Here is a 72,089-nt window from a genome sequence, read left to right as displayed (position 1 = left end):
TTTTACATAAAGCATTGTTTTGTTCACATCTTTAGAGTTGCTTTAGCTCAAGTCTTAGAGTAAAGCTCCCCCTAGATGTGATATCCCCCCTAAGAGGGATGAACTAACCTTGGGTTTTGTCGATGATGACTTCATGTAGATGTTGAAGATGTGGATGCTTAATGTTGATGTAGATCACTTGGAGCTATCCATTTGAGTGAATTGCACTTTCAATACCTACATGGGTTAGTCCCACAAGGAACAAACAAGGATATCCATAGACATAGAGTGATGCACACAAAAGATGATGTCCATGAAAACTTTTTAGGTTACCTTGTCCCTTGTTTTACCAACAAGAGGGTTTGTGACTCCTTGAACTAGTGCAAGATGTGGAAGTTGATTGCACTAGTTCTTGCCAAAATGATAAGAGTGAAGTATGTTGGCGGAGTCACCCTCAAGAACTCTCTAGTTCTTCTTCTTTTGGATCCACATCATCTTGATGGGAATCCTTGGAGTTGTAGTCGTACTTGATGAAGTGGAACTTGAAGTAGTCTTGGGAATCCACTTGACTAAGGTCTTTGGAGCTTCTTCAAATGCATCAATTTCCTCTTGAATCTTGTCCTTGCCTTTTTGCTCGTAGTCTTGTGGTGGAAGATCATCTTGAGCTTGTGTCCCCTTGAAATAAGCATACTTCTCTTGTTGAGGGACAAACTTTGTCTTGGGGTATTGATCTTCTTCCCACTCAACTCCATTGGCATTGAACTTTCGTTCAAAACCAACACCTTGATTCTTCTGGTGCATTCCTTGCTTGCGCACAATTTCCTCGAATTGCTTACTCCCGGCAAGGCTTTTGTACACTCCTTTCTCTATAATTCCCTTCAATAAGCTATTTTCTTGCTCAAGTGTAACTTGGCTAAGAGAATCATTAGTGGAATCAAGAGAACTACTAGAAGCAACAATATTGGATTTAGCATGATCATTGTTACTGCTAGAGGAAGAATCTTTCTTGTTACTAGACTTGACTTGAGGCATGTAAGTAGATAAGAGTAAACGCTTGGCAATGTAAGAAGAACTTTTCTTGCGGAGATCATCATTGATTGCTTTTAAGAACTCATGCTCTTGCTCAAGATTGAGCTTCTCAAAGCGTAATTTCTCATGAGCTCTTAAAAGTTCTCGATGATCTTCGAAGATGGTTTCATGAGCTAACTTAAGAGTGTTTAGTTCTTTAGTTAGGGCCTCAATCTTCTCCTTATCATTGTCATTCGTTTTATCTTGATTAGCATGTTTAATTGACATTTCATCATAGTATTCATCACTAGAGTTGTCACCAAGCAAATCATCACCTAACAAGTCATCTTCATCACTATTGAAATCAACATACTCGGGGTGTGTTACCTTAGGACCTTTGGCCATGAAGCATCTTCCAATTCCTTCATTTGGTGAGTCAAATATGTCGTAGGAGTTGGTTGACACAAGTGCTAGACCGGCAACACCTTCATCTTGAGTATCTTCGGAGCCGGAGTAATAACTTCTCTCGGAGTGGCTGTCGGAGTCGGAGCCGGATACCCATTCACCAACATGAGCTTGATGTCTTAGTCTTGTGTAGCTCCTTGATGATTTTTCCTTCCTTTCCGAATCCTTACTTCTCCGTGAGTATCTTCGTTCATAACGATCATCTCTACTCCTTCTCTCTCTTGGTGGTGATCCTTTGCTTCTTATTTTTGGAGAATCTTCTCTTCTCCTGTAGGGAGCCGTACACTCATTGGAATAGTGTCCGGGTCTTCCACAATTGTAGCAGTTTCGCTCTCGACTAGAACATCTTTTGTCATTGTAGGACCTTGACTTGAAGCTTCTATCTTTGCTTCTACTCTTGTAGAACTTGTTGAAGTTCTTCACCATTAAGCTCAATTCTTCATTGAAGTCTTGTTTCTCACTTGATGATGTAGGGGCTTCACATGAGGCTTTATAGGCACCACTTGATTTGTTGTGAAGTTCCTCTTTATCCTTAAGTGACATCTCATGAGCAACAATTCTTCCAATCACCTCCGTTGGCTTGAGATCTTTGTAATTGGGCATCATTTGGATCAATGTGCACACGGTATCATATTTTCCATCCAAGGCTCTTAGAATCTTCTTGATGATGAATTTATCGGTCATCTCTTCACTTCCTAAGCCGGCAATCTCATTTGTGATGAGAGCAAGCCTAGAGTACATTTCAGCGACACCTTCACCATCCTTCATCTTGAACTTGTCAAGTTGGCTTTGAAGCACATCCAACTTGGATTCCTTGACGGAGTCGGTGCCTTCGTGCATATCAATCAAAGTGTCCCAAATTTCCTTCGCATTCTCAAGGCGGCTGATTTTGTTGAATTCTTCGGGGCACAATCCGTTGAAGAGAATATCACAAGCTTGAGCATTGTATTGCAACATCTTCAACTCATCCACGGTAGCTTCACGGTTCAGTTCTCTCCCATCAAAGAAGTCACCTTGCAAACCAACACACAGAATAGCCCGAACGGCGGGGTTATGTCCAAGAATATGCATTTTCATTTTATGCTTCCAACTAGCAAAATTAGTACCATCAAAGTAAGGACCTCTACGGTGATAATTTCCCTCGCTAGACGCCATACTCTCCTAGGTTGTGAAACCAAGGCTATGACCACCAAAAGCTATGGAGATCAAAGCAAATGGAGACCAAAGCTCTGATACCACTTGTAGGATCGAAAGTATGTCTAGAGGGGGGGTGATTAGACTACTTGACCAAATAAAAACTTAGCCTTTTCCCAATTTTAGTTCTTGGCAGATTTTAGCTAATTTGAGACAAGTCAAGCAATCATCACATAATTCAAGCAAGCATGCAAAGAGTATATAGGCAGCGGAAAGTAAAGCATGCAACTTGCAAGAATGTAAAGGGAAGGGTTTGGAGAATTCAAACGCTATTGGAGACACGGATGTTTTTCCCGTGGTTCGGATAGGTGGTGCTATCCTACATCCACGTTGATGGAGACTTCAACCCACGAAGGGTAACGGTTGCGCGAGTCCACACAGGGCTCCACCCAAGGGTAACGGTTGCACGAGTCCACACAGGGCTCCACCCACGAAGGGTCCACGAAGAAGCAACCACCCACAAAGGGTCCACGAAGAAGCAACCTTGTCTATCCCACCATGGCCATCGCCCACACAGGACTTGCCTCACTAGCGGTAGATCTTCACGAAGTAGGCGATCTCCTTGCCCTTACAAACTCCTTGGTTCAACTCCACAATCTTGTCGGAGGCTCCCAAGTGACACCTAGCCAATCTAGGAGACACCACTCTCCAAGAAGTAACAAATGGTGTGTAGGTAATGAACTCCTTGCTCTTGTGCTTCAAATGATAGTCTCCCCAACACTCAACTCTCTCTCATAGGATTTGGATTTGGTGGAAAGAAGATTTGAGTGGAAAGCAACTTGGGAAGGCTAGAGATCAAGATTCATATGGTAGGAATGGAATGTCTTGGTCTCAACACATGAGTAGGTGGTTCTCTCTCAGAACATATGAGTTGGAATGATGTGTGTGTTCTGATGGCTCTCTCACTCCGAATGAGAAGAAGGTGGAGGGGTATATATAGCCTCCACACAAAATCCAACCGTTACACAGTTTTCCAATCTCGGTGGGACCGAATCAATAAGCTCGGTCAGACCGAAAAAGTAAACCTAGTGACCGTTAGTGATTTTCGGTGGGACTGACATGCAACTCGGTAGGACCGATATGGTTAGGGTTTGGGCATAACATAATCTCGGTGAGACCGATTACACAAACTCGGTGAGACCGAATTTGGTAATTAGCTAACCAGAGAGTTGGTCAGGCAAACTCGGTGGGACCGATTTGCTCTTTCGGTGAGACCGAGTGGAACTCGGTGAGACCGAAAAGTTACAAAGGGGAAACACTGAGTTTACATTGCAATCTCGGTGGGACCGATTCGCTCTTTCGGTGAGACCGAAAAGTTACGAAAGGGAAACAGAGAGTTTGCAACCCCATCTCGGTGAGACCGAGATCCCTATCGGTAGGACCGAATTTCTAGGGTTTGGCAGTGGCTAATGACAAGTGAAAACTCGGTGGCGCCGGATAGGAAGAATCGGTAGGACCGAGTTTGGCTTAGGGTTTAGGTCATATGTGGATATGGGAAAGTGGTTGAGGGTTTTGGAGCATATCACTAAGCACATGAAGCAAGAGGCTCATTAAGCAACACCTCATCCCTCCTTGATAGTATTGGCTTTTCCTAAAGACTCAATGTGATCTTGGATCACTAAAATATAAAATGAAGAGTCTTGAGCTTTTGAGCTTGAGCCAATCCTTTGTCCTTAGCATTTTGAGGGTTCCACTTTCACATCCATGCCATGCCAATCATTGAGCTTTCCTGAAATAATCATCTTGGAATAGTATTAGCTCAATGAGCTATATGTTGTTATGAATTACCAAAACCACCTAGGGATAGTTGCACTTTCAATAGACCTTACCACATTCTTGGTTCGGGACCAGTACAGAACAAGGCATTCCCAGTCATCGTCCAGTAAATGTGTCTCAAGAGAACGTAAGGGAATTTGATGAGTTTGTTTGCCAGTGAAGTACGTTTTCTTCAGGTAATTCTGATACTGCCACCAAGCATTCTTGAAGATAGCAGAGGTATTATCACAGGTTACCTCATCCTGAGTTTCCAAATCGGTCCTTCTCTATAGAGAAAAATGGGAAAATTTGCTGTATTATAACCATCATGGAGGTAGGATCTATGGGACGAAGCAAAGTCATTGCCATGAATAACATTACTTACACATAACTCCTGGACAAACACCTGCAACTGGCATTTTCCTTCATCTTCAGTATAATATTTCCAAGATGGGAAGATACACACATACGATTTAACAACACCAAATGCGATAGATGCTAAACTACGACTAGCTGGTTGTGCTTCCTCCACAGGAATAGGCGTACTAACTGGTGGAGTTGGGGTTCGCCGTGATAGTACTGGCCCTTTGGGCACTGGAGCTGCCTTACTAACTGCTCTTGTTTGGGAGCTCTATGGTGGAGATGGTATTGTGTCAACAGGAACTGGGTTACTATCGGCTGGGGTTGGGGTTAGATTGGGTGAAGCTGGTTCTCTGTCCATCACAGTAGGGGTACAATCTGCAAGAGTTTGGGTTATGTGTGGTAGGGTTGGTTCTTGTGCATGTACAACCGGGGTGCTATCTCCACCAAGAGGTAGCACTATTTTATTTGAAGACCGTGTTTTTAGTCCGCTAGATACTGGCATCACCCGCTCCAATTCAAATGGCTGATAAACAGGAAACATAGTTGAATGTACATACATTGTACGAGAGACAGATGTAATAGATAGTGTGGAAAAAAGAGGGCATGAAATAGTTGACATGTATATTATTTAACTAAAACGGATAGCATGACATAATTTCACATATATGATGTCTATCTAAACTGGATAGCATAGCATAACATAATTCAAAGATATGATGAATAACTAAACATGATCGCATGACATAATTCACCTACATGTTATCTAAGTAATCATGATCGCATCATTTAATTCACATATGTGATTTATATGTTAAACATAGGGCATTCGATATGATGTCTGAACTAAGAACATGGTGTTGAATATTGTGTATATGATGTCTAAACTATGTAATGCAAGACACCATATGCATGATATGAGCAGTATAACCGTGCCAAGTTAGAGCATACACCTCAGTGGGGGAATAGGACTGGTCATCTGTCTCTGAATCCATCTCTGAGGAGCTATCGGGACCCAACAAGAGATCTGCTTCGACAGGTAGCACTGTCTGCTCTGAAGGCCTTGTTTTCACTCCCGATTTTTCCATCTCCCACCCAAATGGCTGATTCACAGGAAGAGTATTTTAATGTACAAACATTGTCGACAAATGGAAATGTAATGAAGAAAAGGATGGGCAAGATATCATTCAAATATATGATGCCTGGTTAAACAGGATGGCATTGCACATTTCACATATATTATGGATGGCTAAAAGACATGAGACTGCATAATTCCCATATATGATATAGAAACTAAATAGGTGGCATTACAGAACATGTCTAAACTAAGCAGATGACATATATGATGTCAAAAGTAGGCATTGCAAGGCAACATATGCATGATATGACTAACATCATCATGCCAAGGTAGAGCAAACACCTTGGGGGTAAATAGGAGTGGTCAGCGGCGTCTGAATCCGCCTCAGAACAGATATCTTCCTCTGGATTACAATCTGGAGAGGGGTGGGGAGGGTTTGCCATTGAACCCACCATGGAGCGATGTCTGCATGCCATTGTATTGCCGCGCAAAACTCTTTCTCTTTTTCTGTACATGTTCGGCATGACTGTGTACAATATCTGACATGCATACGAAAAAATATGGTGAGATTATGTAAGGAGAGCATGCAGAAATTTAGAGTGATGGTAACAACCAGTGGATCAACATTTTCCCGTTGAACCAAAATAGCCCTAATGGATCGACGTAAATGTATAGTAATAAGTGATGCAACAAGTGTACAACCTCTTTGCCGTAGCTGTGTCGACCTCAGCATCATTGGGTTGGTCGCTGAAGCAGTTGAGGCAGAGGTGGCTGTCGGAGGTGTGGAGGAAGATCTGAGGAATCTGTAGACGGTGTCCAGGGCACTGCTCTGTTGTGATGGATCGTTCTGTCGTTGGAGCAGCTCCGGTGAGCCGTAAGACGTCAAGGCTGAAGCAGCACAAGACAGACATCGTCAATCTCAAGTGGGATTCTAATAGCATCTCCAATAGATGATGTAAAATGGATGTAAAATTAACATCACCAAAAACCACCTGACTACAACAGATGATGTAAAAACTGTTGACTCTGAACTTAACTGTCGAAACTGAAATTTACTGTGGAATCTGAATGCTACTGTCGAAACTGAACGCAATGGTAGCAGAGAGGCACTTGACATGTAGTTTAGGGAGGGCCTGCAGTTCATCTTCAACCTGCACCCCCCTGAGCCGCCAGCCACCGCCGGCCGAACCGCCGGCCCAGCGCCGCCTCGCCACCCCGAAACAACTCGCCACCGCGGCCCCGGCCAGCCCTCTAGGCCCCCGCCCCACCCTGAACCCTAAGATAGATAGTGGGGTACCTCTCTAGCGAGCCCCCGTCCCCGCTGTGGGTGGTTCTTCCTTAACTCCGGCGAGCCCCCCAACCCCTGAAAATCGACTGACCCAAAAGTCGATTCAGTCGACTGAAGTGTGGCTTAATCGGAGCAGAGCAACAACACGAGCGAGGGGAGAGCAGCAGGGCGAGCGAGCGATGGAGCGAGAGCCGGAGCAGCAGCAGCAGCGCAAGCGAGCGAGAGCTGGAGCAGCAGCAGCAGCGCAAGCGAGCGAGAGCCGGAGCAGCAGCAGCAGATCCGGCTGGTATGGACGCCACCGCCGAAGGGGCCTCGCACTGGGGGAGAGCCGCCGTGGAGATGTCGCCCGCGGCGCTGGCTTCAAGGTAGCCACTCCATGGGGGTGCGAGATGGAGCACCATTGGCGCCGGGAGGTCGAGTTAAGGAGAAGGTGTGATGTGATGAGTGTACAACCTCTTTGGTGGCTTCGAGTAGGCCACGGCTTCGTCCGAGGAGTCGGTGAGGATGCTGCGGTTCCGGTGGAGCAGGTTAAGGCGGCGCTATGGGGATGGAGCAGCCGCGATAGACGAGGCGATCGTCGGAGCAACTCCTTGGAGGTGGAGGACGGGGTGGCTGAACCGGCGGGACGGCGAGATGGACGACAGATCCTCATCCGGGGAGGTGGACGAGGGACGTAGAGCTATTGCGGTGGACGACGTCGTCGGGGAAGAGGCTCCGGCTGGGCAGCGGTGACATGGCGGATGGAGGAGGGTGGGGTTTCACGGCTGGAGTGGAGAGGTTATGGCGGCCTGGGATTTCGAATGGCGAAAAGGGGGCGATGGGAGGGGGTGAAGCATGACTTAGGGACGCACTTGTCCAAAATGTAGGGTGTGTTACAAAAGTACCCCCCACCGATTTGAACTAGCGGCCCTTTCGGCTCAGGGTTAGAAGGGGGATTTCGCGTGTCAGGATTTGGCAGCTGGAGGGAGTTTTCGCGCGTGTTGTAATTTCGGAATAGCAAGGCGCGGGTTGTGAAGGCGCGAGTTTTAGGAGCACGATATCTGAATTTTCGGGACATAACAAGATGCGGGTTGAATTTTAGGGACAAGCCTAACGTGTAGTAATATCGTACTTGTACGTACCAAATCAATTCGCACTTCCCTCAACCAAAAATAAAACGAAAAAATAAAACTATTCACACCACACAAAGAGAGAGTCTTGCTCCGTTTTACTATACAAATGCTATTCAAAGCTACTCCCTCCTTCCATCTATATAGGGCCTAATGCATTTTTCGATGCTAACTTTGACCAAATATTAGAGCAATGATATATGACATGCAACTTACACAAAGCACACCGTTAAATTCGTCTGTGAAAGGTTCTTTCAATGATATAATTTTCAGATTATGCATGTCATGTATTATTAATCTTGTCAATAGTCAAAGGCGGTCTTAAAAATCTCATTACGCCCTATATAGATGGAAGGAGGGAGTATGAATGCATGTTATGTCCAATTAAATTTTTCCGCTTGCTGTATAATGCATGTAACCTACTCATACCAACATTTTAGTGCATTCCAAATGTCTATACTACCGCTGCAATTCGAACTAAATTTGAATTCGTTTCTCTATTTCAATAAGAATCTACAATCATGATTGTTGCCAACTTCAACCATCATAGTTTCCTTGCTATCCGCCAGATATAAATCGGACGGCCTATAATGCAGGATGGCAGGCACACCATCATCAACAACTCCGTTTTTTATAAGAGTAGAGATAAAATATATTAAATGTAGTATAACATGTTCATAACCACACCATGTGTATCATCGTTATATATATTCACACATGCGTCGGTTTGAAACACTATGATAAATTCTTCAAATATCCGAATTCGCTTTTTATAATGAAGTATATATGATCTCTATTCGTCTTTTACACCCACACAACCCTCTTATCTTTGTAGCTAGCGCTAACTTTCTCTTGTGCATGCACAAGCCCGCATCCCTCTCACCCTCCCTCAGCATTCTCTAGCTCCATCACGCAAATTCGTCTTTTCACTTTAGGTCGTTCACCCACGGTGTGTGTAGGCCCCCAGCTCCTTTACAGCACACATTGATCGATATGCCTCTCTAGCCAGGTGTGCCTAGCACAAACACAAGCTTCCCCTCTTCTAGTGTCACCGTGCATGCCTCACTCCCACCACTCTTTTCATCGTTCTCGTACTTGCACACTCCTCCCCCCTCGATATAGTATGCCTCTCATACCACCTCCTACATGCATCCCTCTCTCTCCATCCTTCTCCTCGTGCATCATTTGCTTCTAACACACACATGCATGTATACCGATCGATCTCCCAACATATACCTAGATCGACTTTAACTACCCCCCATCGATCGACATACCTCACACGTTATGTCTCTCCTTTCTCTAACAAAGGGCGATTGATCTTCCTATGTAGTTACGTCTGCTTACCACAGCCACATCGTCCCCCCTCATCATTCGTGCATGCCTCCTGACCCGTCTCTCACACGCACGTGCACAGACAACAAGCAGCCATCTCCTCTATTTTTGATATTGCGGGCGTGCCCTTCGTTTGTCTAGCAAGCCTATCCCACCATTTGTTAGAAGCAACTCCACTACCACCCCCTCCAACACTCTAGCTCTGTCTCTCTCCCAACCTTATTCCTCTCCTGCACATATGCATGGATGCCGATCGATCTCCCTTAATACATGAGGCGGATCGATCTCCTTAATACATGAGGTAGGCCTCTCTCCTCCACACATATACCAGCCATTGTACCTCTATAGTTAATTGGGCCTCCCTCTTCCCCCACCACACACCGATAGTCGAGCGCTGCAGGTAGGTATCCATGCCACAGAGACAAACTGCACATGTCCCATCTCACGTTCCAGTAGGCCAGCCACTCTATATCTTTGACGTGGGCACACACAAATTCGATGGCACTCTTTATCGATCACGTGCGCGCGCACACACACACATCATCCCTCTCTTCGATTCTATGGACACCTCAAGATGCATTTGTATGAGTAGTTTATCTAGTGAGAGAAAAGGTTGAACGAGGGAAGGCCTTATTTGCGAACATGGAGAGACGTGTGGGTATATTTTTGCAAAATTACCATAGTTTCTTTCCTATCCGTTAGATATAAATCCGATGCCCTATATTGCAGGATGGCACGCACACCATCATCACCAACTCTGTTTTCTACTTCCTCTGTCCGGAAATACTTGTCATCAAAATGGATAAAAACGTCTAGATATATTTTCTTTTATCCATTTTGATGACAAGTATTTCCGGACGGAGGGAGTATTTGTTTTTTTAGAGATTTCAACAAGTGAGTATGACCGGACCTTACCAACATACTCAAAAAAGTAGTCCATAATTTTGATGTTACCCTCTTTTCTTGGCGGTGCAGTACCATCTGGATACCTCATAAATAAATAAAGTACTACATGATACTAATATATGATACATGGCGCAGGAGTACTAAGTATTATTAATACAATTTTGCTAGAACTCATCTAGATGAGATATAATTTGGCCTCATTCATCTTTTATAGCCATTGGATGTGATGCTATATAAGATGCGTGTGTGCTGACGTGGGTTGTATTTGTTCTTGTGCAACGAACTGACCACTGCATGTCATGTTTGATAGTCTCAAGTCATTAAAAGCATACAAGCCCCACATCTCCGCTTGGTTGATTCCTCTATTTATGTCAAAAAATAAGAAACAACGTGAGAGTTAATGCACCACGCCTATGTGTTTACTATTTGGTTTTCGTAAGATGACTTAATACTCACCTAGATGGAGGGAGTATTCGATTTGACAGCGGGCGGCGCAGTTCCCGATACGGCTTTAATGCAGACGAGGGAGGGACTAGCGGTTCCCGACATGTTGAACGACCAATGCATCCTCCTTCAATTAATGCATGAGGGAAGTAATGGGAGGAGGTCCGGGAAAAGAGGCTGCACGATGTGAATGCAACGCAGTTTGCCCTCATTGCCCTCATATAAAGGCGCCCCTCCATTCCAATGCATCTACCACATCGTACGCACCTAAGCATTTGCCTAAGCACCTACACTAAGCGCAAAAGTGCTCACTCCAGACCCATGGCGGTGATGCTCATGAGCGGCCAGCGGCTGCGCCAGATGGTCCACGACGCCGGCATGCGGCATGGCACCGAGGATCGTCTCCAGACGGTGTTGGAGACCGGCTGGTGGATGGCCGCCTTTGACGCCAACTACGACTCTCAGTTGTACCAGATGATCGTTGCCACCAGCAACAAGTTCACCGTCCTCAAGAAGCTCACAGACGACATCGCCGTACTCCTCCAGCCCGCGCGCCCGGGCTCCTCATTGCCTGCCACCCTAATCGGCCTCCATGGCCGGAACCTCTTTCAAGCACTGGTTGCCCTGCGACTGCCCGCCGACACCACGAAGAATGTCCACCTGGAGGTCACGCTCGCCGCGAGGCGCCTCGCCCTGCAAGAATCCGTCGACCTACACATCCACATGTACGAGGAAATCGTGTACATAGGTATCTACAAGGCCAGTGAGGGCGCTACGACGTTGGCCTTCCTCAACCGGCTAGAAGCCTTGGATGCCTTTGCTGAGAAGCACCTCGACCTCGCCACAAAAGCTGCCGCTCCTTAGCCGCCGGTCGATGGCCCGGCGCACTAAGTTGAAGAGGAGGAGGTCGTACGTTCGTGGATCCATCTTTCTTCTTGCCTTCTGTAACCACCACTGCGATCGCATCATCGTGGCCTTAATTCTTATTGTGCCGTTGCATTCTCGTTCCAGTCAATACTGACATGTGCGATCCCTTTGCTTAATTATAAGCATCACTGTAACTAGTACTCCATCCGTCAATTTATAAGTTGTGCTTACCTTTTCCATCAACTTCGTGCAACGCGCGGGCATCTTGCTAGAAACACTAGAATATGTCTTTATAATCTGTATGTGATAGTCCATTTGAAATCTCAAAAAAGACAAATATTTAGGTACGGATGGAGTAATATATTAGGAGTATATCAAAACAATAGTGATTTCTTTCAAGTTTGTGAACAAATACTACTATTCTACTACTTTGGATTCGTCGCAACGCACGGGCACATTGCTGATAAAAGGAAAAGGCCTGCCGCGTTCGTGTCACACCCCCACACGCCCGGGAATCGGGAGTACAACACGGCCCGTCCGGCACGACACATAGTTTAGGGAAGGCATGTTTCCTACCATTTTCACTTTCATGTGGGACCGCCGTTGAGCAAACTAACACCCCGCCCGCCTCCGGGTTGGAAAACAAAAACGAGGGGAAGATCTAGCTGTAGCACGGAAGCCAAGAAATTTGGTGTCAGACGGGGCTCGTTGATAGAGTAGGAGCATTCCGTACTAGTACTACTCCTACTAGTACCAAGTTTGTACTCCTAATACTATATTACTAGTACTACCACTATACAACTAGTAGGTACGTGCACGGCACAACATCGTAGGAACAAAAAAGGGGAAGATCTTGTTTTGGGTGATTTATCTTTTTTTCAATCAATGTAGTATGAATAATATGACGTGGGGGGCACCCATGAAGCTTATGTGGCTTGGTTGCATGGCTACGGAAGGTTAGAGAAAAATAAATAGATAATGTGTTTAGAGTGCACTCCACTAAATAGATATATATACTTTGGATCCATTGCAACGGACCGGCACATCTATATCTATACCCCCTATATAGTGTGTGAAAAACTTTGAAAGTTGGTCATTGGATGAAGCCAATCCGATGGTACAAAGATGGTAAATCTGAGCACTATTGGCCGTTGGATATCATCCACCAGATTCTGCCACATGTATAATCTAGAAGACTCCATGGTTGAACTTAATTCATGACTAACTTTGCCACAACTAAGCTTAGGCAAAGTTATTAGTTCTTCAAAATGAGAGAAACAAGTTGGCAAGTCTAAGGGAATCTTGCCACATTTTTTGTGTGTATGTCATGTGGGACCTTAGTGTGGCTTGCCTAAGGTGTGGCTTGAACCAAACACTCACCTAAGTTAATCAAACTTGCCTAACCTTACATTCCACCAGATTTTGCCACATGTTAGAATCCAGAAAGCTCCACATGTAGAAGCATAATGCACAAACCACCAGAATCTCATGCGTGCAATGCACGTGTACCTTACTAGTACTAGTTGGTAGTAGTAAGAAACAAATTCCAGTTTTGGCACGAGCTTGTACTGCGGGAGCACCACAAGGCCTGCCGCAGGAGGTACATTTCCCTCTCGGGGCCCATGGGACCGAACTTCAGTGGCTTAGTGCCCGGCCTATGAGTCAATGACATACAGACCTTAAATGCGGCTGGCCCACATGTCATTCTCATGGTGGTGGTGTGGTTCGCGACTCACTCGTTTGAGATGAACCGGCCGGTGGTGGCGTGGCCGTGGTGAGGGCGCCACAGCTGGGCGTCGGGGCGTTATGAGGCGTAGATGGCCACACCGGCAGGTACTACCTGTACATAAGTACTCTAGCTGAGAATTGATGCCCGGGACAAAATGTGTCACAACCGCTGGATGAAAATTCGATGATGTGGGAGTACGTATCGGAGCACAGCAGCGGAGCAGGCAAACCGCGTCCAATCGGGTGTGTCTGTGGTAGAAAGTTGATGGTCGCCGCAGTTCAGCTGGCCCGCATGTCATGCACACAAAGGCAGAGGAGCGGTGGGGCCGAGAGGGATGAGGGGCACGTCGGGGGGATGAGGATCCCCTGACGCAAACAATCCTACCATTCTGTCACTGAGATGTGGGACCCATAAGCGTGGGTCCCACCTGTCAGCGAAGGAAAGGCAGGGCAAGGCAGTGATAGCCACGTCAGAGGATCCATGTCCACGTCGGGGGACGTCGTGCCATAGGTTGGAGCAGCGTCGTGGGAATCACGTGTGGGTGTGGCAATGGTAGAAATAAGAAACGTGATGGTCGCCGTGGTTCAACTTCCATGGACAAGCTGTCATGTCTGCTGACACATGTATATCAAAACTAGAGTGTTTATATTTCAAGCACGTGAACAAGTATTATTCTACTACTTTGGATCCATTGCAACGCACCGGCCAGCACATTGGTAGTAGTAGTGTCCATCTCTATCTCTAGAGGCCTTCCCTCGTTCATCCTTTTCTCTCACAAGATAAACTACTCATACAAATGCATCTTGATGTTCCGTGGAATGCACAAGGATGTTTCCTTGGGGGTCTCTCTAGCGCGGCGTGGACGTAGTTGCAAGTTGATGCCCCTTGAGATGCCGACGTTGAGGGGCACTCGGATTTTCTCCGATGAGCAGGTAAGATGAGTTTGATCACGTAGTAAATGCATTCTGAAGACTACTTCCGTGTCCATTTCCTAATTCTCCCCCTGCCCACTGTTTCACAGGTTAGGCAAATGTTGTGCAAATTGATGTTGGTACCCTCGCTATGCGAGTGGAGATTGGCTTGCATATGTACAGGAGGGTACCAACATCAATTTGCACAACATTTACAACGGTGAAACCGTTCCCGTCGAACCTTTGTCCAACATTGGGATCAGCCATGCAACGGGCCACCGCATGAATTGGTATGATTGAACCATGGTGAGATTGAATAAGATAGCACGAACCTTGCACATGGCGGTCAAAGGTGGACCATGCTGTCTACGGCCGATTTGTTGTCGTACGAGTAGGAAGAAGCCGTGCTCCTTTCTAACCGCATCTTCGCGGTGACAAACCAGGGGACTTATTTTGTATGGGACACATCCTACGATATACTCCCTCTCTCCCAGTTTATTTGTTTTGAATCTTTTCGTTTTATAAGTTTCAAATTCAAATTTAGAGCTCCCCATCACATGTTGAGATTGCAATGTCCATTAAATCGTTGCGTGCATGTATAGTAAAGAAACAAATCTCGAGTTTGGCACGAGTTCGTGCTGCAGGAGCACCACAAGCCCTGACGCAGGAGTTACATTTCCCTCTCAGGGCTGTCGGGACCGAGCTTCAGTGCCTTACTACACCTACCTTTGAGTCAATAACATGTGGACCCGATAGGTGACTGGTCCGCATGTAATGCTCCCGTAGGCAGAGGGGCAGTGGGGCCAAGAGGGGTGAGCCGCAGGTCGGGGGACGTGTGGTTTCATGGGTTCGAGCGGCGTCGTGGGAATCGCGGGTGGCTGTGGTAGAAACTTGATGCTCGCCGCATTTTAGGTGGCCCACATGTCATGCACACAAGCTGTCATGTCTACGGACACATGCACTGCATACCGATCACTGGAAGGAGTAGCAGAGAAAGCTATACATGCGGATAAATAGTTCCTTATAGTCAAGTGGACCCACGCTACTACTTTGTTCCAAAGACATGCACACCATCGAAATAGTCCATCTATATCAATATACACCGAGAGGGAATAATTTTTTTTACAAGAGAGGAAATAGTTCATCCATCCATAATGCCCTCCTGCTGGTGCAACCTCTTCTTCTTCTTCTTCTTCTTCTTCTTCTTGTTCTCATTCTCTGTGGGAGACGGCTTCGCAACAAGCTCTTTGGACCTTGCAGCTATCTCGAAACTCACACGGGCATCGAGGGCAGCATATTTTATCCGCTCGTACGTCAAGGGATAATTCTCCCATCTAGACGACCTTAATGCCACCGTCTCGTCACCCTTCTAAAGATTTGTACCGAGCACAAAATTTATTACGTCGAATAGGGATGGTGTCTATTTATCACAATCTTCTACAGGAATTTTGATGCTGGTTTGTAGGTCAGCGATGCTTTTCAAATCAAGGTTGTATGGCTTCAGCTTCTGTTTGTCCCCTTCGATGGCTGCCCCACAGAATTATACGTCCTCCCGAGACAAGAAATCATGAAGCTCACGTGGTATGGAGGGCGAGTGTATGATGTGATACACCAAAACATCATCTTCGTGGCACAGCTGAAGGACGGCGGCGCACTGGATCTTCCCAGGGGCATGCTCCGTGTACTCTGCGTCGAGACCGATGACCCTCGTCTCTACCTTTTCGAGGGAGTTGGATACATTGTTGATCCACTGCCGAACAACCCTTGGGTGGACGGTGACGGTGGCAACTATGCGCATCGAGCCTTCGACGAGGACATGTTGGACGCTAAAAACCTGCATCTCGATCTCTTCCGCCATTTGGAAACGCTGGAATGGAGGGCTATGGTTTGGAGAATTAGGATTAGATGGCTAGTCTAACTGAAGTAGTAGATGATTATTTAAAGAGGTTAAAACAATGTGAACGCAGTGGGGTTTGGATGCAAATGAAGATGAAGGGGAGGTGAAGAAGCCGAGGAGAATCGGTTCCCGATGGAGAAGTAAATGGGAGAAGTGGCATGCAGGCAGTTGATTAGACGGCTAGGTAGACTAAACGAAAAGGCTATGCGGGTAGACTGATGAGTCGTACCTGTTCGTGTACGTGCCCATCCTTCCTGAAAGGTGGGACCTATGCAAACAGATAAAAAAATGCGTCGTAGTTTTTTTTTTGAGCGCGTGAGTGGGAGACACAGCATTCTCCATTTTTATTTTCACTTTTCAGTTTTACATGTAGATTTTGACCCCAAAAAACACATGGTCTTTTTAACACTTTTCAGTTTGCATTATCCTGGATATAGAACATGGATCTTTGAATAATTTAAATATTCTAAATAATTCAATAATTGACAGAGGCATAACAATTGAAATGTAGCTTCAAATGTCAAAAATTAGTGTCCTGGATACAGAACATGGATCAGTTTTCAGTTTGCGTAACACTTTTCAGTTTGCATTATCCTTCTCTGAATAATTCAAATGTCCTGGATACAGAACATGGATAACACTGTATATTTAGTGTAGAATCTTTTTAGTACTTTGAATTTTGGCCACTACTTCTGCTGTTTAGTAACTTTTCTGAATTTTGGCCACTACTACAGTAAGTTCAAGTGAGTAACTATAGTAACTTCAAGTGAGTAACTCCATTTCTGATTTTTTTTACATAAAACTAACCATCATATTTGTTCCTATGTTCTGGTCATAATTATAATCTAATTGTTGAACCCTTAATCATTCTCATAATGTTTACATGATGCACAATTATACTGCCGTCAAAACTACTCCATACACACACTGTCGAAACTGACAAGATGGTGGTGGAGGTGGGAATAAATGTTCAGTATTGGTGCATTTTATGTGCTTACAAAATTCAATTGAATTTCACTACCAAAAGAAAAGAAGTGGATTTTAAATGTTGCTTTCCACTTACTTCACCTGTGTGTAACTCTTTTGGTGCATTTTCTGCAGAACCTATGTGTAGCTGCAGCATACAGGCCAGTTCATCAACTGCTCGAAGAAGAAAATAAGGTGGAACTTCCTTGCCTTTAGCATACAGGCCAGTTCACTTAATGTCCTCTGGTGCTATATTTCTGAGAACATCCAAGTTTTTACTTATCACTTTGCTAGCATTCACAAGTCTATTGAAGCGTGCATGTCTTTGTGAATCTTGCTGTCTACTACAAGTAGATGGTGTGTAGCCTAGCAAAGGACATTAGTACTTGGTGCATTCTAAGTTTAAAACCACTCTAGATTTACAAGTGTTTATTGAAGATGACAAGTGTTTATTCAGTTCTAAATTTGAAGTAACTAGTAGACGAACAATATTCATCTTTTTTCTGTATATGAAGAAGAATAAACCTAGCTAATTCAAATAATTCCAATTTTAGGGACATGTTTTTATCAACTCTTAGTTAAGGGGTTGTGGCAGTTTTCAGTTTTGTGCTGCTTGAATTGATTCTACAGGAATATTTAGGGAAGATTCATGGCTATGCTTAGCTCTCTGTAAAATGAATGACTGAAATTGGACAATTGGAAACTTTAGGTATGTTTGCAATTGGACAAATGGTGTATAAATCCAAATAAAGCAAATAAATTCAAATGATTCAAATAAATCCAAATAAATCCAAATAAACATGGTTGATCTTCATTTTGCATAAACCTGGTTGAGTATTACATAGTAATTGACAACAAATTGACCTGGTTGGAATTCATACAGCAACAGTAATAGTTAACTGAACTTCTTTTGCGTGCATTTATCACTCCAGAAAACTTTCAGTAACAAGTGAGCAGCCTCTGCATTTTCTCGGTGAACTTTTGAGTGCATTTATCACTTGTTGGAGTATGCTACAGCTTCTGCAAATCACAAACTCCTTTAGTTTACATCTCAGTTTTAGCAAACACTACAGTTTCAGTAAAGGAGTCATAACTGAATTATAGGCATTGTAGTTTCTCTACAGTATTGGAACACTAAACATTTTCAGTTAACTATAGCAAGAAAAACTTCCAAAAACTAGCAGATCTCCAAGAATGCCAAGAGTATTACTCAATGAATTTGATGGCATCAAACTAAATTTTCACTATAATCTGTTCATCATTTAGCAGCAGTGTACAACCTTTGTCCTGGATTATTTCTCTAGCTTTGTATCCCCTGACTGAATTTTCTATGCCTGTACTGAGAACAGCAAATTCAGACTCACAACAACAAATTGAACAGCAGCAGTAGCAGAGGCGGGCGGGGCAGACTCACCAGCACAGGCGGGAGTGGCAGCAGAGGCGAGGCAGGGGAAAAGGCAAAAGCAGCATCAAAGGTCCACGGCGTCGGCGTCGTCCACCAGTAGCAGCATGAGAGGCAGGAGTGGCCAGAATTGTCCACGGCGCCGACGAACGAAGCGGACGAAATCAGAGGTGCAGGTGGGCGACGAAGGTGGGCGAATGTGGGCGGCGACCTTCAACGGGGTCGGCGGCATGATTGTGCCGTCTACATGAAATTTTTGTATGCAAGTTCAGTGTGCTATGATGTTCTATATGATTGTGTCAACTATATAAGTTTTTACTGAGCATCAGCAATGCATATGGTTGAAAGATGTATTTATGAGCATCGACCGATGGGTCTCTCTCTCTCTCACACACACACGCACACACACACTCACAGACGCACAAGTGGGACCCGTTGAATTATTTATTTGCTCGTGACAGCTTTTAATTAGGTTCCACTGTAATCTAACTTTTTTCTTAAGTTATTAATTGAGCTCAGTGACTTCAAAAAGTTGTACAGAAGCCTTGTTTGGGCCTTTCCGGCGTCACAGAATGTGGGCTGAGTAACCATATTAGGTTGTACTGTACTACACAGGCCTTTTTTCAACATCAGCAATGCAACTGGGCCGACAGTTGTACACAATATCCGGGTCAACTTGTTATTCTCCGCCCCGCTGGGCTGCAAACTTTCCTAGGAGGTATGCATTAGGCTTAACAAGAAAATGGACTTTAAGAAATAATAAATGAGATGTAATTATAATAACTGGACAGTTACTATGCACCAAACACGTAATTAGTTTGAAAAATATATTATTTTGGAATTTGAAAATTTTAATTTCATTACTTGTTGCGCACGCAATATTTCATTGGATTTTAACGTAATACAACTCTATTTTGAAATTATATTTGACCTGACTAGAAATTTCGGATAAAAATATTTCGGATCCCACCAAAATGTGGGAATTTTTTTGAATTCTGTTTTGAGCGGTTGTTTGAAATTACTAGTCGTTGTCCTAGCTAGAAGTTGGGCTGTAATTTTAACAAACTGTAAATGGACTGTAGTAAATTCCATTAGAATTAAAAAATGGGTTGTACATTCTTACAAATCGCAAATGGGCTATATGTTCTCTGCCAAATCCGAGCTGTGGGCCTACTAAGTTGACGCGTACCAAGGGCTTTGTCAACTTAGTCAATATAAATGATTCTAGCTGCAATGATCGTACGATGTCATCCAACGGTCGTAGTGCTTCTTCAACCTCTGTTCTTCTTACTCCAGCCGCCCAAAGCAGTACCGGTCGTGTCGCGTGCAACTGCCTCCCGTGGCCGGCTGTGATGCCGCGGAGGCCTCACATCCCCGTACTACTCCCACCGCTGGCCAGGCCATCCCTCTACTCACCCACACCCCCTATTATTCCGCGGCGACGGCAGCCTCACACCGCAGCCGAACCAGTGAACCCTCGTACTCCTCTCCGCGCGGGCTTCCACTGCTGCGTCTTCCCCGGCTCTGCATCATCCCCTTCCTAGGCCTCGCCGTCGTCCAGACCACCGCCCTGGTGCTCTCGGCGCGGCATGGTCAACGACTGACTTCCATCGGAAGAGTATTGTACATGGAGAGGCTGACAGCTGGGTCCAGGCGGGCGCAAGGAAGTGCCTCTTTATTACGCGCAAAATAATTATTCCTCCACCTGACAGCAGGGACCCACCGGACGGGCCACCTTATTTCGCAATAAATGCCCCCCCTGACTGCTGGGACCCACCCGACGGGCCAGCGTATTTCACGAAAAAAATGTTCCTCCCGCTGTCAGCTCGGACCCACCGGAAGTGCCTCCTTATTACGCACAAAAAAATGAATACTCCCCCTGCTAGCTGGGACCCACCATGGTGGGAGGCTGACTTGTGGGCCTACTAAGTTGACTGGGACGGGGGCCTTTGTCAACTTTAGTCAACATGAACGATTCTAGCTCCAGTGACCGTATGATGTCCATCCAACGGCCGTAGTGCTTCTTCAACCTCTGGTCTTCTTGCTCCAGCCGCCCAAACCAGCGTCGGTTGTGCCGCATGCTCCTGCCTCCCGTGGCCGGCTGTGCTGCCACGGAGGCCTCACCGCCCCTACTATTCCCGCCGCTGGCCAGGCCCTGCGGCGACGGCAGCCTCACACCGCAGCCGAACCAGTGAACCCTCGTACTCCTTTCCGCGCGGGATTCCACTGCCGCATCTTCCCCGGCTCCCCGGCATCCCCTTCCTAGGCCTCGCCGCCGTCCACCGCCCTGGTGCTCTCGGCGCGGTGTGGTCAACGTGGTCAAGGAACGACTTCCATCGGACGTGGACTGTACGTGGAGAGGCTGACAGCTGGGTCCACGACCGCAGCAAGGAAGTGCCTCCTTATTACGCAGAAAATAATGATTCCTCCACCTAACAGCTGGGACCCACTGGACGGGCCACTATATTTCGCGAAGAAAACGTTTCCCCCGACTGCTGGGACCCACTAGCTACATCTTCACACGCAAGGAAGTGCGTCCGGGCAAAAAAAATGATTCGCCCCTTGACTGCTGGGACCCACCAGCTACATCTTCGCAGGCAAGGAAGTGCCTGACAGTCGGGACCCACCTGGTTGAAGCGTACGTAGCGTTGTCATTCTGGTCGCGAACATGTACATACATATATACTGGTGGATGTAGAGGTGCGCACGTGTCGTAGTAGAGGCGAGTACGTGTCGTAGTAGAGGCGTGCACGTAGCATGTACACATACGTACAGCGGCCAGGGTACAAGAAAGAAAATATGGCCACATATGTGTACATACAGGCGGGGTCTCGAACGCCTACTCGCGCATACGTACGGCCAGGGCTCGTGTACATGGATGGGTCGGAACGAAGAAATAGCGTCGTCGTCGTGTTCATGGGGAGGCAATGGAATGCGTCGTGTTCATGGGGAGGCAACAGAATGCGTCGTGTTCATTGGGAGGCAACGGAACGCGTGGGAGCCAACCGGCTGGGTCGGAACGGAATGCGTGGTCATGTTCATCGGGAGGGCTTGGATGGAACAGACGATGGAAACGAGGCCTGGCGTACCGCACAACGGAGGAAACGAACCTCCTACGTTCGGAACGGGGTCCTGTTGATCGGGAGGGGTCTGGCGTACCGCAAAACGGAGGAAATGGACCTCCTACGGTCGAAACGGGTGTCCTGTTGATCGGGAGGGGTGTGGCGTACTGCAAAACGGACGAAACGGACCTCCTACGGTCGAAACGGGGGTCCTGTTCATCGGGAGGGGTGTGGCATACCGCAAAACAGACGAAACGGACTTGTGTTGGAGCGCTACGGTCTAAACGGGGGTCTTGTTCATCGGGAGGGGTCTGGCGTACCGCAAAATGGGACTCCACGGGATACTGTTCATCTCCACCGTCGACCTCCTCCAGCCTCCACGGGCTACCGTCGACCTCCTCCAGCCTCCAAGGAATCGCTCGATCGGGTTCAGTTAACAGCCATCGATCGATCGCTCGGGTTCAGTAACGTGTAGCCTGCAGTGCAATCGCTCGGGTTCAGTTAGAGCCCAACGCCTCGCTCGGGTTTAGTTAGAGCCAACGCCTCGCACACACGCGCATACGTGTATGAGAGAAACGCGCATCGCTCGGCCCCCGACCTCCCACCGTAACCGGGAACTCCCCAAAATCCCCCCCCCCCTCGCTTCTACCATGGTTTTTCCGTCATGGACGGCCCAAAGAATGTCATGTAGCTGCGTCTCCGGCCCGCCCAGGTCGAAAAGCCCATTTTCTGTCATGATTTTTTGTCATAGAAGTAGGAACCCACCACATCTATGATGATACCGGGTTTTGTCATAATTATCATCATAAAAGTGTCATATGTATGATAGAAAAAAATTCGTTCGGCCCAAAATGTCACGGATGTGTCTCTTTTTTTGTAGTGAATGATAGAAGTGATCTTAAGAAATTATTAGCTAAGCTGAAAGAAAAATCTCTGAATGCTAGAATGAAATATGATCCTACTTATGCTACTTCACCTAACTTTGTTACTGATAAGGATTATGATTTTTCTGTCGATCCTGAGTTAATTACTTTGGTTGAATCTGATCCTTTCTATGGCTATGAATCTGAACTATTGTGGGACATCTTACTAAATTAAATGATATAGCTACCCTGTTCACTAATGATGAGAAAACTCGCTATTATTACATCCTTAAATTATTTCCGTTCTCATTAAAGGGTAATGCTAAGATATGGTTTAATTCTCTCGATCCTGGTTGTGTGCGTAGTCCCCAGGATATGATTTATTACTTCTCTGCTAAATATTTCCCCGCTCATAAGAAACAAGCTGCCTTAAGCGAAATATTTAATTTTGTGCAAATTGAAGAAGAGAGTCTCCCACAAGCTTGGGGGAGGCTTCTCCAATTACTTAATGCTTTGCCTGACCATCCTCTCAAGAAAAATGAAATGCTTGATATCTTTTATAATGGACTAACCGATACTTCCAGAGATACCTGGATAGTTGTGATGGTTGTGTTTTCAGGGAAAGATCTGTTGATCAAGCTGAAATTCTATTGAATAATATGTTGACTAACAAAAATAATTGGACACTTCCTGAACCAACTCCTAAGCCAACTCCGAAGAAGAGGGGTATTCTATTTCTCAGTCCTGAAGATATGCAAGAGGCAAATAAATCTATGAAAGAAAAGGGTATTAAAGCTGAAGTTGTTAAGAATTTACCTCCTGTTGAAGAAATACATGGTCTTAATTCATCACCTATTGAAGAAACACACGGTCTTGATAACCCGATACAGGTAGTAAAGGTAAATTCTCTCTATGGATATGATAAAGCTGAAATTCCTCCTGCTAAGTTTGCTAGCCGATGTTTGGATGAATTTGATAACTTTATGGTTAAGCAAGAAGATTTTAATGCTTATGTTGGTAGACAATTGAAACATAATTCTTATACGATTGAACACTTGAGTGATATATGGATAGTGTTAAAGGTGAACTTAAACTTATTAGTAAACATGCTTCTATGGTTACCACTCAAGTAGAACAAGTACTTAAAGCTCAGAATGATTTGCTCAATGAATTGAATAGTAAAAATAATGACTTTGCTGTTAGAGTTGCAACTAGAGGAGGTAAAGTGACTCAGGAACCTTTGTATCCTGAGGGCCACCCTAAGAGAATTGAGAAAGATTCTCAAAGAGTTAATATTGATGCACCTAGTCCTTCTAAGAGGAAGAAAAAGAAAAATGATAGGACTTTGCATGCTTCTAATGAACCTATTGTAGACACACTCGAGAATCCCAATAATATTTCTATCTCCGATGCTGAAACACAATCTGGTAATGAACAGTAACCTAGTGATAATTTTAATGATAATGTTCATGTTGATGCTCAACCTAGCAATGACAATGATGTAGAGATTGAACCTGTTGTTGATCTTGATAACCCATAATCAAAGAATCAACATTATGATAAGAGAGCCCAGTCAAAAAAAAACATTATGATAAGAGAGACTTTGTTGCTAGGAAGCACAGTAAAGAAAGAGAACCATGGGTTCAGAAACCCATGCCCTTTCCTCCTAAACCATCCAAGAAAAGGGATGATGAGGATTTTGAGCGCTTTGCTGAAATGATTAGACCTATCTTTTTGCGTATGCGTTTGACCGATATGCTTAAAATGAATCCTTATGCTAAGTATATGAAGGATATTATTACAAATAAGAGAAAGATACCGGAAGCTGAAATTTCCACCATGCTTGCTAATTATACTTTTAAGGGTGGAATACCAAAGAAACTTGAAGATCCAGGAGTACCCACTATACCATGCTCCATTAAAAGAAACTATGTTAAAACTGCTTTATGTGATCTTGGAGCCGGTGTTAGTGTTATGCCTATCTCTTTATATCGTAGACTTGATTTGAATAAGTTGACACCTACTGAAATATCTTTGCAAATGGCTGATAAATCAACTGCTATACCTGTCGGTATTTGTGAGGATGTGCCTGTTGTGGTTGCAAACGTTACTATTTTAACGGACTTTGTTATTCTTGATATTCCCGAGGACGATAGTATGTATATTATTCTTGGAAGACCCTTTTTGAATACTGCAGGGGCTGTTATTGATTACACCAAAGGCAATGTCACTTTTCATGTTAATGGTAATGAGCATACAGTACACTTTCTGAGGAAACAACCTCAAGTCCACAGTATCAATTCTATTGGAAAATTTTCAACAATCACTATTGGAGGTTTTGAATTTCCTCTTCCTACTGTCAAGAAGAAATATGATATTCTTATTGTTGGGGAGGTGCATATCCCCGTTGAGATAACCTAGTGTTATTCGAAAATTCTCCGGTTTCATGTTATTCGAAATGAGTTTGTTAACAAGACCTGATCAACCTTATTAGTGGATTCCTTTTAATGAGCATGAGATGGATGAAGTTAGAAAACACAACTCTCTGTACCCTGTTTTTACCTTCTGTTATTTATATTAAATAATAAAGCAAAAATAGTATTTTCTGTCAGTTTTCTGAATTATCCATGCAATGAAAAATACCCCAAAAATAAAAGTTCTCCAATTTCCCTGAAAATTAAATATTTTTTTTAGAATATTTGAGAATATCTGGCACTGAGAACACAACAGGGGGAGCAAGCACCTGGCCACGAGGGTCCAAGGCGCGCCCACCCCCTGGGCTTGCCCCTGCCTCGTGGGCCCATGGTGGCTCCCCTCCACTTATTCCAGCTACCACACACTCCTTCTTCCTCCCTAAAAAATCACCAACCAGCTCAAGCACGAGTTCTAGCTCATCTTGTTGCCATTTTCGATCTCCTAGCTCAAAGCTCCATTCACAAAACTGCTTTGGGGGATTGTTCTTTGGTATGTGACTCCTCCAATGGTCCAATTAGTTTTTGTTCTAGTGCTTTATTCATTACAATTTTTTGCTGCTTAGGTGACCCTGTTCTTGAGCTTGCATGTCAAATTTATATGGTCAAAAGTAGTTTTAATGCATGATATTGCCTCTAGGCACTTGTAGGAGTAGTTGCTATCAATATTGTTGAGTTTGGTTCACTTTTATTTTGAAGTTACTAAAAATTTCAGAAATTTTTTAGAGGAAGAAATATGTTTAGAAAAATGTACCATGGTGGTTCTTCAAGAAAGCAAGGACCCAGGCCCGCAATACGCGATGCGGACGAGGAACCATCAAGGGATGCTCAAGTGCGGCCTTGTGAATGGTCGTCAGAGGACTTCATGGTTTGAGCAGGAATCAAGGAGAAATTTGAAGCATATGTGCGTAATGCCGATCTTGAGAGCTTCACGGCAGATAAGTGCCGCCAGTACTACTACCTCACTGATTCCTTTGTGAGAAGGTTTGAATTTTCATCATCACGAAATTCTCAAACTGTCCTATTTGATCTTTATGATAAATCTTATAGCATGGACTTAGAATATTTTAACACTGCTTGTAAACTCTCACAGTGGGGTAATGTTAGTGAACCTCGCAAATCTGAATTTAGAGATTTTCTTACTAGTATTATAATGGGGGAATCTAGAGATGTAACACAAGCCACCATAGGGAGCATTCATTTTCCTGCTATACATGATTTTGCTCTCTTCATAGGAAGGTGCATAAACGGTAAAGATGAAGCATGTTACATGTGTGTACCTGATCTTAGCGTTCTCAGGAGCGCTGTTTTAGGAGATAAACATTACAACTTGGGGGCTATTGTTGCACGTAGGTTGCATAATAATCGTATTCATGGAGATTTCTTTGGTGGAATTTATGCAACTCGTATAGCTAACTTTTTTGAGATACCCATACGTGGAGATGATATTGAGTTGCCTCCTTCTTATCTAGATTATGATGCTATGGTTCGTCATCAGTTTGTTGAGAGGAACGATCAGTTCCTCCAGTACCGACTAATCTTTGACAGACGATGCACCTATCACGTCGCTCTCCCTGCTCCTACTTTCTTTGACTTTCAGGCAAACGGGAGATATGTCATAACCAGGGAGGAGGCGACCGAGTACGGGAGGAGGGCGGAGATAGCTCGCCTCCAAGCTGCAGCTCATCAGGCAATTGCCGCTGCATCTCAGTACGACCCCAACTATAACTTTGGATATCCGTCAGGCCAGCCGTGGCCATAGACCAACTTAGGCCTAAAGCCTAAGCTTGGGGGAGTACGTATTTCTCACCGACATTACATTCTTGTTCACACACTCATGCTAGGTGTCGGTGCTCATGCTTTTTCATTGTAATATCCATGCTAGTTTATTTTCCTTTTTATGCTTTCTTCTTGTGTGTTCGATAAACCTTAAGAAAAACAAAAAAATAGTTGTAGCTTTTAGTTAGTTTATTTTCTATGCTTGTAGTAGTAATAACTAAAAAGAAAACTCAAAAAGATTTCTCGTTCTTCTTTTGCTTGTTGGGAGCTTTCCCTTGTAAATAATTTTATTTCTTTTCTTGTTCTTTGGGGTCGAGAGGAGAAGACCATAACGAAAATGTTGAGTGGCTCTCATATGCATTATTGTTGATCTAACAAAGAGCCCATATTACCTTGTCTTCTCTCTTGAATTGAATGCTTGCATATTCCAGCTTAGTCCAATGCACGTGCACTATTATTATTATCCACACTATTCGGCCGTGCAAGTGAAAGGCAATAATGATGATTATATGATGAACTTATTGAGATGAGAAAAGATGGTATGAACTTGACCTCTCTTGTGTTTTGTAAATATGATTAGTTCATCATTCCTGATTCAGCCTATTATGAAAGAAACATGTTTGCAATGACAATTAGAGATTGTAGTTGCTTATGCCATGCTTAATTAGCTAGGAGCTTATAATGGTTTACCTTGTGTGCCAACATGCTATTAAGATGGTTGTGATGTGGTATGATAGGGTGGTATCCTCTTTTGAATGATTCGAGTGGCTTGACTTGGCACATGTTCACGCATGTAGTTGAAACAAAATCAACATAGCCTCTACGATATTTATGTTCATGGTACATTATATCCTACTCATGCTCGCATTCGGTGTTGATTAATTTTAATGCATGTTCATGACTGTTGTCACTCTCTAGCTGGTCGCTTCTCAATCTTCTTCTAGTCTTCACTTGTACTAAGCGGGAATACTGCTTGTGCATCCAATTCCATAAACCCCAAAGTTGTTCCATATGAGTCCACCATACCTACCTATATACGGTATCTACCTGCCATTCCAAGTAAATTTGTATGTGCCAAACTCTAAACCTTCAAATAAACATTCTGTTTTGTATGCTCGAATAGCTCATGTATCAACTAGGGCTGTCTGTATCTTCCATGCTAGGCGGGTTATTCTCAAGTGGAGTGGACTCCGCTCCTCACTCACGGGAAAAGGGCTGGTCACCGGGATGCCCAGTCCCATTCTTTATGCAAATCAAATCAAAATAATTGCAAACAAAACTCCCACGGGACTCTTGTTAGTTGGAGGCACTCGTTGTTTCGAGCAAGCCATGTATTGATGCTTGTTGATGGAGGGGAGTATAAACTTTACCATTCTGTTTGGGAACCGCCTATAATGTGTGTAGCATGGAAGATATCAAGATCTCTCGGTTGTTATGTTGACAATGAAAGTATACCGCTCAAAATATTATTCATATCTATTTCAAAACCGAGCTCTGGCACCTCTACAAATCCCTGCTTCCCTCTGCGAAGGGCCTATCTATTTACTTTTATGTTGAGTCATCACCCTCTTATTAAAAAGCACCAGTTGGAGAGCACCGCTGTCTTTTGCATCCATTACTGTTAGTTTATATTGAGTATGATTTGACTGGATCTCTTTTACCATGAATTACAATGTCTAGTGAGTCCTTGATCTTTAAAGGTGCTCTGCATTTATGTTTTGCGGTCTCAGAAAGGGCTAGCGAGATACCATCTTGTCATATCATATTATGATTGTTTTGAGAAAGAGTTGTCATCCGAGATTTATTATTATTGCTCGCTAATTGATTATGTCATTGATATGAGTAAACATGAGACCTAAGTGTTATTGTGAATATGGTTAGTTCATAATCTTTGCTGAAAACTTGAATGCTGGCTTTACATATTTACAACAACAAGAGCAAACAGAGTTTGTAAAAATTTTTCTTTATCATTTTCAGTTTATCAAGTGAATTTCTTGAGGACAAGCAAAGGTTTAAGCTTGGGGGAGTTGATACGTCTCCGTCGTATCTACTTTTCCAAACACTTTTGCCCTTGTTTTGGACTCTAACGTGCATGATTTGAATGGAACTAATCCGGACTGACGTTGTTTTCAGCAGAATTGTCATGATGTTATTTTTGTGCAGAAATAAAAGTCCTTGGAATGACCTGAAAAATCAACGGAGAATTATTTTCGAATATATAAAAATACTGGAAGAAAGATCCACATCAGGGGGCCCACACCCTATCCACGAGGGTGGGGGCGCGCCCTACCCCCTGGGCGCGCCCCCTGCCTCGTGGGCCCCCTAATGCTCCACCGACGTCAACCCTAACTCCATATATTCACTTTCGGGGAGAAAAAAACCAGAGAGAAGGATTCAGCACGTTTTACGATACGGAGCCGCCGCCAAGCCCTAAACTCTCTCGGGAGGGCTGATCTGGAGTCCGTTCAGGGCTCCGGAGAGGGGAATCCGTTGCCGTCGTCATCATCAACCTTCCTCCATCACCAACTTCATGATGCTCACCGCCGTGCGTGAGTAATTCCATCGTAGGCTTGCTAGACGGTGATGGGTTGGATGAGATTTATCATGTAATCGAGTTAGTTTTGTTAGGGTTTGATTCCTAGTATCCACTATATTCTGAGATTGATGTTGCTATGACTTTGCTATACTTAATGCTTGTCACTAGGGCTCGAGTGCCATGATTTCAGATATGAACCTATTATGTTTTCATCAATATATGAGAGTTCTTGATCCTATCTTGAAGTCTATAGTCACCTATTATGTGTTATGATCCGTTAACCCCGAAGTGACAATAATCAGGATACTTACCGGTAATGACCGTAGTTTGAGGAGTTCATGTATTCACTATGTGTTAATGCTTTGGTCCGGCACTTTATTAAAAGGAGGCCTTAATATCCCTTAGTTTTCAATAGGACCGCGATGCCACGGGAGGGTAGGACAAAAGATGTCATGCAAGTTTTTTTCCATAAGCACGTATGACTTTATTCGGAATACATGCCTACATTACATTGATGAACTGGAGCTAGTTCTGTGTAACCCTAGGTTATGACTGTTACATGATCGATCGCATCCGGCATAATTTTTCATCACCGATCCAATGCCTACGAGCTTTTCCTGTATTGTTCTTCGCTTATTTACTTTTTCGTTGCTACTGTTACAATCACTACAAAACCCAAAAAAATTACTTTTGCTATTGTTACCTTTTGCCACCATTACCACTACTATCATATTACTTTGCTACTAAATACCTTGCTGCAGATATTAAGTTTTCAGGTGTGGTTGAATTGACAACTCAGCTACTAATGCTTGAGAATATTCTTTGTCTCTCCTTGCGTCGAATCAATAAATTTGGATTGAATATTCTACCCTCGAAAACGGTTGCGATCCTCTATCTCTACTCCTAATGGAGTAGTTGGTAGTCTCCGCCGGTCAATTTTCATCCCACCATTTTCGTCCGGTTTTTTTCATAGATTAACCTTGATAGATTTTTTTCGGTCCACCAACTCCCCTCCGTTGGTTTTACGGTCGCGACAGATCCGGTGGACTCCCTCTGTCCATCCCTCACTAGCCCCTACCTCGTCTCCCGTCTCCAGGGGCAGCCGTCTGCATCTCGTTCCCCTCTCCCTCCGACATGGCCGCCCCCATCCACCGCCCACCCCCGCCGCCGCTGCCCTCACCCTCTCCCTGCCCAGGCCCCACATCAAGCAGCGGCCATGGCGTTCCCGGCCGCCGTGGTGCGTGATTCCCACCTCTACCTCTGCCTCGCCGTGGATGGGAAGGAGATCGGAATCCTCCATGGACGGACGCACTGATGGGGGTCTCGTCTGACGACGGAGGCGGACCACCAGGAGGAGTTGCCGTGAGACGACACCGACGGTCGGCTCCTTCTCCACAACAACACAACACCGACCGTGGGGACTCCCGTTCTTCCACCCTGATGGCCTCTCCTCCGGCGCCCCTGTTCTTCTTCCACTCCAGCACGATGGTAAGCCACCGGTTCCCTCCTCTACTCCACTCTACTTGCAATATCTTTCAAGTTTCTATATCACCTAAAAAAGGCCGGTCTGAACCAGAGAAACACGTTTCAGTTCTGTAGGCTTTCAGTTTTTATAGCTTCTCAACAAGTGCTAAATTAGCCCTGCTCTTGTCTATACCAGCTATTCCTACAAGGGTTCTTGACTTCTTGTATGTGCGAAATTTTGTGAAAAAAAACTGTTCTTGACACATCAATGTGTTTGCAGCTATTTACTTGATGAGACAAGGATGCGAAAGTGTTTGCAACTTGTCATGACATCAAAGCCTCTGTTGTACATGTGTCAAGGATGAGATTCACATGATAATTTGTTTTGTTTGGGCCTTATGCTGTACTGTATACAACTGAATTACTTTTTGTGTTTTATGATTTAGTCAGTAGCCAATCAATGTCAGTGATAATATGTATCTTGTGATTCTTTCTTCGTGTGCCGGTCATGGTTCCCAGATGCGGTTTAGATTTGTGATTCCCTGACGAGGTTCCCTCACACACGCAGGTGCACGACAGAGCCGGCTGCGTGTGGTGCGTGCGGGGGGATTCTTCTTCCACTCTGGCAATCTGGTAAGCCACTGGTTCCCTACCTGCTCTACTCTGCTCCACTGTTCTTGTACAAGTTTCAGTTTTTCAATGATTTTTTATAACCTAAAAAAGTCAGCTCTGAACAAATGCGACGTGAGACTCACACTCAAATTTTCTGTGTTTTATTTATGATTTAGAGAGCAGCCAAGCAAGGTTATTGAGATATGTATCTTGCGATTCTTTGTGTGCCGGTTACATCTGCGGGTACGGCTGCACGAGTTCATGTCTGTCATTCACACATGCAAATTGTGATGCCTGCTGCTTGCGACAGTTTCGCCCCTGTTCTTCTTCTACTCCGGCAAGATGGTAAGCCACCGGTTCCCTCCTCTGCCTTGCTCTGCTCTACTATACTTGCAATGCCTTTTCTTATTTCTATCACCTAAAAAAGGCATCAGAGAAACATGTTTCAGTTTTATAGGCCCTCAAGTGCTAAATTAGCTCTGATCTTGTCCATATCAGTGATTCCTACAAGATTCTTGTATGTGCCATATTTTGTAAAAAACTCTTCTTCACGGATCAGATTGTTTGCAGCTATTTACTTGACGATAGAATGATGAGATTCGCATCAAAGTGTTTGCAACTTTTGATGTGTCAAGGGTTCTTGACACATCAAGGCCTCTGCTGTACATATGTCAAGGATGAGATTCACATGATGATTTGTTTTTCCTTATGCTGTATATAACTGTTTTTTTGCGTGTGTTATGATTTAGTCAGTAGCCAATTAATGTTAGTGATATATGTATCTTGTGATTCTTCGTGTGGCGATCATGGTTCGCTGATGCGGTTTCGATTTGTGATTCCCTGGCGAGGTTTCCTCACACATGCAGGTCCACGACAGAGCCGGCTACATGTTGTGTGTGTGTGCGCGCGCGGGGGGGGGGGGGGGGGTTCTCCTTCCACTCCGGTAATCTGGTAAGCCACCGGTTCCCTCCCTGGTCTACTCTGCTCCACTATTCTAATGGGTTGATTTTAGTGCTGACAAATAACTTATATTCCTGTATGCCTTCTATTTTCTCCTTAAAACTTATATTCCTGGTAGATCCACTGATAGTCAAAAAGGAGGATTATGATAATTGAGCAGACTGTTTCTTCTCAATTATTTGCTAATTTTGTTTTTGTTTTGACAAATAACTTTCTTACATTTACTGTGGTAAATATTCACATTGGTATATTGCAAAATGTCATGGTAAAGGAAAAAGTCCCTCCCTGATGAATCATTTCAGAGTTATCTAATTACTTATACAATGGACTTCTTTTCAGGATTCAAACTTGGTTCTGAAAAGCACACCACAGAGGTCACCGTGAAGAAGTCTGGAAGCCTGCTTATAAATTCTGGGATACAAGGATACTCCCTGCTAAAGATAACTCAGGTGTTTCTTTCACTAACTTGTCTTGGTCCTTTTGCCACCATTCCCAAAGAAACGGACCTTGTAGTTCCTGCTAAATTCTGGACTCTGCATATTTCTCCAACTCTGCTTGAGCTCTAATATGATAGGGATTTATAGGAGATTATTAAGTACGAAGGCATCTGTAGCCTTACCAGAAGTTTTTCCATGGTTGATGGGATATGAGACGGTCCTTGTAGAAGACCATTGAAATAAGAATGGGCATGCTACAGCTATGTCAATATGTCATGTATTCATTCTTTTTGGGATCGAATGCAACATGTCAGCAGGCAGGAACTTTGTTAGATGTAGTGTCACATAAGCAAAATTATTTAATTAGTTTTAGCTGAAGCGAAACTGTTTTACTTTAGTATTACGGAAATAGGCTTCAGGTGCAAGTAATAAATACTGAATTCTCATCACTATCTATCTCAGTCTGGATTTGAAGGATTCATGAGGGATCGCTACACTCTTCTTCCTGAAACAAGAGAAAGAATTGTAGCTACAGAAGTAACTGCTTGGTGGAGGTTTGGGCACTCTTCCCCATCTGCCTGAAATGTTCTCTTTTTGCACAATGCTGATGGTCATTCAACCCTTTTATTTATTGTCCATAGTAATTCTTCAATTCAAGGCGACAAATCAAGTGTCAGTATTACTATGATATTTTTAAGTTGGACTGTCGCTTGTTTGTCCAGTGGAGTAGCACTTCTATTGCTGTTGGTCTTGGACAAGCATAGTTCTTTTACACATACTGTTGCCAGTATCTTTTGGGTTTTCAAGCTAATATGAGCCATGTTACAAGTTATGTAGAGGAGCTCATGACAAATTATTAGCTTTTAAATTGCATGTCTACTCCAATACATGTCAAAGTACTACCTTTTATATGCGCACAGTGTATATTCCGCAGGCTGCACACATCTTAGAAACTTTTCGGTGCTTGCTTACTACTCGCTCTGTCCCAAAATAAGTGTCTCAACTTTGTACTAACTTTAATATAAAGTTATATTAGAGTTGAGACACTTATTTTGGGACGGAGGGAATACAACTTTGTCTAAAAGCTTCCTTCCCTGTACTTTTGGCATAGCTTAGATTTTTGTTGTCACCTCTCTTGGGCATTAGGGCATGTCCTACAGCTCAAAGCATTTTTGATCTGATCCTAATCCGCTGTGTTTTGGGCTTATGGATTTCTTAAAATTCGTTTACTTAAGAATACAGTTTCCGGTGTTTACTGAATATAATGTGCTTTCTTTTGCATACTTTTGGTAGTTTTTCCGAACGATTGATCACATAGATGGTTCTGGATGGCCAGATATATCCACTTAATACACTGTGCTAATAGTTTTGCCTTATAGCACACTATCTATGCTAATAGTTTCGCCTTATAGTGCACTACCTGTGCTTAAATAGTTTTGTAGACATTTGAAGCCTCTTGGCTGAAAAAGTTCAATCTACTAGGTGCATGATGAAGGATATGAAAGTTGTAGCAAAAGGACTTGCTGATGCTTCCAATGATTTAAGCTAATACTATAAAGCATTGCATCTAATACATATTCTTTATAAATAAATAAGATTTGGTATTTGGTTTAAGTCCAAAGTTTGCTTGAAAGAAGTTTTGGAAGCTGATTTTTTTCTGTCATGTCTACTAGGAACAAAAAGGAAATGCCTACATGTCAAATCCTCATATGCAACACGGATGTCTTGTATTTATGGGATTGTTCTCATGTGATAGTTTTTCCTATGTAATATGAACTTATATAAAGGCACAAGATTGCTCTTCATTTTTTGCAGACCCAATAGAGGTGCATAGAGAAGAGACTTGATTAGTCTACACTATGTCTTGTTGATTGCAAATACCACTTTGACTCATCTCATCCCCTCGATTCATGCTCGTTTTCTTTATTTTGGTTGTTGATCCATATATTGGATGCCCTCAGACGTAGCACAATGTCAATGCTGACATATGAGTTTTTTCTCTTAGCAGATGAGAGGCTGGAATGTTCCATCCAAATAGTTTAATCAGAAACTGCACTGGCAAAGGTGAGTGAGCACTAATCCATCATTATATGCCTGCTGATATGAGTTGCTCAAATGATTAAAATTGTGTTTGCGCTCCAGGTCTAGAGGATGTAGAGGAGCTCCAGTTTGATCCTAAGGATGGCATTGCTTTTTTTCTTCTTATGCTCCAGTTTGCAGCAGCATCTCCGACACCCTCTCGACGAATTGCAGGTAGATTGTAGCTGAGGATGCGGCGATGACCACCGAGGTATGCCCTTCTCTCCTTGACCTTCATGCTGGCTTCAACAAGGCCGAAAGATCTTCAGTCTTTTACAAGGTCAACCCCGCCTTCCTTGCAATCAATCTGCTGGCGACAGTAGAAATTAACAGTCCTTTGTATGTGTTTCTACATGGTGGATATACGTGCATGACCGGAGTGCATGCTCGGTGGCAGAAGCATCAGGGTGCTCCACGCTCAACATCTTCTCAGCATAGCTGCTCGATCAGTAGTTTTGATTGATCTATTTGATAATTTAAGCCATCCAGTTGATGTTCTTGGTTCGCTCATGCTCTTTTCTTATGTTGTTGTTTAATCACTATTGGCTTGGATATTCTCTATAGCATCTCAACAATTCACTGCAACTGGCCAGGTTATTCTGTATATTTGATACTGTACGAGAGTAGCAGTCGGACTCAAAAAATCACAACATTCTGCAGGTACAGCAACCACTTGACGCCGAGCCTTGATCTCATGTTATATGAGTAGGTTATAAATTTTTAGTAACTAAATTCACATTAGTTTTTGAAGCACAAATTGATGTCTGTAAGTTATTTAGGATAACATTTTGCTCCATTTGGTAGATATATAACAAGACAATATAGAGGGATGTAGAGAGCTATTTTTTTGTTGAAATAAATAGTGGAAACGGTTGGCTTTAATCAGATATGTTTGCTGAAATCCATTTGGATATTTTTTCTCTTTTCTTAGCTTGGTCGCACATGGATCAGCTTAGTGTGTCTACCTTTTTCACTAAAGTGTGGATATTTATGTATAGAGTAAAACGTGTCCATGCTATTTATTTTCCATAGTCATTGTTGCCTATACCATATTTAAATTGTTGTCTTTATTGTCCTTATCTGATGATAGCCCATTGGGAAATGAAAGAAAGTGGGTTAAATACTTTGTTTCTTTATTTTAGGTCCAAATTTACATTGATCGTTTAGTGGTTCATCGAAATTCTTCTGCCTATGACTTTGAAATTGGCCAGTAAAAGCCAACATCCACCCTCTTCACAGCCGCAGTCAGGGATTCGTTCATTTTAGTGTGAGTAAGGATGGGAACATTGATCTATATATGGTAATATTTCATGCTGATTTCATTTCTCATTTCATTGATCATCCGTGTTACTCCTTTGACAAATGATATTTATAGTACTTCTGGATGACAAAGACTTTGAGTTCTGTGTGAAGCTCCAAAAGGAATACCTATAAGACTCCTTCATCAACTTAGTAAGATTGCATATGCCCTTTGCGTTGCACAGGTCCAACGCCTCGCTCCTCTACTCATAGTGAAAAAAACTTAGGTACTCTGAAATTTATCTTTTCTTCCCCTCATGCTTTGTTAGGTTAGATCAATAGTTTTATCTTATTGGACCTGTGCATTTTGAGAGTCCGAAATGGGAACATTAAATTTACTTGGACCCTATCTTATTCTCATATCTGTAACTAGCTTTGCTTGTCATTTAGAAGGGATGACCTAAGGAGTAGAGAGATTCGAGGCAATCAAAATCCTGCATATGTATGTTTACATGCGTTTGATAATCCTATGCCAGGGCCACATATATAGGGACATTCAAAATTCTACACCAGGTTTACGTATATAGGGACATATTCAGCTGAGGTTCACGTATATACAAACCTGAAACTGTATGCTTCAAACCGGATGTGGCAGTAATCCACTCATCATGCAAAACAAAACAAAAATCTGTTACCTAGCATGTATTTGTTTGTACAGATGATGCAATGTACTACATTTTGTTTGCATAATACATCACCTAGCATGTATTTTTTATAATCGAGCACCGCGACGAATCTGTTATTTACCTTAGGAGGGTAAGAAAAAACACAATCAATGACATTATACATAATTCTAGACATTGTTTTAGAGTATGTTCTGAAGTATATTTTTCTTCCAGTAAATGTTGGAAATGTCTATGTACTTTTTTCTCCCAATATGTTATGGTCATCTTCCTGCTATGCATATAAATTTCATGGCCAGCTTACCAGCTGGTGGTTGGCGATCCTTTCTATCTTCTTCCTCGCCGGCTCGATAAATCTCTTGGTTTCCTTCTCCTACCACTATTCCTCCCTTGTGCTCTGTAACTCGGCCATTGATGTGGCTGTTAGTAATAAGACGGTAATATTTGTTTTATAGAAATACTTGTTTTTTTGCGGGTGTTTAGAAATACTTGTTAGTTGCACAGGTGTACCCTGCAAGGAATAATTTTACAATGGAAATGCATATCTGTTGAATTGATGACTAAACAAGTTTGCGGGCACATCTCTGAAAATACAAGCAAATACAGACATAGATTTAAGGGTTCTCATTCATTTAAATCTCAATGTTGAGAGAAGCCGATCTCTGGATATGAGTATTTTCTTCCCTGTTTGCGTGATTGTTTAATTGAATGGATAACTGTGTCTCCTGAATATTGTCCCATATAATTGTTTTAAATCTACCGAATTAGTTCTCTAAATCAGTTGATATTTTGCAAAGCTTCAAGCTTTAGTTTTTGCACTTAATGACATCAATTGTTTGTGCAGATTCAAGATTTATTTCTGTACTGGATGATAGCAGTGATTAGTGATTACTGTCACATGCTGCTGTTGTCATCCATATCTCCTCAGGTGCCTTAGGTTTGTGATGCGAAAGTTGTTCTACATATGTAAATTGCTCTGTTCTTCTTTCGCCAATACATTAATAAGCCCGCGATACACTTTGCTTCTTTTTTTATCTAATGTCTATTTGTAGACTAAGTGTTTTATTTATGATAGTGGATTTCTGGCGTACATGTGAATATCTCATGTATATACAATCAGTACACTCACCTGAACGAGAATGTTAGCAAGCAGAGCGGGGTTGCGTCTTGTCCTTCTAGCGTCGAAGGTCCGGTGCACCCATGGGTGTGCCTTTGCTGGTTTCTGACTGTCACAAAGAAGTCAGAGCTGTGGGCGGCGAGGCCACTGCGGCAACGATGACTATGAGAACAGTTTTCAGCAAGCGGTGCTCCCCGAATGTTGCGTTGAACTACGTCATTGCGTGGCTTGCAATCTTCTCCTATGAAGCCCGTATGCAAAATTGAAACTGTCATGTCCTCGATGTTGTGCTCGACTATTCATTGTTGCTTTGTGGCTCCGTGCTTCCTCTCCACAGTTATATCGTTTTTTGTGATGTAATCTTATTAGTGGTTGGGTCATCCATGGAGCCCCTTCTGAAGTTTGTAGTCTAGGTTAGATACATCCGTATGTAGACAAATTGAAGACAAATAATATGGAAAGGAGGGAGTATATTATTTGACTCAAGCACTCACAACCAACGCACTACACTCATGCACGTGAAATACAATTGTATTTTGATCAATATCCCTGTGTAAGTTTGTTGTTTGGAGGCAATCACGTATGAATTGAAGAGAGGTGAATACTTGATCTTCATGAGATCTTGTTCTCTAAAAAAAATGATATATTTGATTTTTTCTTCCCATTGCATTGGGTGTTTTAGAGTTTTCTACTGACACCAGGTTCATGGCATTGTAAAAGAAATATTGATTTAAGATAAACCAAACTTTTTCTATTTACAATCAACTTATTATTGAAGGTTGCATCAATGATGTTATTATTGCTAAAATTAAGATGTGCATTACAAGTCTAAGCCATTGTAAGCTTTGTGTACCTTGTACTATTTAATCATGGATGGTATATATTTGGTGGCGAGCGATACGGCTGGTTAAAGACACGAAGATTGCCGAGAAGGAAAGTGGAATAGAGTTTCTATTTGTCACTGTATGATGGAGAACAGATGCCACCATGCTTATAATATTTATTGTTATTATTCTATGGCAATGCACAAGCATTCGACATGTGCCCATAGCAACGCACGGGCATTCTACTAGTACTCGCGGGTTATCAGTGGGTTGTGCCCACCTCGGGTGCCCCCGGACCATCTCTTTGCTCTATAAATAAATCCAAAAATCCCAGAACCCTAGGGGAGTCAACGAAATATTCATCCAGCCATCGCAGAGTCCGGAACCACCAGATCCAATCTAGACACCATCTCGGATGGGGTTCACCGCCTTCATTGGTGCCTCTTCGATGATGCGTGAGTAGTTCTTTGTAGACCTTCGGGTCCGTTGTCACATCCCTAGTTCTGGTATGACCCAGGCTAGCCTTCATGTTTGCATCATGTTTAAATTTCATTTAAATTTGAAATGGGGATTTGGGAAACCCTCAGAAATCATTCTGGAAATGACCCAGATAAAAAAAATTGCTCCAAAAAGGTCCAAGAAAATGTTCATGTTACTCTCTGAAAATATTGGTCAGAGGTAAAAATCAAACCAATATTTTTAGGAGCTCATAAGTATTTATTTTGGGCATTTAGAATTAATCCAATAATTATTTGCATTGGATAAATATTTTTATATATATATAATATTGTCCAATAATTCTGATTTTTGGTGAGAGGCTTTGGAATAATCCCTTAGGCCCCTGCAAAAATTGTCAGAAGAAAATAAAATGATTTAGTATTTTATTAAATCAGAAACAAATGTCAGAAATTAGAAAAGAAAACAAAAATGGAGAAAAGCTCACCTGGCCTTACCTGCCTGGCAGCCCAGCTGGCGGCCCAGCTCCTCTAGCCGGCCCAGCCGACTGGCGATGCTAGTCGTCCTCCACCTCCCGCCAGGAGGACGCGCGCGCGTGGCCACCGCGCACGAGCACACGCCGGCCACCTCCTGCTTCCCCGCTCGCCGCTGGAGGCACCCGACGACGCCACGCACCCCCCCTGAACACCGCTCACCCCCCCTGAACCACGCACCCCCACGCTGTGGCCCTCTCCTCTTCTCTCCCTCGCTTTCTCGCTCACGGCCGAGCGCTGCCGTCGCCACCGGCCACCGTTGCCGCAGCCATCGCCTCCCCCTCGTCCTCTCTCCGTGTCTGCGAGCTCTGCCACCTCGCCCTGAAGCTCTCCGTCGAGCCACGCGCCTCGGGAGGCCCTGGAGCGCCTCCATCGCCGCCGTCTTCATCTCCGGCCGCCGTGGATCCCCATCGCCGCCCCGCCGTCTCCAGTGCATCCCCGAGCTCGCCGTCAAGCCCACCGAGACCGCTGTGAGCTGCTGCTCCTCCTCCCCCTCTCTGTTTGCTCGCTTGCATGCCGTAGCCGCTGCCTCGCCGATGACCGTGACCGTCGCCGCCTGAGCTCATCGCCGACGCAGCTCCGGTGACCAAATGGTCGCCCCGGCAAGTCCAAACCTTTCCCCGCACCACGCAGAGGCCGTAGGTGCTACGCCCGCATCGCCACGCCCACTGCAGCTTCGAACCCGAGCTCGACCGAACTCCGGCCGCCGCGGACTTGCTCGCCGTCGTTGGCTCCAGCCACCATAGGCCCGGCCTCCACCACCACTAGATGCGCGCCTGCAAGAGCTCTCCAACGAGCCCAAGAACAGCCTCGCCCGTGCCCTGTGGGCATTTTCTGAGCTGCGCCGCCGTCTCGGGCCTCGCCGGCGGGTTTGACCCGCTGACCGGGGTTGACCCTTGTGACGCCCGGATAATTAAGCTACAGTAACTTTCTACTAATGATGCCACGTCACCTCAATTACTGTTGCTAATCTCGCGTTAGTTCAGAACCGATCCAAATTCAACTTTAAATTAAAGTCAACCGATAAAGTTTTCAAACATTAAAACTAAAATGTTCTAGAGGTGGAAAATAATCCATAATAAATATTGGAGGAGAAACCACATTTTTATAATGTGTTTGCATGTTCCAAAATTAATAAAACATTGATTTAAATGTTTAGTTAAATGCCTTTTTATTATTTTGAAATACTAAACTATTCTATTTAGTAGTCAAACTTGTTATTGCAGAGGCTTATATTACAACACTAATTTAGGTGCCAATTGTGTATTTTACAAACAAAAATGAATTGAACAATAAATAAAATAGAGAAGAAAATAAGTAAAACAGGAAGCAAAAACTAAAATAAAAATAAAGGCCACCCCCTCTCACTCATGGGCCACAGCCCACCAGGCCACCACCTAGGCCGGCCCCACAGCCCAGCTCGCTCCCCCCCTTAATCCCCACTACCTCGAACCCTAACCCAAGTGCGCCCCACTCCCCCCACGTCGCTCGATCCCCACCCTCTCCCTCCAGCGCCGCCAGGGGAGAGCCCCACACACGAACCCCCACTCTCTCTCGTCTCTCTCCCAGCTACGCTCGCCCTCGACGCCATTGCCGAACCGCCCCACCTCACACCGGCGCTCCACCGCCACACCAGCGCCGCCCCGTCCTCACCTCCTCCCGACTGGCGCCCAGCGCTCGGCGCCCCCACCCCATCGCCGTCGCCACCGGATCGCCCACCACCTTGTCGCACCGCCTCCAGGCCGGATCGCCCCGTCCTCGACCTCCTCCTCGACGGATCTGCGTCGTCGACCCGTCGTCCGACCCCGACTCCTCCCCGAGCATGCCTCGCTCAACTACAGGGCTTTGTGAGCCCCCTCCCTTCTTCTCTCTGCCTCCCTCACCCGCTCGCTAATTCGCCGTGGCCGCGCCGTGCTCGCGGACACTGCCGCCCGCGCCTCGCTGCTCGTAGTGGCCGCCAGCTCCCGCGCCATGCGCCCCTCCCCTGTGCTCCACTACTTCCCGCCGACCCCCCTTCACTGCCCTGCACCACCACAATCGCGTCGCGCACACGCCGCGGCTCGCCGTCACACCATCACTTGTGCGCCTCGCGTGCACGCGCTCGCCGCCTGCCCCGCTCTGCCTCTTCTGCAGTCGTCGGCGCCCGCCGCTCCCTCTAGCTGCGGCCGCCCTGCCAACACGCGCCCGGGTCCGGCGACCCGGTGTCCCCAGCCCCGCTCGAGCGTCCCCGCCGTTGCTTCCATGCCCGTAACACCGGGTGCCCGTAAGGCCCCCAAGGCCTATGACAGGGGGCCCCACCCCAGAACGAATTAAAAAAAAGAAAGGAAAAAAAAGAATGTAAAAAGATAAATAATAAATAATTAAATTAATTAATTAAGTTAATTAATCCTACTTAATTAAACTAATTAAACCTGATTAGATTAACCTAACCATTAACTAAACAACCAATGACATGTGGGCCCCAACCGCAGTTGACCCAGTCAACTGCACAATTGACTGCTGACGTCAGCATGATGTCATGCTGATGTCATCATTTACTATTCTGGATAATGTTGATTTAAATAATTAAATAAATCCTAAAAACGATTTCAATCTTTTAAAATTAATATAAAATGAACCGTAGCTCGGATGAGAAAACTTTGTACATGAAAGTTGCTCAGAACGACGAGACGAATCCGGATACGCAGCCCGTTCATCCGCCACGCATCCCTAACATAGCGAACACGCAACTTTCCCCCTCTGTCTCCTTTGTTCGAAAACGCAAAACACCGGGGATATTTTCCTGTATGTTTCCCCCCTTCACCGGTATCACCTCATACCACGTTAGGGCACCCCTACCACCGCTACTTGCCATGTCATGCATCGCCATGCATTTGTTTGCATTATATTTATTGTTTCTTCCCCCTCTTCTCTCGCTAGACACCGAGACCGACGCCGCTGCTACCCAGTATGACTGCGGAGTTGATGACTCCTCTCTCTTGCCAGAGCAACCAGGCAAGCCCCCTCCCTTGATCACCAGATATCGCCTACTCTTCTCTATACTGCTTGCATTAGAGTAGTGTAGCATGTTACTGCTTTTCGTTATTCCTATCCTGATGCATAGCCTGTCCTTGCTACTACTGTTGTTACCATTACCTGCTATCCTATTGCTTAGTATAGGATGCTAGTGTTCCATCAGTGGCCCTACACTCTTGTCCGTCTACCATGCTATACTACTGGGCCGTGATCACTTCGGGAGGTGATCACGGGCATATACTATATACTTTACACAGTTACATTACCTGTGGTACTGTTCGGAGTTGGGGGCTGAAGGGGCAGGTGGCTCCATCCCGGTAGAGGTGGGCCTGGGTTCCCGACGGCCCCCGACTGTTACTTTGTGGTGGAGCGACAGGGCAGGTTGAGACCACCTAGGAGAGAGGTGGGCCTGGCCCTGGTCGGTGTTCGCGGATACTTAACACGTTTAACGAGATCTTGGTATTTGATCTGAGTCTGGCTACTGGCCTATACGCACTAACCATCTATGCGGGGACAGTTATGGGCGCTCGACGTCGTGGTATCAGCCGAAGCCTTCGTGACGTCAGCGACTGAGTGGCGCGCGCCGGATTGGACCGTAAGCCTGCTCTTGTATTAAGGGGGCTAGTTCTGCTTCCGGCCGCGTACGCAACGTGCAGGTGTGCAATGGGCGATGGGCCCAGACCCCTGCGCCATAGGATTTAGACCGGCGTGCTGACCTCTCTGTTGTGCCTAGGTAGGGCTGCGACGTGTTGATCTTCCGAGGCCGGGCATGACCCAGGAAAGTGTGTCCGGCCAAATGGGATCGAGCGTGTTGGGATATGTGGTGCACCCCTGCAGGGAAGTTAATCTATTCGAATAGCCGTGATCTTCGGTAACATGACGACTTGGAGTTGTACCTTGACCTTATGACAACTAGAACCAGATACTTAATAAAACACACCCTTCCAAGTGCCAGATACAACCGGTGATCGCTCTCTCACAGGGCGACGAGGGGAGGATCATCGGTTAGGATTATGCTATGCGATGCTACTTGGAGGACTTCAGTCTACTCTCTTCTACATGCTGCAAGACGGAGGCTGCCAGAAGCGTAGTCTTCGACATGATTAGCTACCCCCTCTTATTCTGGCATTCTGCAGTTCAGTCCACTGATATGGCCCTTTACACATATATCAATGCATATGTAGTGTAGCTCCTTGCTTGCGAGTACTTTGGATGAGTACTCACGGTTGCCTTGTTCCCCCCTTTTCCCTTTTCTCTATCCGATTGCTGCGACCAGATGACGGAGCCCAGGATCCAGACGCCACCTTCGACGATGACTCCTACTACTCTGGAGGTGCCTACTACTTCGTGCAGCCCACTGACGACGACCAGGAGTAGTTTAGGAGGATCCCAGGCAGGAGGCCTACGCCTCTTTCGATCTGTATCCCAGTTTGTGCTAGCCTTCTTAAGGCAAACTTGTTTAACTTATGTCTGTACTCAGATATTGTTGCTTCCGCTGACTCGTCTATGATCGAGCACTTGTATTCGAGCCCTCGAGGCCCCTGGCTTGTATTATGATGCTTGTATGACTTATTTATGTTTTAAAGTTGTGTTGTGATATCTTCCCGTGAGTCCCTGATCTTGATCGTACACATTTGCGTGCATTATTAGTGTACGATTGAATCGGGGGCGTCACAACCCTCCCCCCTTGTGTCACTGACGCATGGCCCACCCCCTGACAACTTTAGTTAGTATTAGATTAACACTAATTAAACTAGGTTAGTTACCTAGTTAGTCACTGACCAGTGGGCCCGGCGCCCACTAATCCTAATTAGACTAAATAAACCCCCTGTTAACTAACTGAGTCACTGACGTGTGGACCCCACACGTCAGGTTTGACTTGGTCAGCGCCTTTGACCTGCTGACGCAATGCTGCTGTCATGCTGACGCAATACATCATTTTCTGGTATTAAAATAAATTAGGAAATTCCAGAAAATGATATAAACTTCAAAAATTCATATAAATTCAACCGTAGCTCAGATTGAAATAATTTATATATGAAAAATGATTAGAAAAATCCAATCTATCCATCTATACCATTTTCATGAATGACAAACCAACTTATACCTACTGCATAAGTGAAACACTAAAATGGCTTATATAAAGAGCTTATTTTAGAGATGCATTTGATTCTTTGGTTCAAATGGATTTCATCCAAATAAAAGCCAGTTGCATTAGCTCAATCAGCATCACATATTCATGCCATGATCATGCATCATATTGTTGCATATGCTTGTCTTTGATTATCGACACCGTTCCTTCTCGATAGGTCCTGCTCCGGAGACCGATCCAGAGTACCTGTCAGAGGAGCAGTGCCCCCCTGTTGATCTACCAGGCAAGCAAACCCCCTTGTTCATTCCGATACAATCCTACTCTCTCGCTCCTGCTCTCTTTTATTGCATTAGGACAACAACGATTCAACTGCTACTTTATGCTGCGGTAGTTGAACCCATTCCTCTGCATGACCTGTCATTACCACAGTAAATAGTTAAAACCCACTAGCATGTGTAGGAGTTGATTGAGCCATGTTGTGTTCTTGCCATGCCATGCCTGCTATTGCTTAGAGTTGTGTCAGGTCTGATTCATCGGGAATGAATTGGAGTGGTACGATATGTTCTGGTGCTGAGAGTTAAGCGTGTGAACACGATTTGGTAAAGGTAGCGGTGAGAGGCCATGTAGGAGTAGATGGTGGGTTGTCTCACTGGAACCGTCCTTAAGCACTGAGTTTCGTGTATGTTGTCCAATGACTAGCTACTACCACACATTGGAATGCTTAAGTGCCCCTCTCGACTTATTAGCCAACTTGATCTCTGTCCAGGAGTCGCAAATAGTTTCTGGTGTTTGTAGGTAGTGTTAGTAGTCTACCAAGTGGCACCCGGCCAGGTGGGCTTGGGACAGACTAGGCACAAGTGGCACGGTGTACCAAGCATAGATCCATCCAGCGAGGTGGGCTTGGGAACCCTACAGATATCGTTTGGGGCCGTGAGCGACACCCCGGCCGGATCTCCTTGCGGATGGAACCCGAATAGGCGATAAACCTGGACTAGAGTCTTGTGTGGTTAGTCAGGTCATGGCCGACACCCTCGCCAGGCTTCCGCTTGAAGGTTGCCGAGGTACATGACGTGTACATGGTGATAAGTGGTGAGAGCGTGTGTGAAGAAGTACACCCCTGCAGGGTTTATCATGATCTATTCGAATAGCCGTGTCCTCGGTTATGGACTTCTTGGATGGTTACGTGGTACATAGACAACTTAAAGTGGATACTCTAAAATGCTCAAGACAAGTGTGAGTGCTATGGATGGCCTTCTCGTAAGAAGACGAGGATGAATCCATAGTGGTGTATTGATGCGGTGATTAGTGGACTCGTGTGCGCTGCCTCACCTCAAAGAAGTTTCTCGTTGTCGTAGAACAGGATAGCCACTGAGTCGAAGCTGGCTTGCTGCAACTAAACCCCGCATTACCTTCTTGATACAAATGCATGTATGATAGGATCTGATGTAAGTCTTGCTGAGTACCTTTGTACTCACGTTTGCTTTATTTATGTTTGTAGGTGAGACATCTGTCTCACTAGTAGTACCGCTTGGACTTCGACGAGTAGCTTGCACCTCAGCTACGATCTTGTACCCTTGGGAGGGTCTTGTAGATAGTCAGGCTTCTGAGCCTTTTTCCTTATGTAGTTGTCTGTACTCAGACATGTAATGCTTCCGTTTCTTGTATGCTCTGAATGATGGGTCATGTGACCCCTGTTTGTATTAATGTTATGTGGCCCTTCTGAGCCTTTATCTATATGAGTGCGTTATGTTGTGATGCCATGTTGTACAGCACATACTTGCATGTTATGCGTACGTGTGATGTGTATTGCTATGTGTGGGATCCGACAATCTAGTTGTTTATCCTTGGCAGCCTCTCTTATGGGGAAATGTAGTCTAGTGCTTCCTCGAGCCATAGTAGTCCACTACAGCCCGGTTCACCGGAGTCCTGCTAGCCCAGCACTACTGCTCAGGACACTTGACTGGCCGGCATGTGCTTCACTTCGTTCCTGTGTCTGTCCCTTCGGGGAAATGTCACGCGGTGACATCCGGAGTCCTGTTAGCCCAGTGCTACAACCCGGATTCACACGCTGCTGACCGACATGCTCGATGTGAATCATGTATGCCTGTCCCCATGGGTTAGTGCCGCTTTGGGTTCACGACTAGCCATGTCGGCCCGGGTTCTCTGTCATATGGATGCTAGCGACACAATCATATACGTGAGCCAAAAGGCGCAAACGGCCCCGTGCCAGGGTAAGGGGACACCCGTGGGAATACCGTGTGTGAGGCCGCAAAGTGATATGAGGTGTTACCGGCTAGATCGATGTGACTTGGAATCAGGGTCCCGACAGTTTTGGTATCAGAGCCTGACTGCCTGTAGGATTTCCAAGCCAACCTGGTCGAAGTTGAGTCTAGAAATTCTTTAGTTATATAAGGGAATTGATTGTGGAAGGGAACGTAAGGCTCTTTTACTCCTTATACCTCATGCCCTTCTGATCTGAGTCATCCTATCTTTCCTACGGGGTTAAGGAACTAGGCTTCCTCTTCTGTCTATCAGGATCACGTGTTACTACTCCGTAGTCTCTTAGGATTGGTTGATCTGAGTCATATCCCAGTTCGAGTATCTCCGGTGTAGCCTGTTTAGTAATATTTTTGAACCTTGAGTGATGATGTTGAGTTTGGTGCTACCCGTCTTTGCAGAATGTTTCATTTTGAGCATTCTACCACCGTTATGCTGCCGGAATTGTCCTAGGAGTTTGAGAGATACTAAATTCTTGTGCTACCTTCTGCATCCTATAGTTGATGCTGAATCCATCCTTGTTTTCCTTGGTTTCGTTCTTTAGGATGTTGCCGGTTAACCGAAGTTCTATTGCTCGTAGCCGGAACCACAGAGATGGTAGGGATGAGGATCCTACCGATCAGTCTTTGTTGGCAGAGTTCATCTTAGAGATGGAGAGGAACAAGCGTGAGTCTAACCGCTTGCTAGCACGTATTGAGGAGAACACCTCCCATCAGCACAAAGAGTTTGTGTCCATTCATGACTTCATTGGCCTGAAACCACCTACCTTCCATCATTCCATTAAACCACTTGATGCAGATGACTGGCTCCGTAGTATCACACACAAGCTGCGTTCTGCGAACATAGCTAAAGGTGACAAGGTCACCTATGCTACATATCACCTGGAAGGTCCTGCTAGTCTTTGGTGGCAGAACTATGAGGCTATGCTTCCAGCTGGCTAGATAACCACCTAGAGAGATTTCACTGAGGCCTTTCGCGAGCATCACATTCCTCAGGCTCTCATTGACCGCAAGAGAGAAGAGTTCTGTAGTTTCACCCAGAGTAAGATGGCTTTTGATGCTTACAGTAGGGAATTTGAGAACCTTGCCCGCTATGCTACAGAAGAGGTGTCCATAGACGCCAAGAAGCAGGCTAGGTTCCGGAAGGGTCTCAACCCCAAGTTGCGTTGTGATCTCCACCTGCATCACAGTGATACATTCCACGCTCTTGTGAACAAGGCCATTAATGCAGAGACATCTCAACTCACTTACGAGGAGTCTCGTAAGCACACCCGTGATTTGGGTTCTTCTTCCGGTTCTACTTCTCAGAAGCGCCGGATTTGGATCCCGAACTCCGCTCTTCCACCCGGTTATACACCAAGGCCTTCTTGTGTGGCACCTCACCCAGTTCAACCGTATGCTACACCCATGCCTATTGGTAGACCACTTGTTAATGCGGGTCCATGTCATACCTCCAAGATTTGTTACAAGTGCGGAGAGCCAGGCCACATTGCCTGTATTTGCACTCAGACCCGTGTTGCTCCACCCCAGCCCGAGAAGTCTGTTGGCCGTGGTAGTAAGCCTTCACACCAGATGATCAGTGCCAAGTCAGCTTCCACTAAACGTGGACATGTGCATCACGTCTCAGCTAGAGACGCTCATGATGATCCGGATGTCGTTCTTGGTACACTCCTTGTCAATTGTCATCCAGCATCGGTTCTGTTCGACACTGGAGCATCTCACTCCTTCATTTCTGAGAGCTATGCTAACTTGCACAACATTTCATTTTGTGATATGCCCTCTCCACTAGTCATTCAAACTCCTGGATCCAAATGGCAAACTTCTAGTGTAAGCCATGGTAATGAAATCCTTGTTGACAGACTTGTATTCCTTGCATCACTTATAGCCCTCAAGTCTACAGATATTAACATCATCTTGGGTATGGACTGGATGAAAGCTCATTATGCCAAGATTGATTGTTACACAAGGTCTGTTCAGCTTACACACCCATCTGGCAAGATAGTCACTGTCTCCACTAGAGTTGCAAAGCGCCAACTCTATTCTCTTAATGCCAACCCTCTTCCTGACCTTGAAGATATCCCGGTAGTCCGTGACTTCCCAGATGTCTTTCCTGAGGAACTGCCAGGTATTCCACCTGACAGAGATGTAGAGTTTGTCATAGATCTTATCCCAGTAACCACCCCAATTTCTAGGAGACCCTACAAGATGGCACCCTTAGAGCTAGCCGAGCTTAAGAAACAACTTGATGAGTCCTTGCAAAAGGGTTTCATCCGTCCTAGTTCTTCTCCCTGGGCTTGCCCCGTCCTCCTTGTCAAGAAGAAGGATGGTACGGACCGGATGGTTGTAGATTATCGCCCCGTTAATTTGGTCACGATAAAGAACAAGTATCCGCTCCCCAGGATCAACGATCTGTATGATCAGCTCGCTGGATCCTCAGTCTTCTCCAAGATGGATTTGAGGTTAGGCTACCACCAAATCAAGATCAGAAACGGGGACATGCCTAAAACGGCTTTTGTGACTTGTTATGGCCAGTATGAGTACACCGTCATGTCCTTTGGTCTAACCAATGCTCCAGCTACATTCTCCCGCTTGATGAACTCGATCTTCATGGAATACTTAGATAAGTTCGTCGTGGTCTACCTTGATGATATTCTTATTTACTCGAAGAACGAGGAAGAGCACGCCGAACATCTTAGACTTGTGTTAGAGAAACTCAGAGAGCACCGTCTTTATGCCAAGTTCTCCAAGTGCGAATTTTGGTTCCCTGAAGTGACCTACCTGGGCCACGTGATATCTAGTAAGGGCATTGCTGTCAATCCCGAGAGAGTTCAGGCCGTTCTTGATTGGACTTCGCCTGAAACGGTTAAGCAAGTTAGGAGTTTACTTGGTCTAGCCAGTTATTGTCGCCGCTTTGTTGAAAACTTCTCCAAAGTGGCCAAACCTCTCACGGAACTTCTCAAAAAAGATAAAAAGTTTGAGTGGTCCCCACAGTGTGAGTACAGTTTTCAGGAACTGAAAAGACGCCTGACTTCTGCTCCCATACTCGTGCCACCGGATTTCACTAAAGACTTTGTTATCTACTGCGACGCCTCACGACAGGGACTAGGTTGCATTCTTATGCAAGATCACCATGTGATTGCCTATGCATCTCGATAGTTGCATCCACATGAGGAGAATTATCCTACACATGATCTAGAGCTTGCAGCCGTAGTCTATGCACTTAAGACATGGCGACATTACCTTCTCGGTAAACGTTGCGAGATTTACACCGACCACCAGAGTCTCAAGTATATCTTGACCCAACCAGATTTGAACCTTAGGCAAAGACGTTGGTTGGAGTTGATCTCAGATTACGACTTAGGGATTACCTACACCCCAGGCAAGGGTAATGTCATGGCTGATGCGCTAAGTCGTAAGTCCTATTGCAACAATCTCATGTTGCAGCAGGGCTAGCCACTTCTCCATGAGGAATTATGTAAGCTTAACCTTCACATTGCTCCTCGCGGATTCCTTTCTACCTTGGTGGTGAAACCTACCCTTGAGGATCAGATCATTACTGATCAGAAGTTTGATAGGGGTGTTATCCGCATCAAGAGAAACATTAAGAAGGGAGTTGGTGGATGTTTCTCTATGGATGATCGCGGTGTTGTTTTCTTTGAGAATCGCTTGGTGGTTCCCAAGAATCAACATCTGTGACAATTGATTCTTAAGGAGGCTCATGAATCTCCTCTCACAATTCATCCCGGTAGGACTAAGATGTATCAGGACCTACGCCAGAGGTTCTGGTGGACTAGGATGAAGAGAGAAATTGCTTAGTTCATTTCTAACTGTGACGTTTGTCGTCGCGTTAAGGCAGAGCATCAAAGGCCTGCTGGCACCCTTCAGCCTTTAGCTATTCCTGAATGGAAATGGGATAAAGTTGGTATGGACTTCATCACCGGCTTTCCCAAGACCAAGAAAGGGAATAATGCTATCTTCGTAGTCATTGATCGTCTTTCCAAAGTGGCTCACTTCCTACCTGTTCGAGAGAGTATCACTGCTAGTCAGCTCGCTGACTTATATATTTCTCGAATAGTTTCACTTCATGGTGTCCCACTAGAGATCAATTCAGACCATGGTAGTCTTTTCACTTCTCATTTCTGGGAGAGTTTCCAAACTTCCATGGGCACCCATCTTTCCTTCAGTACCGCTTTCCACCCTCAATCAAGTGGTCAGGTGGAAAGGGTCAACCAAATTCTCGAAGACATGCTTAGAGCTTGTGTTATCTCATTCGGTATGGATTGGGAGAAGTGTCTTCCCTTCGCCGAGTTTGCTTATAACAATAGCTACCAATCCAGCCTCAAAAAGCTCCTTTTGAGGTTTTGTATGGATGAAGATGTCGAACACCTTTGAACTGGTCAGAAACCGGTGAAAGACAATTCTTTGGACCGGATATGATCCAGGAGGCAGAAGAGCAAGTTCGCATCATTCGTGAGAATTTGAAAACAGCCCAATCTCGTCAAAAGAGCCAGTATGACCGTCGTCATAAGGAAGTGGCTTATGAAGTTGGCGACAAGGCTTATCTTCGGGTTACTCCCTTGAAGGGTACCCATCGTTTCGGTATCAAGGGCAAGTTGGCTCCTCGTTACATTGGTCCTTTTCGCATTCTCGCTAAACGAGGAGAGGTTGCCTACCAGTTGGAACTACCCCCACATCTTTCTCGAGTACATGATGTCTTCCACGTCTCCCAACTCAGGCGTTGCTTCTCGGATCCCATCCGCGGAGTGGACCACGAAACGCTTGATCTCCAAGATAACCTCACTTATCAAGAGTACCCCATACGCATTCTGGATCAAGCAGGGCGTGTCACTCGACGTCATAACATCAAGTTTCTCAAGGTTCAGTGGTCTCATCATTCCGAGAGAGAAGCTACTTGCGAGCGTGAAGATCATCTTCGATTGGAGTACCCCACCTTCTTCCCGTCGACCCCTGAATCTCGGGACGGGATTCTTTCAAGTGGGGGCGAGTTGTCACATCCCTAGTTCTAGTATGACCTAGGCTAGCCTTCATGTTTGCATCATGTTTAAATTCCATTTAAATTTGAAATGGGGATTTGGGAAACCCTCAGAAATCATTCTGGAAATGACCCAGATAAAAAAATTGCTCCAAAAAGGTCCAAGAAAATGTTCATGTTACTCTCTGAAAATATTGGTCAGAGGTAAAAATCAAACCAATATTTTTAGGAGCTCATAAGTATTTATTTTGGGCATTTGGAATTAATCCAGTAATTATTTGCGTTGGATAAATATTTATATATATATAAAATATTGTCCAATAATTCTGATTTTTGGTGAGAGGCTTTGGAATAATCCCTTAGGCCCCTGCAAAAATTGTCAGAAGAAAATAAAATGATTTAGTATTTTATTAAATCAGAAACAAATGTCAGAAATTAGAAAAGAAAACAAAAATGGAGAAAAGCTCACCTGGCCTTACCTGCCTGGCAGCCCAGCTGGCGGCCCAGCTCCTCTAGCCGGCCCAGCCGACTGGCGATGCCAGTCGTCCTCCACCTCCCGCCAGGAGGACGCGCGCGCGTGGCCGCCGCGCGCGAGCACACGCCGGCCACCTCCTGCTTCCCCGCTCGCCACTGGAGGCACCCGACGACGCCATGCACCCCCTGAACACCGCTCACTCTCCCCAGCCCTCTCCTCTCCTCTCCCTCGCTTTCTCGCTCACGGCCAAGCGCTGCCGTCGCCACCGGCCACCGTTGCCGCAGCCATCGCCTCCCCCTCGCCCTCTCTCCGTGTCTGCGAGCTATGCCACCTCGCCCTGAAGCTCTCCGTCGAGCCACGCGCCTCGGGAGGCCCTGGAGCGCCTCCATCGCCGCCGTCTTCATCTCCGGCCGCCGTGGATCCCCATCGCCGCCCCGCCGTCTCCAGTGCATCCCCGAGCTCGCCGCCAAGCCCACCGAGACCGCTGTGAGCTGCTCCTCCTCCTCCCCCTCTCCGTTTGCTCGCTTGCATGCCGTAGGCGCTGCCTCGCCGATGACCGTGACCGTCGCCGCCTGAGCTCGTCGCCGACGCAACTTCGGTGACCAAATGGTCGCCCCGGCAAGTCCAAACCTTTCCCCGCACCACGCAGAGGCCGTAGGTGCTACGCCCGCATTGCCAAGCCCACTGCAGCTTCGAACCCGAGCTTGACCGAACTCCGGCCGCCGCGGACTTGCTCGCTGTCGTTGGCTCCGGCCACCATAGGCCCGGCCTCCACCACCACTAGATGCGCGCCTGCAAGAGCTCTCCAACGAGCCCAAGAACAGCCTCGCCCATGCCCTGTGGGCGTTTTCCGAGCCGTGCCGCCGTCTCGGGCCTCGCCGGCGTCGAGTCGCCGGCGGGTTTGACCCGCTGACCGGGGTTGACCCTCCCCCCTTGTGTCATTGACGCGTGGGCCACCCCCTGACAACTTTAGTTAGTATTAGATTAACACTAATTAACCTAGGTTAGTTACCTAGTTAGTCACTGACCAGTGGGCCCGGCGCCCACTAATCCTAATTAGACTAAATAAACCCCCCTGTTAACTAACAGAGTCACTGACGTGTGGACCCCACACGTCAGGTTTGACTTGGCCAGCGCCTTTGACCTGCTGACGCAATGCTGCTGTCATGCTGACGCAATATATAATTTTCTGGTATTAAAATAAATTAGGAAATTCCAGAAAATGATATAAACTTCAAAAATTCATATAAATTCAACCATAGCTCAGATTGAAATAATTTATATATGAAAAATGATCAGAAAAATCCAATCTATCCATCTGTACCATTTTCATGCATGACAAACCAACTTATACCTACTGCATAAGTGAAACACTAAAATGGCTTATATAAAGAGCTTATTTTAGAGATGCATTTGAATCTTTGGTTCAAATGGATTTCATCCAAATAAAAGCCAGTTGCATTAGCTCAATCAGCATCACATATTCATGCCATGATCATGCATCATATTGTTGCATATGCTTGTCTTTGATTATCGACACCGTTCCTTCTCGATAGGTCTTGCTTTGGAGACTGATCCAGAGTACCTGTCAGAGGAGCAGTGCCCCCTGTTGATCTACCAGGCAAGCAAACCCCCTTGTTCATTCCGATACAATCCTACTCTCTTGCTCCTGCTCTCTTTTATTGCATTAGGACTACAACGATTCAGCTGCTACTTTGTGCTGCGGTAGTTGAACCCATTCCTCTGCATGACCTGTCATTGCCACAGTAAATAGTTAAAACCCACTAGCATGTGTAGGAGTTGATTGAGCCATGTTGTGTTCTTGCCATGCCATGCCTGCTATTGCTTAGAGTTGTGTCAGGTCTGATTCATCGGGAATGAATTGGAGTGGTACGATATGTTCTGGTGCTGAGAGTTAAGTGTGTGAACACAATTTGGTAAAGGTAGCGGTGAGAGGCCATGTAGGAGTACATGGTGGGTTGTCTCGCAGGAACCGTCCTTAAGCACAAAGTTCCATGTATGTTGTCCAATGACTAGCTACTACCACACATTGGAATGCTTAAGTGCCCCTCTCGACTTATTAGCCAACTTGATCTCTGTCCAGGAGTCGCAAATAGTTTCTGGTGTTTGTAGGTAGTGTTAGTAGTCTACCAAGTGGCACCCGGCCAAGTGGCACGGTGTACCATGCGTAGATCCATCCGGCGAGGTGGGCTTGGGAACCCTGCACATATCGTTTGGGGCCGTGAGCGACACCCCGGCCGGATCTCCTTGCGGATGGAACCCGAATAGGCGATAAACCTGGATTAGAGTCTTGTGTGGTTAGTCAGGTCGTGGCCGACACCCTCGCCAGGCTTCCGCTTGAAGGTTGCCGAGGTACATGACGTGTACATGGTGATAAGTGGTGAGAGCGTGTGTGAAGAAGTACACCCCTGCAGGGTTATCTTGATCTATTCGAATAGCCCTGTCCTCGGTTATGGACTTCTTGGATGCTTACGTGGTACATAGACAACTTAAAGTGGATACTCTAAAATGCTCAAGACAAGTGTGAGTGCTATGGATGGCCTTCTCGTAAGAAGACGAGGATGAATCCATAGTGGTGTATTGATGCGGTGATTAGTGGACTCGTGTGCGCTGCCTCACCTCAAAGAAGTTTCTCGTTGTCGTAGAACAGGATAGCCACTGAGTCGAAGCTGGCTTGCTGCAACTAAACCCCGCATTACCTTCTTGATACAAATGCATGTATGATAGGATCTGATGTAAGTCTTGCTGAGTACCTTTGTACTCACGTTTGCTTTATTTATGTTTCAAGTGAGACATCTGTCTCACTAGTAGTACTGCTTGGACTTCGACGAGTAGCTTGCACCTCAGCTACGATCTTGTACCCTTGGGAGGGTCTTGTAGATAGTTAGGCTTCTGAGCCTTTTTCCTTATGTAGTTTTCTGTACTCAGACATGTAATGCTTCCGTTGCTTGTATGCTCTGAATGATGGGTCATGTGACCCCTGTTTGTATTAATGTTATGTGGCCCTTCTGAGCCTTTATCTATATGAGTTTGCGTTATGTTGTGATGCCATGTTGTACAACACATACTTGCATGTTATGCGTACGTGTGACGTGTATTGCTATGTGTGGGATCCGACAATCTAGTTGTTTATCCTTGGCAGCCTCTCTTATGGGGAAATGTAGTCTAGTGCTTCCTCGAGCCATAGTAGTCCGCTACAGCCCGGTTCACCGGAGTCCTGCTATCCCAGCACTACTGCTCAGGACACTTGACTGGCCGGCATGTGCTTCACTTCGTTCCTGTGTCTGTCCCTTCGGGGAAATGTCACGCGGTGACATCCTGAGTCCTGTTAGCCCAGTGCTACAACCTGGATTCACACGCTGCTGACCGACATGCTCGATGTGAATCATGTATGCTTGTCCCCATGGGTTAGTGCCCTTTGGGTTCACGACTAGCCATATCAGCCCGGGTTCTCTGTCATATGGATGCTAGCGACACAATCATATACGTGAGCCAAAAGGCGCAAACGGTCCCGGGCCAGGGTAAGGCGACACCCGTGGGAATACCGTGCGTGAGGCCGCAAAGTGATATGAGGTGTTACCGGCTAGATCGATGTGACTTGGAATCGGGGTCCCGACATCCGTAGTTAGTAGCTAGATGGCTTCATCTCTCTCTCTTGATTCTCAATACAATGGTCTCTTGGAGACCCATATGATGTAACTCTTTTGCGATGTGTTTGTTGGGATCTATGAACTTTGAGTTGATGATCAGATCTATCTTTTTATATCCATGAAAGTTATTTGAGTTTCTTTGATCTCTCATATGCATGATTGCTTATAGCCTCGTATTTCTTCTCCGATATTTGGGTTTTGTTTGGCCAACTTGATCTATTTATCTTGCAATGGGAAGAGGTGCTTTGTAGTGGGTTCGATCTTACGGTGCTTGATCCTAGTGATAGAAAGGGAAATGACACGTATGTATCATTGCTACTAAGGATAAAACGATGGGGTCTATCTCTACATAGATAGATCTTGTCTACATCATGTCATCATTCTTATTGCATTACTCTGTTTCTCCATGAACTTAATACACTAGATGCATGCTGGATTGCGGTCAATGTGTGGTGTAATAGTAGTAGACGCAGGCAGGAGTCGGTCTACTAATCTTGGACGTGATGCCTATATAATGACCATTGCCTGGATATCGTCATAATTATTTGAGGTTCTATCAATTTCCCAACGGTAATTTGTTTACCCACCATTTGCTATTTTTCTCAAGAGAAGCCACTAGTGGAACCTACAGCCCTCGGGTCTTTCTTCTCATATATTTGCCTTTGCGATCTACTTTTCTCTTGCATTTATTTTCAGATCTATTGATGCAAAAACCCAAAAATACCTTGCTGCAATTTTTCTTTAGTTATTTTATTTGGCGTTCGATCTATCAATCTACTACAAATTTATCTCACGTCTGTTTGCCTATCTTGAGGCGCCGTACGTCGAAAGGGATTGACAACCCCTTTAACACGTCGGGTTGCGAGGATTTGTTATCTATCTGCAGGGGTTGTTTACGTTGTGTTGCTTGGTTCTCCTACTAGTTCCATAACCTTGGATTCATATTTGAGGGAAATACCTACCGCCGCTGTGCTGCATCATCCCTTCCTCTTTGGGGAAATACCGACGTAGCTTCGAGCCACATCAGACACATAGCTCCCGTTCTCGCCCGTGGTCACCTGTGTTACCTCCGCATCTGGCTGCGTGATGACACACAAGTATAGGGGATCGCAACAGTATTCAAGGGTAGTATTTCACCCCAATTTATGGATTAGACACAATAAGAGCAAAGAATATTTATAAGCCTTGGCAGTTGAGTTGTCAATTCAACCACACGTGAGAAATTGTTTTTCTCCTACAAAGTATTAGTACCATGGTTTCTCCTGAAGCTACATCGGTATTCCCCAAAGAGGAAGGGGTGATGCAGCACATCGGCGGTAGGTATTTCCCTTAGATATGAAACCAAGGTTATCAAACCAGTAGGAGAACCAAGCAACACAACGTAAACAGCACCTGCACACAAATAACAACTACTCGCAACCCGACGTGTAAAGGGGGTTGTCAATCCCTTTCGGGTAACGGCGCTAGAAATTGGCAAACGAACGGGAGAAAGTTGTAAATAATGATAGATCGAACGCCAAATAAAATAAATAAGAATAAATTGCAGCAAGGTATTTTTGTATTTTTGGTGTAATAGATCTGAAAATAAAAGGCAAATAAAATAGATCGCGAAGGAAAATAATATGAGAAAAAGACCTGAGGGCCGTAGGTTTCACTAGTGGCTTCTCTCAAAAAAAATAGCAAACAGTGGGTAAACAAATTACTGTTGGGCAATTGATAGAACTTCAAATAATCATGACGATATACAGGCAATGATCATTATATAGGAATCACATCCAAGATTAGTAGACCGACTCCTGCATGCATCTACTAATATTACTCCACACATCGACCGCTAGCCAGCATGCATCTAGTGTATTAAGTTCATGGAGAAACGGAGTAATGCAATAAGAACAATGCCATGATGCAGAGAAGATCTATCTATGTAGAGATAGACCCCATCGTTTTATCCTTAGTAGCAACGATATATACGTGTCAGTTCCCTTTCTGTCACTGGGATCAAGCATCGTAAGATCGAACCCACTACAAAGGACCTCTTCGCATTGCAAGATAAATAGATTAAGTTGGCCAAACAAAACCCAAATATCGGAGAAGAAATACGAGGCTATAAGCAATCATTGATATAAGAGATCAAAGAAACTCAAATAACTTTCACTGATATAAAAAGATAGATCTGATCATAAAATCAAAGTTCATCCAATCCAAACAAACACATCGCAAAAAGAGTTACATCATATGGATCTCCAAGAGACCATTGTATTGAGAATCAAACGAGACAGAGGAAGCCATCTAGCTACTAACTACGGACCCGAAGGTTGATGTCTACTACACAACCTTCTTCTTGTAGACGTTGTTGGGCCTCCAAGTGCAGAGGTTTGTAGGACAGTAGCAAATTTCCCTCAAGTGGATGACCTAAGGTTTATCAATCCGTGGGAGGCATAGGATGAAGATGGTCTCTCTCAACCAAATAACAAAGAGTCTCTTGTGTCCCCAACATACCCAATACAATGGTAAATTGTATAGGTGCACTAGTTCGGCGAAGAGATGGTGATACAAGTGCAATATGGATGGTAGATATAGGTTTTTGTAATATGAAAATATAAAAACAGCAAGGTAACTAATGATAAAAGTGAGCGTAAACGGTATTGCAATGCATTAAAACCAGGCCTAGGGTTCATACTTTCACTAGTGCAAGTTCTCTCAACAATTATAACATGATTGGATCATATAACTATCCCTCAACATGCAACAAAGAGTCACTCCAAAGTCACTAATATCAGAGAACAAACGAAGAGATTATGGTAGGGTACGAAACCACCTCAAAGTTATCCTTTCTAATCGATCTATTCAAGAGTCCGTAGTAAAATAACACGAAGCTATTCTTTTCATTCAATCTATCATAGAGTTCGTACTAGAATAACACCTTAAGACACAAATCAACCAAAACCCTAATGTCACCTAGATAGTCCAATGTCACCTCAAGTATCCGTGGGTATGATTATACGATATGCATCACACAATCTCAGATTCATCTATTCAAACCAACACAAAGTACTTCAAAGAGTGCCCCAAAGTTTCTACCGGAGAGTCAAGACGAAAACGTGTGCCAACCCCTATGCATAGGTTCATGGGCGGAACTCGCAAGTTGATCACCAAAACATACATCAAGTGGATCAATAGAATACCCCATTGTCACCACGGGTATCCCACACAAGACATACATCAAGTGTTCTCAAATCCTTAAAGACTCAATCTGATAAGATAACTTCAAAGGGAAAACTCAATTCATCACAAGAGAGTAGAGGGGGAGAAACAACATAAGATTCAACTATAATAGCAAAGCTCGCGATTCGTCAAGATCGTATCACCTCAAGAACACGAGGGAGAGAGAGAGAGATCAAACACATAGCTACTGGTACATACCCTCATCCCGAGGGAGAACTACTCCCTCCTCGTCATGCGGAGCGCCGGGATGATGAAGATGCCCACCGTAGAGGGTTCCCCCCTTCCGGCAGGGTGCCGGAAAGGGTCTAGATTGGTTTTCGGTGTCTACAGAGGCTTCTGGCGGCGGAACTCCCGATCTATTCTGCTCCCCTAAGTTTTTAGGGTATATGGATATATATAGGAGGAAGAAGTACATCGGTGGATCTCCGGGCTGCCCACGAGGGTGGGGGGCGCGCCCAGGGGGGTGGGCGCGCCCCCCACCCTCGTGGGCAGCCCGGGACTCTCCTGGCCCATCTCCCATACTCCGTGGGCTTCTTCTGGTCCAAATATAAGTTCCGTGAAGTTTCAGGTCAATTGGACTCCATTTGATTTTCCTTTTCTGCGATACTCTAAAACAAGGAAAAAACAGAAGCTGACACTGAGCTCTGGGTTAATAGGTTAGTCCCAAAAATAATATAAAAGTGCATATAAAACATCCAAGGTTGATAATATAATATCAAGGAACAATCAAAAATTATAGATACGTTGGAGACATATCAGCATCCCCAAGCTTAATTCCTGCTCGTCCTCGAGTAGGTAAATGATAAAAACAGAATTTTTGATGTGGAATGCTACCTAACATATTTATCCATGTAATTCTCTTTATTGTGGCAAGAATATTCAGATCCTTAAGATTCAAGACAAAAGTTTAATATTGACATAGAAATAATAATACTTCAAGCATACTAACTAAGCAATTATGTCTTCTCAAAATAACATGGCCAAAGAAAGTTATCCCTACAAAATCATATAGTCTGGCTATGCTCCATCTTCACCACACAAAGTATTTAAATCATGCACAACCCCGATGACAAGCCAAGCAATTTTTTCATACTTTTGGTGTTCTTGAACTTTTTCAATTTTCACGCAATACATGAGCGTGAGCCATGGACATAGCACTATAGGTGGAATAGAATGGTGGTTGTGGAGAAGACAAAAAGGAGAAGATAGTCTCACATCAACTAGGCGTATCAATGGGCTATGGAGATGCCCATCAATAGATATCAATGTGAGTGAGTAGGGATTGCCATGCAACGGATGCACTAGAGCTATAAGTATATGAAAGCTCAACAAAAAGAACTAAGTGGGTGTGCATCCAACTTGCATGCTCACGAAGACCTAGGGCATTTTGAGGAAGCCCATCATTGGAATATACAAGCCAAGTTCTATAATGAAAAATTCCCACTAGTATGTGAAAGTGATAACATAGGAGACTCTCTATCATGAAGATCATGGTGCTACTTTGAAGCACAAGTGTGGTAAAAGGATAGTAGCATTGTCCCTTCTCTCTTTTTCTCTCATTTTTTTAGTCCGGAGTCTCATCCCAACTTGTGGGGGAATCATAGTCTCCATCATCCTTCCCTCACATGGGACAATGCTCTAATAATGATGATCATCACACTTCTTTTTACTTACAACTCAAGAATTACAACTCAATACTTAGAACAAAATATGACTCTATATGAATGCCTCGGCGGTGTACCGGGATGTGCAATGACTCATGAGTGACATGTATGAAAGAATTATGAGCGGTGGCTTTGCCACAAATACGATGTCAACTACATGATCATGCATAGCAATATGACAATGATGGAGCGTGTCATAATAAACGGAACGGTGGAAAGTTGCATGGCAATATATCTCGGAATGGCTATGGAAATGCCATAATAGGTAGATATGGTGGCTGTTTTGAGGAAGGTAATGGTGAGTGATATGGTACCGGCGAAAATTGCACGACACAAGAGAGGCTAGCAATGGTGGAAGGGTGAGAGTGCGTATAATCCATGGACTCAACATTAGTCATAAAGAACTCACATACTTATTGCAAAAATCTATTAGTTATTGAAACAAAGTACTACGCACATGCTCCTAGGGGTATAGATTGGTAGGAAAAGACCATCACTTATCCCCGACCGCCACTCATAAGGAAGACAATCAATAAATAAATCATGCTTCGGCTTCGTCACATAACGGTTCACCATACGTGCATGCTACGGGAATCACAAACTTCAACACAAGTATTTATCAAATTCACAACTACTCAACTAGCATGAATCTAATATCACCATCTCCATATCTCAAAACAATTATCAAATATCAAACTTCTCTTAGTATTCATTGCACTTCATATGAAAGTTTTTATTATATCCCTCTTGGATGCCCATCATATTAGGACTAAATTCATAACCAAAGCAAACTACCATGATGCTCTAAAAACTCTCAAAATAATATAAGTGAAGCATGAGAGTTCAACAATTTCTTCAAAATAAAACGACCGCCGTGCTCTAAAAAGATATAAGTGAAGCACTAGAGCAACAACAAACTACTCCGAAAGATATAATTGAAGATCAATGAGTAGTCGAATAATTATGCAACTATATGAAGACTCTCTAACATTTAAGAATTTCAGATCTTGGTATTTTATTCAAGCAGCAAGAAAAACTAAATAAAATAAAATGACGCTCCAAGCAAAACACATATCATGTGGTAAATAAAAATATAGCTCCAAGTAAAGTTACCGATGAATGAAGACGAAAGAGGGGATGCCTTCCGGGGCATCCCCAAGCTTAGGCTTTTGGTTGTCCTTGAATATTACCTTGGGGTGCCTTGGGAATCCCCAAGCTTAGGCTCTTGCCACTCCTTATTCCATAGTCCATCGAACCTTTTCCAAAAACTTGAAAACTTCACAACACAAAACTTAACAGAAAACTCGTAAGCTCCGTTAGCGAAAGAAAACAAAACACCACTTCAAGGTACTGTAATGAACTAATTCTTTATTTATATTGGTGTTAAACCTACTTTATTCCAACTTCTCTATGGTTTATAAACTCTTTTACTAGCCATAGATTCATCAAAATAAGTAAACAACAGATGAAAAACAGAATCTGTCAAAAATAGAACAGTCTGTAGTGATCTGTAACTAAGGCAAACTTCTGGAACCCCAAAAATTCTAAAATAAATTGCTGGACGTGAGGAATTTATATATATTAATCATCTGCAAAAATAATTAACTAAATAGCACTGTCCAATAAAAATGGCAGCAAATCTCGTGAGCGCTAAAGTTTCTGTTTTTTACAGCAAGATCAACAAGACTTTCCCCAAGTCTTCCCAACGGTTCTACTTGGCACAAACACTAATTAAAACATAAAACCACATCTAAACAGAGGCTAGATGAATTATTTATTACTAAACAGGAGCAAAAATCAAGGTACAAAAATAAAATTGGGTTGCCTCCCAACAAGCGCTATCGTTTAACGCCCCTAGCTAGGCATGATGATTTCAATGCTGCTCATATAAAAGATAAGAATTGAGACATAAAGAGAGCATCATGAAGTATATGACTAGCACATTTAAGTCTAACCCACTTCCTATGAATAGGGATTTTGTGAGCAAACAACTTAAGGGAACAATAATCAACTAGCATAGGAGGGCAAAACAAGCATAACTTTGAAACTTTAAGCACATAGAGAGTAAACTTGATATTATTGCAATTCCTATAAGCATATATTCCTCCCTCATAATAAATTTCAGTAGCATCATGAATGAATTCAACAATATAACTATCACATAAAGCATTATTTTCATGATCTACAAGCATAGAAAATTTACTACTCTCCACAAAAGCAAAATTCTTCTCAATCGGAATAGTGGGAGTATCATAAGAGACTCGAATACTATAAATTGTTTCCACATTAAAAAAGTAATGTTCAGAAAAAGGGTAATAATAATCATGACAAGTTTTATAAATATAATCATCACTACTTTTTATAGCATATGTGTCATCACAATAATTATCATAAGTAGCAACTTTGTTCTCATCATAATCGATTGAAACCTCTTCCAAGATAGTGGAATCATCACTAAATAAAGTCATGACCTCTCCAAATCCACTTTCATCAATATAATCATCATAAGTAGGAGGCATGCTATCATCATTATAAATATGCATATCAAAACTTGGGAGACTAAAAATATCATCTTCATTTAACGTAGCATCCCCAAGCTTGGGGCAAACATTAATTTCAGCAAATATATTATCAAACATGTCATTCTCGTCAAACATAGCATCCCCAAGCTTGGGTCTTTTCATATCATAGGCATAATCACTCTCATCATTAATAGTATGGATAGCACCAATAATATAGCAAACATTATTATCATATTCTTCCAAGCAAGTGCCAAAAAGATTTTCAAGATCATAAGAAGTATCATTATCTTCCCAATCATAATCCTCACAACAAGCAATAGGCATAACGAGATCATCATCAAGTGCATCATCTTCAACAATTATTTTTGATTCATTTTCATGAGGCACAACAATAATAGGAGCAACATTATTTGGGAGAGATATCTTTTTACCTCTCTTCCTTTTTCTTTTCTTCTTCTTCACCACATCATGTGTAGGTTCAATCCTCTTTTTGGAGCTCCTTATTAATGAGATTGGTTGAATAGAAGGCTCCTCCTTGTTACTTGATTCATCATAAGAAATAATAGGAGAATATTGGGAAGTCTCTTCCCTTTCGTTAGTATTCTCTTCCTCTTCTATTTATTTTCTTTTCTTTATGTAATTGGCAATATAAGGATTTTCAATGCAATTCACCGCACAACATATAAATTTCTTCTAGGTAAATATCGAGGAATTTCTCGAGGTTATATTCTGGAATAATCTTGGTTTGACGTTTCATTTCTTCATAACCCAAAAGCAAACTAAGTTCATTATAATGTGCAAAGGAAATCAAGTCATCACAATTTTTGGACACGATTTGATCATGAAACAATTTGAAGGAAATATGTCCTAGAGGCAATAATAAAGTTATTATTTATTTCCTTATATCATGATAAATGTTTATTATTCATGCTAGAATTGTATTAACCGGAAACATAATACATGTGTGAATACATAGACAAACAGAGTGTCACTAGTATAACTCTACTTGACTAGCTCGTTGAATCAAAGATGGTTAAGTTTCCTAGCCATAGACATGAGTTGTCATTTGATTAACGGGGTCACATCATTAGAGAATGATGTGATTGACTTGACCCATTCCGTTAGCATAGCACTTGATCGTTTAGTTTGTTGCTATTGCTTTCTTCATGACTTATACATGTTCCTATGACTATGAGATTATGCAAATCCCGTTTACCGGAGGAACACTTTGTGTGCTACCAAACGTCACAACGTAACTGGGTGATTATAAAGGTGCTCTACAGGTGTCTCCGAAGGTACTTGTTGGGTTGGTGTATTTCGAGATTAGGATTTGTCACTCCGATTGTCGGAGAGGTATCTCTGGGCCCACTCGGTAATGCACATCACGGTAAGCCTTGCAAGCATTGCAACTAATGAGTTAGTTACGGGATGATGTGTTACGGAATGAGTAAACAAACTTGCCGGTAACGAGATTGAACTAGGTATTGAGATACCGATGATCGAATCTCGGGCAAGTAACATACCGATGACAAAGGGAACAACGTATGTTGTTATGCGGTTTGACCGATAAAGATCTTCGTAGAATATGTAGGAGCCAATATGAGCATCCAGGTTCTGCTATTGGTTATTGACCGAAGACGTGTCTCGGTCATGTCTATATAGTTCTCGAACCCGTAGGGTCTGCACGCTTAAAGTTCGATGACGGTTATATTATGAGTTTATGTGTTTTGATGTACCGAAGGATTTTGGAGTCCCGGATGAGATCGGGGACATGACGAGGAGTCTCGAAATGGTCGAGATGTAAAGATCGATATATTGGACGACTATATTCGGACATCAGAAAGGTTCCGAGTGATTCGGGTATTTTTGGGAGTACCGGGGAGTTACGGGAATTCCTATTGGGCCTTAATGGGCCATACGGGAAAGGAGAGAAAGGCCTCAAAGGGTGGCCGCACCCCTCCCCATGGGCTGGTCCGAATTGGACTAGGGAGGGGGCGCCCCCTTCCTTCTCGTTTTCCCTTCCCTTTCCTTCCCTCCTACTCCTACTACTTGGAAGGGCTCCTAGTTCTACTAGGAAAGGGGGAATCCTACTCCCGATGGGAGTAGGACTCCCCTAGGGCGCGCCATAGAGAGGGCCGGCCCTCCCCCTCCTCCACTCCTTTACATACGGGGGCAGGGGGCACCCCAAAGACACAACAATTGATCATTGATCTCTTAGCCGTGTGCGGTGCCCCCCTCCACCATAGTCCACCTCGATAATACTATAGCGGTGCTTAGGTGAAGCCCTGCGTCGGTAGAACATCAACATCGTCACCACGCCGTCGTGCTGACGAAACTCTTCCTCAACACTCGGCTGGATCGGAGTTCGAGGGACGTCATCGAGCTGAACGTGTGCTGAACTCGGAGGTGTCGTACTTTCGTTACTTGATCGGTCGGATCATGAAGACGTACGACTACATCAACCGCGTTGTGCTAAGGCTTCCGCTTTCGGTCTACGAGGGTACATGGACAACACTCTCCCCTCTCGTTGCTATGCATCACCATGATCTTGCGTGTGCGTAGGAATTTTTTTGAGATTACTACGTTCCCCAACAGTGGCATCCGAGCCAGGTTTTATGCGTTGATGTTATATGCACGAGTAGAACACAAGTGAGTTTTGGGCGATATAAGTGATACTGCTTACCAGCATGTCATGCTTTGGTTCAGCGGTATTGTTGGATGAAACGACCTGGATCGACATTACGCGTACGCTTACACGAGACTGGTTCTACCGACGTGCTTTGCACACAGGTGGCTGGTGGGTGTCAGTTTCTCCAACTTTAGTTGAACCGAGTGTGGCTACGCCTGGTCCTTGCGAAGGTTAAAACAACACCAACTTGACAAACTATCGTTGTGGTTTTGATGCGTAGGTAAGAACGGTTCTTGCTCAGCCCATAGCAGCCACATAAAACTTGCAACAACAAAGTAGAGGACGTCTAACTTGTTTTTGCAGGGCATGTTGTGATGTGATATGGTCAAGACGTGATGAGATATAAGTTTTTGTATGAGATGATCATGTTTTTTTGGAGTTATCAGCAACTGGTAGAAGCCTTATGGTTGTCTCTTTATTGCATAAGATGCAAGTGCCATGTAATTGATTTACTTTATCGCTATGCGATAGTAATAGTTGCAAAAGCAATAGCTGATGAGACAACCATGTGACGACACGTTGATAAAAGATCAAGATGATGGAGATCATGGTGTCATGCCGGTAACAATGGAGATCATGACAGTACTTTGGAGATGGAGATCAAAAGCACAAGATGATGATGGCCATATCATGTCACATATTTTGATTGCATGTGATGTTTATCTTTTATACATCTTACTTTGCTTAGTTATGATGGTAGCATTATAAGATGATCTCTCACTAAATTTCAAGATAAAAGTGTTCTCCCTGAGTATGCACCGTTGCCAAAGTTCGTCGTGCCCAGACACCACGTGATGATCGGGTGTGATAAGCTCTACGTCCATCTACAATGGGTGCAAGCCAGTTTTGCACACACAGAATACTCAGGTTAAACTTGGCGAGCCTAGCATATGCAGATATGGCCTCGGAACACTGAGACCGAAAGGTCGAGCGTGAATCATATAGTAGATATGATCAACATAGTGATGTTCACCATTGAAACTACTCCATCTCACGTGATGATCGGACATGGTTTAGTTGATTTGGATCACGTGATCACTTAGAGGATTAGAGGGATGTCTATCTAAGTGGGAGTTCTTAAGTAATATGATTAATTGAACTTTAATTTATCATGAACTTAGTCCTGGTAGTATTAGCATATCTATGTTGTAGATCAATAGCTCGCGTTTAGCTCCCCTGTTTATTTTGATATGTTCCTAGAGAAAACTAAGTTGAAAGATGTTAGTAGCAATGATGCAAACTTGGTCCGTGATCTGAGGATTATCCTCATTGCTGCATAGAAGAATTATGTCCTTAATGCACCGCTAGGTGACGAACCTATTGCAGGAGCATATGCAGACGTTAGGAACGTTTGGCAAAGCTCGGTATGATGACTACTTGATAGTTTAGTGCATCATACTTTACGGCTAAGAATCGGGGCTTTAAAGACGTTTTGAACGCCATGGAGCATATGAGATGTTTCAAGAGTTGAAATTAGTATTTCAGACTCATGCCCATGTCAAAATATATGAGACCTTTGACAAGTACTTTGCCTACAAGATGGAGGAGAATTGCTCAGCTAGTGAGCATGTGCTCAGAATGTCTGAGTACTACAATCACTTGAATCAAGTGGGAGTTAATCTTCCAAATAAAATAGTGATTGACAGAATTCTCTAGTCACCATCACCAAGTTAGTAGAACTTCATGATGAACTATAGTATGCAAGGGATGACAAAAACAATTCCCGAGCTTTTCATGATGATGAAATCGATGAAGGTAGAAATCAAGAAAGAGCATCAAGTGTTGATGATTAACAAGACCACTAGTTTCAAGAAAAGGGGCAAAGGGAAGAAGGGGAACTTCAAGAAGAATGGCAAGCAAGTTGCTGCTCGAGTGAAGAAGCCCAAGTCTGGACCTAAGCCTGAGACTAAGTGCATCTACTGCAAAGGGACTGGTCACTGGAAGCGGAACTACCCCAAGTAATTGGCGGATAAGAAGGATGGAAAAGTGAACATAAGTATATTTGATATACATGTTATTGATATGTACTTTACTAGTTTTTATAGCAACCCCTCCGTATTTGATACTAGTTCAATTGCTATATGTAACTCGAAACGGGAGTTGCAGAATGAATAGAGACTAGTTAAGGGTAAAGTGACGATGTGTGTTGGAAGTAGTTCCAATATTGATATGATCATCATCGCACACTCCCTATACTTTCGAGATTAATGTTGAACCTAAATAAGTGTTATTTGGTGTTTGCATTGAGCATGAATATGATTTGATCATGTTTATTGTAATACGATTATTCATTTAAAGTCAGAGAATAATTGTTGTTCTGTTTACATGAATAAAACCTTCAATGGTCATACACCCAATGAAAATAGTTTGTTGGATCTCGATCATAGTGATACACATATTCATAATATTGAAGCTAAAAGATGCAAAGTTAATAATGATAGTGCAACTTATTTGTGGCACTGCCGTTTAGGTCATATTGGTGTAAAGCGCATGAAGAAACTCCATGCTGATGGGATTTTGGAATCACTTGATTATGAATCACTTGATGCTTGCGAACCATGCCTTATGGGCAAGATGACTAAGACTCCGTTCTCCGGAACAATGGAGCGAGCAACCGACTTATTGGAAATAATACATACGGATGTATGCAGTCCGATGAGAGTTGAGGCTCGCGGCAGGTATCATTATTTTCTGACCTTCACAGATGATTTGAGAAGATATGGGTATATCTACTTGATGAAACATAAGTATGAAACATTTGAAAAGTTCAAAAGAATTTTAGAGTGAAGTAGAAAATCATCGTAACAAGAAAATAAAGTTTCTACGATCTGATCGTGGAGGAGAATATTTGAGTTACGAGTTTGGTCTTCATTTGAAACAATGCGGAATAGTTTCGCAACTCACGCCACCTGGAACACCACAGTGTAATGGTGTGTCCGAACGTCGTAATCATACTTTATTAGATATGGTGCGATCTATGATGTCTCTTACCGATCTACCACTATCGTTTTGGGGTTATGCATTAGAGACAGCTACATTCACGTTAAATAGGGCACCATCAGAATCTGTTGAGACGACGCCTTATGAACTTTGGTTTGGCAAGAAACCAAAGTTGTCATTTCTTAATGTTTGGGGCGGCGATGCTTATGTGAAAAAGTTTCAAATTGATAAGCTTGAACCCAAATCGGATAAGTGCATCTTCACAGGATACCCAAACAGAATTGTTGGGTACACCTTCTATCACAGATCCGAAGGCAAATTCATTGCTGAGAATGAATCCTTTCTAGGGAAGGAGCTTCTCTCGAAAGAAGTGAGTGGGAGGAAAGTAGAACTTGATGAGGTAACTGTACCTGCTCCCTTATTGGAAAGTAGTTCATCACAGAAATCTGTTCCTGTGACTACTACACCAATTAGTGAGGAAGCTAATGATGATGATCATGTAACTTCAGATCAAGTTACTACCAAACCTCGTAGGTAAACCAGAGTGAGATCCGCACCAGAGTGGTACGGTAATCCTGTTCTGGAGGTCATGTTACTTGACCATGACGAGCCTACGGACTATGAGGAAGCGATGATGAGCCCAGATTCCGCAAAATGGTTTGAGGCCATGAAATCTGAGATGAGATCCATGTATGAGAACAAAGTATGGACTTTGATTGACTTGCCCATTGATCGGCGAGCCATTGAGATTAAATGGATCTTCTAGAGGAAGACGGACGCTGATAGTAGTGTTACTATCTACAAAGCTGGAATTGTCGCAAAAAGGTTTTCGACAAGTTCAAGGTGTTGACTACGATGAGAGTTTCTCACTCGTATCTATGCTTAAGTCTATCCGAATCATGTTAGCAATTGTTGCTTTTTATGAAATCTGGCAAATGGATAAACAAAACTGCATTCCTTAATGGATTTATTAAAGAAGAGTTGTATATGATGCAACCAGAAGGTTTTGTCAATCCTAAAGGTACTAACAAAATATGCAAGCTCCAGCGATCCATCTATGGACTGGTGCAAGCATCTCGAAGTTGGAATATACACTTTGATAAGTTGATCAAAGCATATAGTTTTATACAGACTTGCGGTGAAGCCTGTATTTACAAGAAAGTGAGTGGGAGCACTACAACATTTTTGATAAGTATATGTGAATGACATATTGTTGATCGGAGATAATGTAGAATTATTCTGCAAAGCATAAAGGAATGTTTGAAAGGAGTTTTTCAAAGAAAGACCTCGGTGAAGCTGCTTACATATTGAGCATCAAGATCTATAGAGATATATCAAGACGCTTGATAAGTTTTTCAATGAGTACATACCTTGACAAGATTTTGAAGTAGTTCAAAATGGAACAGTCAAAGAAGGAGTTCTAGCCTGTGTTACAAGGTGTGAAGTTGAGTAAGACTCAAAATCCGACCACCGCAGAAGATAGAGAGAGAATGAAAGTCATTCCCTATGCCTCAGCCATAGGTTCTATAAAGTATGCCATGTTGTGTACCGAACCTATTGTATACCATGCCCTGAGTTTGGCAAGGGAGTACAATAGTGATCTAGGAGTAGATCACTGGACATTGGTCAAAATTGTCCTTTGTGGAATAAGGATATGTTTCTCGATTATGGAGGTGACAAAAGGTTCGTCGTAAAGGGTTACGTCGATGCAAGTTTTGACACTGATCCAGATGACTCAAAGTCTCAAACTGGATACATATTGAAAGTGGGAGCAATTAGCTAGAGTAGCTCCATGCAGAGCATTGTTGTCATAGAAATTTGCAAAATACATATGGATCTGAATATGGCAGACCCGTTGACTAAACTTCCCTCACAAGCAAAACATGATCACACCTTAGTACTCTTTGGGTATTAATCACGTAGCGATGTGAACTAGATTATTGACTCTAGTAAACCCTTTGGGTGTTGGTCACATGACGATGTGAACTATGGGTGTTAATCACATGGTAATGTGAACTATTGATGTTAAATCACATGGCGATGTGAACTAGATTATTGACTGTAGTGCAAGTGGGAGACTGAAGGAAATATGCCCTAGAGGCAATAATAAAGTTATTATTTATTTCCTTATATCATGATAAATGTTTATTATTCATGCTAGAATTGTATTAACCGGAAACATAATACATGTGTCAATACATAGACAAACAGAGTGTCACTAGTATAACTCTACTTGACTAGCTCGTTGATCAAAGATGGTTATGTTTCCTAACCATAGACATCAGTTGTCATTTGATTAATGAGATCACATCATTAGGAAAATGATGTGATTGACTTGACCCATTCCGTTAGCTTAGCACTTGATCGTTTAGTTTGTTGCTATTGCTTTCTTCATGACTTATACATGTTCCTATGACTATGAGATTATGCAACTCCCGTTTACCGGAGGAACACTTTGTGTGCCACCAAACGTCACAACGTAACTGGGTGATTATAAAGGTGCTCTACAGGTGTCTCCGAAGGTACTTCTTGGGTTGGCGTATTTCGAGATTAGGATTTGTCACTCCGATTGTCGGAGAGGTATCTCTGGGCCCACTCGCTAATGCACATCACTATAAGCCTTGCAAGCATTGCAACTAATGAGTTAGTTGCGGGATGATGTGTTACGGAACGGGTAAAGAGACTTGCCGGTAATGAGATTGAACTAGGTATTGAGATACCG

The 72,089-nt window shown here is 44.1% G+C and overlaps 1 protein-coding gene across 20 annotated transcripts; it reads left to right on the top strand.

Annotated features, from left to right (window-relative positions):
- Positions 1 to 30,448: 30,448 nt before the first annotated feature.
- Positions 30,449 to 38,769, top strand: LOC125544862 (uricase-2 isozyme 1-like). Of its 20 annotated transcripts, none has more exons than XM_087547610.1 (10): positions 30,450 to 30,889; positions 31,434 to 31,498; positions 31,654 to 31,822; positions 32,777 to 32,886; positions 33,337 to 33,428; positions 34,880 to 34,938; positions 35,017 to 35,613; positions 36,096 to 36,220; positions 37,720 to 37,803; positions 37,951 to 38,769. In XM_087547610.1, the coding sequence occupies exons 3-6, from the start codon at positions 31,681 to 31,683 to the stop codon at positions 34,884 to 34,886; spliced, it is 351 nt and encodes a 116-aa protein (XP_087403736.1). In that variant the 5' UTR covers positions 30,450 to 30,889; positions 31,434 to 31,498; positions 31,654 to 31,680; the 3' UTR covers positions 34,887 to 34,938; positions 35,017 to 35,613; positions 36,096 to 36,220; positions 37,720 to 37,803; positions 37,951 to 38,769. The 20 variants fall into 20 exon arrangements, 19 of the variants coding, with proteins under 19 accessions (XP_087403717.1, XP_087403736.1, XP_087403735.1 ...); XM_087547609.1 differs by having other exon boundaries at positions 37,720 to 37,812; XM_087547608.1 differs by having other exon boundaries at positions 36,096 to 36,253.
- Positions 38,770 to 72,089: the final 33,320 nt, after the last annotated feature.

The sequence above is a fragment of the Triticum urartu genome, chromosome 3A (genome assembly GCF_056163025.1).
Source record: "Triticum urartu cultivar PI428250 chromosome 3A, HENAU_Tu73, whole genome shotgun sequence".
Classification (NCBI taxonomy): Eukaryota; Viridiplantae; Streptophyta; class Magnoliopsida; order Poales; family Poaceae; genus Triticum; species Triticum urartu.
Note: the sequence above shows the minus strand (reverse complement) of the source record. Positions and strands in the feature narration are given on the sequence as shown.

Excerpts from the sequence above, each read along its gene's own strand:
- LOC125544862 (XM_087547591.1), top strand. The coding sequence starts at position 31,681 with ATGTATCTTGCGATTCTTTGTGTGCCGGTTACATCTGCGGGTACGGCT. Across the intron at positions 31,823-32,776 it reads TCTTCTACTCCGGCAAGATG|GATTCAAACTTGGTTCTGAA; the intron begins GTAAGCCACCGG and ends ACTTCTTTTCAG. Across the intron at positions 32,887-33,336 it reads CCCTGCTAAAGATAACTCAG|TCTGGATTTGAAGGATTCAT; the intron begins GTGTTTCTTTCA and ends TATCTATCTCAG.